The following is a 72,089-nucleotide window of genomic DNA, read 5'->3' as shown; positions in this document are numbered from 1 at the left end:
ACTCTATTCCCATGTAATACACTACTATAGACCACTCTATTCCCCATGTAATACACTACTATAGACCACTCTATTCCCCATGTAATACACTACTATAGACCACTCTATTCCCCATGTAATACACTACTATAGACCACTCTATTCCCCATGTAATACACTACTATAGACCACTCTATTCCCCATGTAATACACTACTATAGACCACTCTATTCCCCATGTAATACACTACTATAGACCACTCTATTCCCCATGTAATACACTACTATAGACCACTCTATTCCCCATGTAATACACTACTATAGACCACTCTATTCCCCATGTAATACACTACTATAGACCACTCTATTCCCCATGTAATACACTACTATAGACCACTCTATTCCCCATGTAATACACTACTATAGACCACTCTATTCCCCATGTAATACACTACTATAGACCACTCTATTCCCCATGTAATACACTACTATAGACCACTCTATTCCCCATGTAATACACTACTATAGACCACTCTATTCCCCATGTAATACACTACTATAGACCACTCTATTCCCCATGTAATACACTACTATAGACCACTCTATTCCCCATGTAATACACTACTATAGACCACTCTATTCCCCATGTAATACACTACTATAGACCACTCTATTCCCCATGTAATACACTACTATAGACCACTCTATTCCCCATGTAATACACTACTATAGACCACTCTATTCCCCATGTAATACACTACTATAGACCACTCTATTCCCCATGTAATACACTACTATAGACCACTCTATTCCCCATGTAATACACTACTATAGACCACTCTATTCCCCATGTAATACACTACTATAGACCACTCTATTCCCCATGTAATACACTACTATAGACCACTCTATTCCCCATGTAATACACTACTATAGACCACTCTATTCCCCATGTAATACACTACTATAGACCACTCTATTCCCCATGTAATACACTACTATAGACCACTCTATTCCCCATGTAATACACTACTATAGACCACTCTATTCCCCATGTAATACACTACTATAGACCACTCTATTCCCCATGTAATACACTACTATAGACCACTCTATTCCCCATGTAATACACTACTATAGACCACTCTATTCCCCATGTAATACACTACTATAGACCACTCTATTCCCCATGTAATACACTACTATAGACCACTCTATTCCCCATGTAATACACTACTATAGACCACTCTATTCCCCATGTAATACACTACTATAGACCACTCTATTCCCCATGTAATACACTACTATAGACCACTCTATTCCCCATGTAATACACTACTATAGACCACTCTATTCCCCATGTAATACACTACTATAGACCACTCTATTCCCCATGTAATACACTACTATAGACCACTCTATTCCCCATGTAATACACTACTATAGACCACTCTATTCCCCATGTAACTACACTACTATAGACCACTCTATTCCCCATGTAATACACTACTATAGACCACTCTATTCCCCATGAGACTACACTACTATAGACCACTCTATTCCCCATGTAATACACTACTATAGACCACTCTATTCCCCATGTAATACACTACTATAGACCACTCTATTCCCCATGAGACTACACTACTATAGACCACTCTATTCCCCATGTAATACACTACTATAGACCACTCTATTCCCCATGTAATACACTACTATAGACCACTCTATTCCCCATGAGACTACACTACTATAGACCACTCTATTCCCCATGTAATACACTACTATAGACCACTCTATTCCCCATGAGACTACACTACTATAGACCACTCTATTCCCCATGATACTACACTACTATAGACCACTCTATTCCCCATGTAATACACTACTATAGACCACTCTATTCCCCATGTAATACACTACTATAGACCACTCTATTCCCCATGTAATACACTACTATAGACCACTCTATTCCCCATGTAATACACTACTATAGACCACTCTATTCCCCATGTAATACACTACTATAGACCACTCTATTCCCCATGTAATACACTACTATAGACCACTCTATTCCCCATGTAATACACTACTATAGACCACTCTATTCCCCATGTAATACACTACTATAGACCACTCTATTCCCCATGTACTACACTACTATAGACCACTCTATTCCCCATGTAATACACTACTATAGACCACTCTATTCCCCATGTAATACACTACTATAGACCACTCTATTCCCCATGAGACTACACTACTATAGACCACACTATTCCCCATGTAATACACTACTATAGACCACTCTATTCCCCATGTAATACACTACTATAGACCACTCTATTCCCCATGAGACTACACTACTATAGACCACTCTATTCCCCATGTAATACACTACTATAGACCACTCTATTCCCCATGTAATACACTACTATATACCACTCTATTCCCCATGTAATACACTACTATAGACCACTCTATTCCCCATGTAATACACTACTATAGACCACTCTATTCCCCATGTAATACACTACTATAGACCACACTATTCCCCATGTAATACACTACTATAGACCACTCTATTCCCCATGTAATACACTACTATAGACCACTCTATTCCCCATGAGACTACACTACTATAGACCACTCTATTCCCCATGTAATACACTACTATAGACCACTCTATTCCCCATGTAATACACTACTATATACCACTCTATTCCCCATGTAATACACTACTATAGACCACTCTATTCCCCATGTAATACACTACTATAGACCACTCTATTCCCCATGTAATACACTACTATAGACCACTCTATTCCCCATGTAATACACTACTATAGACCACTCTATTCCCCATGAGACTACACTACTATAGACCACTCTATTCCCCATGTAATACACTACTATAGACCACTCTATTCCCCATGTAATAGACTACTATAGACCACTCTATTCCCCATGTAATACACTACTATAGACCACTCTATTCCGCATGTAATACACTACTATAGACCACTCTATTCCCTATGTAATACACTACTATAGACCACTCTATTCCCCATGTAATACACTACTATAGACCACTCTATTCCCCATGTAATACACTACTATAGACCAATCTATTCCCCATGTAATACACTACTATAGACCACTCTATTCCCCATGTAATACACTACTATAGACCACTCTATTCCCCATGAGACTACACTACTATAGACCACTCTATTCCCCATGTAATACACTACTATAGACCACTCTATTCCCCATGAGACTACACTACTATAGACCACTCTATTCCCCATGTAATACACTACTATAGACCACTCTATTCCCCATGAGACTACACTACTATTGACCACTCTATTCCCCATGTAATACACTACTATAGACCACTCTATTTCCCATGTAATACACTACTGTAGACCACTCTATTCCCCATGTAATACACTACTATAGACCACTCTATTCCCCATGTAATACACTACTATAGACCACTCTATTCCCCATGTAATACACTACTATAGACCACTATATTCCCCATGAGACTACACTACTATAGACCACTCTATTCCCATGAGACTACACTACTATAGACCACTCTATTCCCCATGTAATACACTACTATAGACCACTCTATTCCCCATGTAATACACTACTATAGACCACTCTATTCCCCATGTAATACACTACTATAGACCACTCTATTCCCCATGTAATACACTACTATAGACCACTCTATTCCCCATGTAATACACTACTATAGACCACTCTATTCCCCATGTAATACACTACTATAGACCACTCTATTCCCCATGAGACTACACTACTATAGACCACACTATTCCCCATGTAATACACTACTATAGACCACTCTATTCCCCATGAGACTACACTACTATAGACCACTCTATTCCCCATGTAATACACTACTATAGACCACTCTATTCCCCATGTAATACACTACTATAGACCACTCTATTCCCCATGAGACTACACTACTATAGACCACACTATTCCCCATGTAATACACTACTATAGACCACTCTATTCCCCATGTAATACACTACTATAGACCACTCTATTCCCCATGAGACTACACTACTATAGACCACTCTATTCCCCATGTAATACACTACTATAGACCACTCTATTCCCCATGAGACTACACTACTATAGACCACTCTATTCCCCATGTAATACACTACTATAGACCACTCTATTCCCCATGTAATACACTACTATAGACCACTCTATTCCCCATGTAATACACTACTATAGACCACTCTAATCCCCATGTAATACACTACTATAGACCACTCTATTCCCCATGTAATACACTACTATAGACCACTCTATTCCCCATGTAATACACTACTATAGACCACTCTATTCCCCATGTAATACACTACTATAGACCACTCTATTCCCCATGAGACTACACTACTATAGACCACACTATTCCCCATGTAATACACTACTATAGACCACTCTATTCCCCATGAGACTACACTACTATAGACCACTCTATTCCCCATGTAATACACTACTATAGACCACTCTATTCCCCATGTAATACACTACTATAGACCACTCTATTCCCCATGAGACTACACTACTATAGACCACACTATTCCCCATGTAATACACTACTATAGACCACTCTATTCCCCATGTAATACACTACTATAGACCACTCTATTCCCCATGAGACTACACTACTATAGACCACTCTATTCCCCATGTAATACACTACTATAGACCACTCTATTCCCCATGTAATACACTACTATATACCACTCTATTCCCCATGTAATACACTACTATAGACCACTCTATTCCCCATGTAATACACTACTATAGACCACTCTATTCCCCATGTAATACACTACTATAGACCACACTATTCCCCATGTAATACACTACTATAGACCACTCTATTCCCCATGTAATACACTACTATAGACCACTCTATTCCCCATGAGACTACACTACTATAGACCACTCTATTCCCCATGTAATACACTACTATAGACCACTCTATTCCCCATGTAATACACTACTATATACCACTCTATTCCCCATGTAATACACTACTATAGACCACTCTATTCCCCATGTAATACACTACTATAGACCACTCTATTCCCCATGTAATACACTACTATAGACCACTCTATTCCCCATGTAATACACTACTATAGACCACTCTATTCCCCATGAGACTACACTACTATAGACCACTCTATTCCCCATGTAATACACTACTATAGACCACTCTATTCCCCATGTAATAGACTACTATAGACCACTCTATTCCCCATGTAATACACTACTATAGACCACTCTATTCCGCATGTAATACACTACTATAGACCACTCTATTCCCTATGTAATACACTACTATAGACCACTCTATTCCCCATGTAATACACTACTATAGACCACTCTATTCCCCATGTAATACACTACTATAGACCAATCTATTCCCCATGTAATACACTACTATAGACCACTCTATTCCCCATGTAATACACTACTATAGACCACTCTATTCCCCATGAGACTACACTACTATAGACCACTCTATTCCCCATGTAATACACTACTATAGACCACTCTATTCCCCATGAGACTACACTACTATAGACCACTCTATTCCCCATGTAATACACTACTATAGACCACTCTATTCCCCATGAGACTACACTACTATTGACCACTCTATTCCCCATGTAATACACTACTATAGACCACTCTATTTCCCATGTAATACACTACTGTAGACCACTCTATTCCCCATGTAATACACTACTATAGACCACTCTATTCCCCATGTAATACACTACTATAGACCACTCTATTCCCCATGTAATACACTACTATAGACCACTATATTCCCCATGAGACTACACTACTATAGACCACTCTATTCCCCATGAGACTACACTACTATAGACCACTCTATTCCCCATGTAATACACTACTATAGACCACTCTATTCCCCATGTAATACACTACTATAGACCACTCTATTCCCCATGTAATACACTACTATAGACCACTCTATTCCCCATGTAATACACTACTATAGACCACTCTATTCCCCATGTAATACACTACTATAGACCACTCTATTCCCCATGTAATACACTACTATAGACCACTCTATTCCCCATGAGACTACACTACTATAGACCACACTATTCCCCATGTAATACACTACTATAGACCACTCTATTCCCCATGAGACTACACTACTATAGACCACTCTATTCCCCATGTAATACACTACTATAGACCACTCTATTCCCCATGTAATACACTACTATAGACCACTCTATTCCCCATGAGACTACACTACTATAGACCACACTATTCCCCATGTAATACACTACTATAGACCACTCTATTCCCCATGTAATACACTACTATAGACCACTCTATTCCCCATGAGACTACACTACTATAGACCACTCTATTCCCCATGTAATACACTACTATAGACCACTCTATTCCCCATGAGACTACACTACTATAGACCACTCTATTCCCCATGTAATACACTACTATAGACCACTCTATTCCCCATGTAATACACTACTATAGACCACTCTATTCCCCATGTAATACACTACTATAGACCACTCTATTCCCCATGTAATACACTACTATAGACCACTCTATTCCCCATGTAATACACTACTATAGACCACTCTATTCCCCATGTAATACACTACTATAGACCACTCTATTTCCCATGAGACTACACTACTATAGACCACACTATTCCCCATGTAATACACTACTATAGACCACTCTATTCCCCATGAGACTACACTACTATAGACCACTCTATTCCCCATGTAATACACTACTATAGACCACTCTATTCCCCATGAGACTACACTACTATTGACCACTCTATTCCCCATGTAATACACTACTATAGACCACTCTATTTCCCATGTAATATACTACTGTAGACCACTCTATTCCCCATGTAATACACTACTATAGACCACTCTATTCCCCATGTAATACACTACTATAGACCACTCTATTCCCCATGTAATACACTACTATAGACCACTATATTCCCCATGAGACTACACTACTATAGACCACTCTATTCCCCATGAGACTACACTACTATAGACCACTCTATTCCCCATGTAATACACTACTATAGACCACTCTATTCCCCATGTAATACACTACTATAGACCACTCTATTCCCCATGTAATACACTACTATAGACCACTCTATTCCCCATGTAATACACTACTATAGACCACTCTATTCCCCATGTAATACACTACTATAGACCACTCTATTCCCCATGTAATACACTACTATAGACCACTCTATTCCCCATGAGACTACACTACTATAGACCACACTATTCCCCATGTAATACACTACTATAGACCACTCTATTCCCCATGAGACTACACTACTATAGACCACTCTATTCCCCATGTAATACACTACTATAGACCACTCTATTCCCCATGTAATACACTACTATAGACCACTCTATTCCCCATGAGACTACACTACTATAGACCACACTATTCCCCATGTAATACACTACTATAGACCACTCTATTCCCCATGTAATACACTAATATAGACCACTCTATTCCCCATGAGACTACACTACTATAGACCACTCTATTCCCCATGTAATACACTACTATAGACCACTCTATTCCCCATGAGACTACACTACTATAGACCACTCTATTCCCCATGTAATACACTACTATAGACCACTCTATTCCCCATGTAATACACTACTATAGACCACTCTATTCCCCATGTAATACACTACTATAGACCACTCTATTCCCCATGTAATACACTACTATAGACCACTCTATTCCCCATGTAATACACTACTATAGACCACTCTATTCCCCATGTAATACACTACTATAGACCACTCTATTCCCCATGTAATACACTACTATAGACCACTCTATTTCCCATGAGACTACACTACTATAGACCACACTATTCCCCATGTAATACACTACTATAGACCACTCTATTCCCCATGAGACTACACTACTATAGACCACTCTATTCCCCATGTAATACACTACTATAGACCACTCTATTCCCCATGTAATACACTACTATAGACCACTCTATTCCCCATGAGACTACACTACTATAGACCACACTATTCCCCATGTAATACACTACTATAGACCACTCTATTCCCCATGTAATACACTACTATAGACCACTCTATTCCCCATGTAATACACTACTATAGACCACTCTATTCCCCATGAGACTACACTACTATAGACCACTCTATTCCCCATGAGACTACACTACTATAGACCACTCTATTCCCCATGAGACTACACTACTATAGACCACTCTATTCCCCATGTAATACACTACTATAGACCACTCTATTCCCCATGAGACTACACTACTATAGACCACTCTATTCCCCATGTAATACACTACTATAGACCACTCTATTCCCCATGAGACTACACTACTATAGACCACTCTATTCCCCATGTAATACACTACTATAGACCACTCTATTCCCCATGTAATACACTACTATAGACCACTCTATTCCCCATGTAATACACTACTATAGACCACTCTATTCCCCATGTAATACACTACTATAGACCACTCTTGTTTTTCAACTCCTCAATTGTCCAGTGTTGGTTGCAAAGAAAAAGCCATATCTCAGACTGCCCATCTTAATATTTTCTTTTTTCCCTTGTCCACAGTAGTGAATAGGCCCCTTGTCCACAGTGGTGAATAGGCCCCTTGTCCACAGTAGTGAATAGGCCCCTTGTCCACAGTAGTGAATAGGCCCCTTGTCCACAGTAGTGAATAGGCCCCTTGTCCACAGTGGTGAATAGGCCCCTTGTCCACAGTAGTGAATAGGCCCCTTGTCCACAGTAGTGAATAGGCCCCTTGTCCACAGTAGTGAATAGGTCCCTTGTCCACAGTAGTGAATAGGCCCCTTGTCCACAGTAGTGAATAGGCCCCTTGTCTACAGTAGTGAATAGGCCCCTTGTCCACAGTAGTGAATAGGCCCCTTGTCCACAGGCCCCTTGTCCACAGTAGTGAATAGGCCCCTTGTCCACAGGCCCCTTGTCCACAGTAGTGAATAGGCCCCTTGTCTACAGTAGTGAATAGGCCCCTTGTCCACAGTAGTGAATAGGCCCCTTGTCCACAGGCCCCTTGTCCACAGTAGTGAATAGGCCCCTTGTCCACAGGCCCCTTGTCCACAGTAGTGAATAGACCCCTTGTCCACAGTAGTGAATAGACCCCTTGTCCACAGTAGTGAATAGGCCCCTTGTCCACAGTAGTGAATAGGCCCCTTGTCCACAGTAGTGAATAGGTCCCTTGTCCACAGTAGTGAATAGGTCCCTTGTCCACAGTAGTGAATAGGCCCCTTGTCCACAGTAGTGAATAGGCCCCTTGTCCACAGTAGTGAATAGGCCCCTTATCCACAGTAGTGAATAGGCCCCTTGTCCACAGTAGTGAATAGGCCCCTTGTCCACAGTGGTGAATAGGCCCCTTGTCCACAGTAGTGAATAGGCCCCTTGTCCACAGTAGTGAATAGGCCCCTTGTCCACAGTAGTGAATAGGCCCCTTGTCCACAGGCCCCTTGTCCACAGTAGTGAATAGGCCCCTTGTCCACAGGCCCCTTGTCCACAGTAGTGAATATGCCCCTTGTCCTCAGTAGTGAATAGGCCCCTTGTCCACAGTAGTGAATAGGCCCCTTGTCCACAGTGGTGAATAGGCCCCTTGTCCACAGTGGTGAATAGGTCCCTTGTCCACAGTAGTGAATAGGCCCCATGTCCACAGTAGTGAATATGTCCCTTGTCCACAGTAGTGAATAGACCCCTTGTCCACAGGCCCCTTGTCCACAGGCCCCTTGTCCACAGTAGTGAATAGGCCCCTTGTCCACAGTATTGAATAGGCCCCTTGTCCACAGTAGTGAATAGGCCCCTTGTCCACAGTATTGAATAGGCCCCTTGTCCACAGTAGTGAATAGGCCCCTTGTCCACAGTAGTGAATAGGCCCCTTGTCCACAGTAGTGAATAGGCCCCTTGTCCACAGTAGTGAATAGGCCCCTTGTCCACAGGTAGTGAATCGGGTGTCATTTGGGAAGCAGAATTGTCTCAGGGTTAAAATCCATCAATTTGTATCTAGTTTTTAGTTATTGTTGTTTATTTTGTATTTGTTATAGTTTTATCCAGGTGATATACACTCATTGGCCAGTTTATTAGGTACACCACCCCGTTCACCAAAATGGTTTGCTCCTACAGACAGTGAGTCACGTGGCTGTGGCTTGCTATATAAAGCAGGCAGACAGGCATCAAGGCATTCAGTTACTGTTCCATTTAACGCTAGAATGGGCAAAACAAGTGACCTATGCGACTTTGAGCGTGGTATGATGGTTGGTGCCAGGCGAGCCGGTTCCAGTATCTCATAAACAGCCGGCCTCCTGGGATTTTCACGCACGACAGTGTCTAGGGTTTACTGAGAATGGTGTGATGAACAAAAAACCTACTGTCAGTGGCAGTCCTGTGGGCGAAAACAGCTCGTTGATGACAGGTCGTTTACCCCATATGTAACTCTGTGTTGTTGTTGTTTTTATCGCACTGCTTTGCTTTATCTTGGCCAGGTCGCAGTTGTAAATGAGAACTTGTTCTCAACTGGCTTACCTGGTTAAATAAAGGGGAAATAAAATGAATAATGACAGGTGGAAGGAGAATGGCAAGAATCATGCAAGCTAACAGGCAGACCACAAACAGACAAACAACGGCGCAGTACAACAGTGGTGTGCAGAACGGCATCTCGGAAACGCACAACTCGTCGGTCCTTGTCACGGATGGGCTATTGCAGCAGACGACCACACCGGGTTCCACTCCTATCAGCTAAAAACAAGAAGAAGCCGCTCCAGTGAGCACGCCATCACCAACACTGGACAACTGAGGAGTGGAAAAAACATTGCCTTGTCTGACGAATCCCGGTTCTAGTTGAGTCATGCTGATGGCAGTCAGGATCTGGCGTAAACAGCGTGAGTCCATGGCTCCATCCTGCCTGGTGTCAACGGTACAGGCTGGTGGCGGTGGTGGTGTAATGGTGTGGGGAATGGCCCCATCCTGCCTGGTGTCAACGGTACAGGCTGGTGGCGGTGGTGTAATGGTGTGGGGAATGTTTTCCTGGCACACGTTAGGTCCCTTGATACCAGTTGATCAACGATTGAACGCCACATCGTATCTGAACATTGTTGCTCATCAAACCCAATATAGCATCTTTGAGATGAGATGGATCGGGCTGTTGGCAGCATGAATGTACCGCCGTCCAATCAGCAACAACTGCCTGGTGCCATCGCGTCAGCAGGGACCAACATCCCTGTCGAACGTTTCCGACACCTTGTAGAATGCCCCGAAGAATTCTGTCGGTTCTGGAGGCGAAAGGGGGAGTCTGACCCAGTACTAGATGGGTGTACCTAATAAACTGGCCACTGAGTGTATTTCAGAACGTTGTGCTTTTCATCTGACGTGAAGCACGTGTGTTAATGTTATCATGGTAATTAATATTAATATGAACTATTCTGGGTTTTGTTTTGTAAAGTTGTATTATTTGATGTCTGTCCCAAATGGCACCCTATTCCCTATATAGTGCACTACTTTAGACCAGAGAATGGCACCCTATTCCCTATATAGTGCACTACTTTAGACCAGAGAATGGCACCCTATTCCCTACATAGTGCACTACTTTAGACCAGAGAATGGCACCCTATTCCCTATATAGTGCACTACTTTAGACCAGAGAATGGCACCCTATTCCCTATATAGTGCACTACTTTAGACCAGAGAATGGCACCCTATTCCCTATATAGTGCACTACTTTAGACCAGAGAATGGCACCCTATTCCCTATATAGTGCACTACTTTAGACCAGAGAATGGCACCCTATTCCCTATATAGTGCACTACTTTAGACCAGAGAATGCCACCCTATTCCCTATATAGTGCACTACTTTAGACCAGAGAATGGCACCCTATTCCCTATATAGTGCACTACTTTAGACCAGAGAATGCCACCCTATTCCCTATATAGTGCACTACTTTAGACCAGAGAATGGCACCCTATTCCCTATATAGTGCACTACATTGTCCAGGACCCATTGGGACCCTATTCCCTATAAAGTGCACTACATTGTCCAGGACCCATTGGCACCCTATTCCCTATATAGTGCACTACATTGTCCAGGACCCATTGGGACCCTATTCCCTATATAGTGCACTACTTTGTCCAGGACCCATTGGCACCCTATTCCCTATAAAGTGCACTACATTGTCCAGGACCCATTGGGACCCTATTCCCTATAGTGTCTCTTGAGTGGCGCAGTGGTCTAAGGCACTGCATCGCAGTGCTAACTGTGCCACTAGAGATCCTGGTTCGAATCCAGGCTCTGTCGCAACCGGCCGCGACCGGGAGACTCATGGATGGCGCACAATTGGCCCAGCGTCGTCCAGGGTAGGGGAGGGAATGGCCGGCAGGGATGTAGCTCAGTTGATAGAGCATGGCGTTTGCAACGCCAGGGTTGTGGGTTCGATTCCCACGGGGGGCCAGTATAAAAATAAAAAATAAACGGATTCACTAACTGTAAGTCGCTCTGGATAAGAGCGTCTGCTAAATGACTAAAATGTAAATGTAATAGTGCACTACTTTGGCCATTTGGGACCTAACCACTATCAGCAGCATTCCAGTTGGTTTTGATGTGAACCTTCTACTGGGTCTGTAACTGCACCTGAAATGGCACCCTGCCTGGTATTAGTTGAAGCAATACCTCTGGAGGATCAGGATTTAAATCGCTTTTCTTTCTGTTAGCTGATGTTTCTCTTGGTTAAGGTCAAAACCCCAAGTCTAAGCAGTCAACTAACTACCATAGACTAGACCGTTGGCAAGTGGAGCTACCATAGACTGTAGTATAGTAAAAGCCTGTATTAGTGTCCCAAAGGGCACCCTATTCCCTATATAGTGCACTACTTTAGACCAGAGAATGGCACCCTATTCCCTATATAGTGCACTACTTTAGACCAGAGAATGGCACCCTATTCCCTATATAGTGCACTACTTTAGACCAGAGAATGGCACCCTATTCCCTATATAGTGCACTACTTTAGACCAGAGAATGGCACCCTATTCCCTATATAGTGCACTACTTTAGACCAGAGAATGGCACCCTATTCCCTATATAGTGCACTACTTTTGTCCAGGGCCATATAGGGAATAGCTCTGTGGGTCCTGGTCAAAACTAGTGCACTATGGAATTGGGTGCTACTATTTGGGACACAACCTCTGTCTGTATAAAATAATGGTGCTGGTAATAAACAGACTATGAACTGCAGGAAGTTCTTCTCCTGTTTATATCATTTCAGACTGAGCCGTGATAGCTGGAGTATCCTACAGGATCTTCACGCCGTTCAGTAACCGGGGAGTTTCCAGAGGCTGCCGTTCTCACAGATGACCACAGGGAGGCAGCAGAGTGCCAGTTTTGGTGCAGGCCAACAGAAATGGGGAAGGGAGACGAATGAACTCTTCATAAAGAGTAGAAAGTGTTCTTATAATAGAGTGTTTCCTATAGTTTATACATGTATTATACTTCTGCTTTCATGGAAAAGGTGTCAGATAAACATCAGATTATCAAATAAACATCATCGGGTAAACATCAGATAAATATCATCAGATAAACATCATCAGATAAACATCAGGTAAACATCATCAGATAAACATCAGGTAAACATCATCAGATAAACATCAGGTAAACATCATCAGATAAACATCAGATAAACATCAAATAAACATCAGGTAAACATCATCAGATAAACATCATCAGATAAACATCAGATTATCAAATAAACATCATCGGGTAAACATCAGATAAATATCATCAGATAAACATCAGGTAAACATCATCAGATAAACATCATCAGATAAACATCAGATAAACATCATCAGATAAACATCATCAGATAAACATCAAATAAACATCAGGTAAACATCATCAGATAAACATCATCAGATAAACATCAAATAAACATCAGGTAAACATCATCAGATAAACAACATCAGATAAACATCATCAGATAAACATCAAATAAACATCAGGTAAACATCATCAGATAAACATCATCAGATAAACATCAGATTATCAAATAAACATCATCGGGTAAACATCAGATAAACATCATCAAATAAACATCAGGTAAACATCATCAGATAAACATCAGATAAACATCATCAGATAAACATCAGGTAAACATCAGATAAATATCAGATATAAACGTCATCAGATAAACGATGCAATCGTTAAGGACATCAGAAGACAACCACTTGGTTTGTTTTCTCTCACCTTTCATATAACAATAAAACGTAGACAGTGTTTCCTCTAACACAGAAAAGAAAATCTGACCGATTGACAGGAGTTGACCAATCAGAAAGTTCAGCCTGAGTGATTGACCGGGAACATGACCAATCGGGGAGCCATCCCATCCCCACCGATTTGAAGGCTTCTCTGGACACTACTACAATCAAACAATCAATCAACCAACTAACCAATCAACCAACTAACCAATCAACCAACTAACCAAACCACCAACTAACCAATCAACCAACTAATCAATCAACCAACTAACCAATCAACCAACTAATCAATCAACCAACTAACCAATCAACCAACATTAATTTGTCACAAATAGGAAATGTGTATTGCAGTCAGTATAAGACACAACATTAAAACACCCATACAACAGATAAATAGTGTGAGGGTCCTGAGGGAAGAGTTGAGGACCTCTGCGTCTCAGCTGGAGGAGACGGCCAGGGGACCTCTCTCTGGAGACGGCCAGGGGACCTCTCTCTGGAGACGGCCAGGGGAGCTCTCTCTGGAGACGGCCAGGGGAGCTCTCTCTGGAGACGGCCAAGGGGACCTCTCTCTGGAGACGGCCAGGGGGAGCTCTCTCTGGAGACGGCCAGGGGACCTCTCTCTGGAGACGGCCAGGGGACCTCTCTCTGGAGACGGCCAGGGGACCTCTCTCTGGAGACGGCCAGGGGACCTCTCTCTGGAGACGGCCAGGGGAGCTCTCTCTGGAGACGGCCAGGGGGAGCTCTCTCTGGAGACGGCCAGGGGAGCTCTCTCTGGAGACGGCCAGGGGACCTCTCTCTGGAGACGGCCAGGGGACCTCTCTCTGGAGACGGCCAGGGGACCTCTCTCTGGAGACGGCCAGGGGACCTCTCTCTGGAGACGGCCAGGGGACCTCTCTCTGGAGACGGCCAGGGGGAGCTCTCTCTGGAGACGGCCAGGGGGAGCTCTCTCTGACCTGGGTCAGGTCTGCGTCTCAGCTGGAGGAGACGGCCAGGGGGACCTCTCTCTGACCTGGGTCAGGTCTGCGTCTCAGCTGGAGGAGACGGCCAGGGGAGCTCTCTCTGACCTGGGTCAGGTCTGCGTCTCAGCTGGAGGAGACGGCCAGGGGGAGCTCTCTCTGGAGACGGCCAGGGGGAGCTCTCTCTGACCTGGGTCAGGTCTGCGTCTCAGCTGGAGGAGACGGCCAGGGGGAGCTCTCTCTGACCTGGGTCAGGTCTGCGTCTCAGCTGGAGGAGACGGCCAGGGGACCTCTCTCTGGAGACGGCCAGGGGACCTCTCTCTGGAGACGGCCAGGGGGACCTCTCTCTGGAGACGGCCAGGGGGACCTCTCTCTGGAGACGGCCAGGGGGAGCTCTCTCTGGAGACGGCCAGGGGGAGCTCTCTCTGACCTGGGTCAGGTCTGTGTTTCAGCTGGAGGAGACGGCCAGGGGGAGCTCTCTCTGACCTGGGTCAGGTCTGCGTTTCAGCTGGAGGAGACAGCCAGGGGGAGCTCTCTCTGGAGACGGCCAGGGGACCTCTCTCTGGAGACGGCCAGGGGGAGTTCTCTCTGACCTGGGTCAGGTCTGCGTTTCAGCTGGAGGAGACGGCCAGGGGAGCTCTCTCTGACCTGGGTCAGGTCTGTGTTTCAGCTGGAGGAGACGGCCAGTGGGAGCTCTCTCTGACCTGGGTCAGGTCTGCGTTTCAGCTGGAGGAGACGGCCAGGGGAGCTCTCTCTGGAGACGGCCAGTGGAGCTCTCTCTGACCTGGGTCAGGTCTGTGTTTCAGCTGGAGGAGACGGCCAGGGGAGCTCTCTCTGGAGATGGCCAGGGGAGCTCTCTCTGACCTGGGTCAGGTCTGTGTTTCAGCTGGAGTAGACGACCAGGGGAGCTCTCTCTGGAGACGGCCAGGGGAGCTCTCTCTGACCTGGGTCAGGTCTGTGTTTCAGCTGGAGGAGACGGCCAGGGGGAGCTCTCTCTGACCTGGGTCAGGTCTGCGTTTCAGCTGGAGGAGACAGCCAGGGGGAGCTCTCTCTGGAGACGGCCAGGGGACCTCTCTCTGGAGACGGCCAGGGGGAGCTCTCTCTGACCTGGGTCAGGTCTACGTTTCAGCTGGAGGAGACGGCCAGGGGACCTCTCTCTGAGACGGCCAGGGGGACCTCTCTCTGGAGACGGCCAGGGGAGCTCTCTCTGGAGACGGCCAGGGGACCTCTCTCTGGAGACGGCCAGGGGGACCTCTCTCTGGAGACGGCCAGGGGACCTCTCTCTGGAGACGGCCAGGGGGAGCTCTCTCTGGAGACGGCCAGGGGGAGCTCTCTCTGGAGACGGCCAGGGGACCTCTCTCTGACCTGGAACAGAAGTGGATCAGAGAGATGTCTCAGTCTCCCCATGTGAAACTGAGGAGGAAGTAGCAGTACATGGTGGATGATACAGAACATCTCAGACTTATCCTGTCAACAGATGGACGTTAATCTGGAACCTGATACAGAACATCTCAGACTCATCCTGTCAACAGATGGATGTTAATCTGGACCCTGATACAGAACATCTCAGACTCATCCTGTCAACAGATGGATGTTCATCTGGACCCTGATACAGAACATCTCAGACTCATCCTGTCAACAGATGGACGTTAATTTGGAACCTGATACAGAACATCTCAGACTCATCCTGTCAACAGATGGACGTTAATCTGGAACCTGATACAGAACATCTCAGACTCATCCTGTCAACAGATGGACGTTAATCTGGAACCTGATACAGAACATCTCAGACTCATCCTGTCAACAGATGGACGTTAATCTGGAACCTGATACAGAACATCTCAGACTCATCCTGTCAACAGATGGATGTTAATCTGGACCCTGATACAGAACATTTCAGACTCATCCTGTCAACAGATGGATGTTCATCTGGACCCTGATACAGAACATCTCAGACTCATCCTGTCAACAGATGGACGTTAATCTGGAACCTGATACAGAACATCTCAGACTCATCCTGTCAACAGATGGATGTTAATCTGGACCCTGATACAGAACATCTCAGACTCATCCTGTCAACAGATGGATGTTCATCTGGACCCTGATACAGAACATCTCAGACTCATCCTGTCAACAGATGGATGTTAATCTGGACCCTGATACAGAACATCTCAGACTCATCCTGTCAACAGATGGATGTTAATCTGGACCCTGATACAGAACATCTCAGACTCATCCTGTCAACAGATGGATGTTAATCTGGAACCTGATACAGAACATCTCAGACTCATCCTGTCAACAGATGGATGTTAATCTGGACCCTGATACAGAACATCTCAGACTCATCCTGTCAACAGATGGATGTTAATCTGGACCCTGATACAGAACATCTCAGACTCATCCTGTCAACAGATGGATGTTAATCTGGAACCTGATACAGAACATCTCAGACTCATCCTGTCAACAGATGGATGTTAATCTGGACCCTGATACAGAACATCTCAGACTCATCCTGTCAACAGATGGATGTTAATCTGGACCCTGATACAGAACATCTCAGACTCATCCTGTCAACAGATGGATGTTCATCTGGACCCTGATACAGAACATCTCAGACTCATCCTGTCAACAGATGGATGTTAATCTGGACCCTGATACAGAACATCTCAGACTCATCCTGTCAACAGATGGATGTTAATCTGGACCCTGATACAGAACATCTCAGACTCATCCTGTCAACAGATGGATGTTAATCTGGAACCTGATACAGAACATCTCAGACTCATCCTGTCAACAGATGGATGTTAATCTGGACCCTGATACAGAACATCTCAGACTCATCCTGTCAACAGATGGATGTTAATCTGGACCCTGATACAGAACATCTCAGACTCATCCTGTCAACAGATGGATGTTCATCTGGACCCTGATACAGAACATCTCAGACTCATCCTGTCAACAGATGGATGTTAATCTGGAACCTGATACAGAACATCTCAGACTCATCCTGTCAACAGATGGATGTTAATCTGGAACCTGATACAGAACATCTCAGACTCATCCTGTCAACAGATGGATGTTAATCTGGAACCTGATACAGAACATCTCAGACTCATCCTGTCAACAGATGGATGTTCATCTGGAACCTGATACAGAACATCTCAGACTCATCCTGTCAACAGATGGATGTTCATCTGGACCCTGATACAGAACATCTCAGACTCATCCTGTCAACAGATGGATGTTCATCTGGAACCTGATACAGAACATCTCAGACTCATCCTGTCAACAGATGGATGTTAATCTGGACCCTGATACAGAACATCTCAGACTCATCCTGTCAACAGATGGATGTTAATCTGGACCCTGATACAGAACATCTCAGACTCATCCTGTCAACAGATGGATGTTCATCTGGACCCTGATACAGAACATCTCAGACTCATCCTGTCAACAGATGGATGTTAATCTGGACCCTGATACAGAACATTTCAGACTCATCCTGTCAACAGATGGATGTTAATCTGGACCCTGATACAGAACATCTCAGACTCATCCTGAAACAGGAAACAGGTCAATTGGACCGTTGCAATATTATACTGGGGTGGGGCTTCTGGTCTCCTATTATGTGGAGACAGGTCTCTGGGGTGGGGCTTCTGGTCTCCTATTATGTGGAGACAGGGGGGGGGGGGGGGCTTCTGGTCTCCTATTATGTGGAGACAGGTCTCTGGGGTGGGGCTTCTGGTCTCCTATTATGTGGAGACAGGTCTCTGGGGTGGGGCTTCTGGTCTCCTATTATGTGGAGACAGGTCTCTGGGGTGGGGCTTCTGGTCTCCTATTATGTGGAGACAGGTTTCTGGGGTGGGGCTTCTGGTCTCCTATTATGTGGAGACAGGTCTCTGGGGTGGGGCTTCTGGTCTCCTATTATGTGGAGACAGGTCTCTGGGGTGGGGATTCTGGTCTCCTATTATGTGGAGACAGGTCTCTGGGGTGGGGCTTCTGGTCTCCTATTATGTGGAGACAGGTCTCTGGGGTGGGGCTTCTGGTCTCCTATTATGTGGAGACAGGTCTCTGGGGTGGGGCTTCTGGTCTCCTATTATGTGGAGACAGGTCTCTGGGGTGGGGCTTCTGGTCTCCTATTATGTGGAGACAGGTCTCTGGGGTGGGGCTTCTGGTCTCCTTTTATGTGGAGACAGGTCTCATGTCTACTCGTTAACTGACTGCTACTTCAATGGGACAATCTATCCGCTCATTCATATCCGGATCTATCCCCCATTGGTCATCTCCTGTCAATCAGTCAGGCTGAACTTTCTATTGGTCATCTCCTGTCAATCAGTCAGGCTGAACTTTCTATTGGTCATCTCCTGTCAATCAGTCAGGCTGAACTTACTATTGGTCATCTCCTGTCAATCAGTCAGGCTGAACTTTCTATTGGTCATCTCCTGTCAATCAGCCAGGCTGAACTTTCTATTGGTCATCTCCTGTCAATCAGTCAGGCTGAACTTGATCCCAGGTCAGGTCTGGTAGGATCACTCCTCTGTAGTCCTGCTGATCCCAGGTCCTAATCTACTGGCCTAACCCTAACCCGAATGTAGTAACTCCATCTGTTCTGCTTCTCCTCCAGACACAGAACAGCAGGTGTCCCGGGGTGGAGCGGAGCAGGCTCAGTGTGCTATTGTCAAGGTACAGCCAATAGGTGGACAGGAAGTGATGATGGGGTGGTACTCCTAAATGCCAGTGTTCTCGGAGTGATTCCCAATCTGAGTCCCCTACTAACATTTTAAAGACATGTCCACCACATGGGTCTGCTCCTGCTCCACACCTGGAATCCATAAGACACCCTAGGTCAGAGGAAGATTCAGGACTGGAACCAATAAGACACCCTGGGTCAGAGAGGAAGATTCAGGACTAGAACCAATAAGACACCCTAGGTCAGAGGGAGATTCAGGACTAGAACCAATAAGACACCCTAGGTCAGAGGAAGATTCAGGAGTGGAACCAATAAGACACCCTGGGTCAGAGGAAGATTCAGGACTGGAACCAATAAGACACCCTGGGTCAGAGAGGGAGATTCAGGACTAGAACCAATAAGACACCCTGGGTCAGAGGAAGATTCAGGACTGGAACCAATAAGACACCCTAGGTCAGAGGAAGATTCAGGACTGGAACCAATAAGACACCCTGGGTCAGAGAGGAAGATTCAGGACTAGAACCAATAAGACACCCTGGGTCAGAGTAAGATTCAGGACTGGAACCAATAAGACACCCTAGGTCAGAGGAAGATTCAGGACTAGAACCAATAAGACACCCTAGGTCAGAGAGGAAGATTAAGGACTAGAACCAATAAGACACCCTGGGTCAGAGAGGGAGATTCAGGACTGGAACCAATAAGACACCCTAGGTCAGAGAGGGGATATTCAGGACTGGAACCAATAAGACACCCTAGGTCAGAGAGGGAGATTCAGGACTAGAACCAATAAGACACCCTAGGTCAGAGAGGAAGATTCAGGACTAGAACCAATAAGACACCCTAGGTCAGAGAGGAAGATTCAGGACTGGAACCAATAAGACACCCTGGGTCAGAGGAAGATTCAGGACTAGAACCAATAAGACACCCTGGGTCAGAGAGGAAGATTCAGGACTGGAACCAATAAGACACCCTAGGTCAGAGGTAGATTCAGGACTGGAACCAATAATACACCCTGGGTCAGAGAGGAAGATTCAGGACTAGAACCAATAAGACACCCTGGGTCAGAGGAAGATTCAGGACTGGAACCAATAAGACACCCTAGGTCAGAGGAAGATTCAGGACTAGAACCAATAAGACACCCTAGGTCAGAGAGGAAGATTAAGGACTAGAACCAATAAGACACCCTGGGTCAGAGAGGGAGATTCAGGACTAGAACCAATAAGACACCCTAGGTCAGAGAGGGGAGATTCAGGACTGGAACCAATAAGACACCCTAGGTCAGAGAGGGAGATTCAGGACTAGAACCAATAAGACACCCTAGGTCAGAGGAAGATTCAGGACTAGAACCAATAAGACACCCTAGGTCAGAGGAAGATTCAGGAGTGGAACCAATAAGACACCCTGGGTCAGAGGAAGATTCAGGACTGGAACCAATAAGACACCCTAGGTCAGAGGAAGATTCAGGACTAGAACCAATAAGACACCCTGGGTCAGAGGAAGATTCAGGACTGGAACCAATAAGACACCCTGGGTCAGAGGAAGATTCAGGACTGGAACCAATAAGACACCCTAGGTCAGAGGAAGATTCAGGACTAGAACCAATAAGACACCCTGGGTCAGAGAGGGAGATTCAGGAGTGGAACCAATAAGACACCCTGGGTCAGAGGAAGATTCAGGACTGGAACCAATAAGACACCCTAGGTCAGAGGAAGATTCAGGACTAGAACCAATAAGACACCCGGGGTCAGAGGAAGATTCAGGACTGGAACCAATAAGACACCCAAGGTCAGAGGAAGATTCAGGACTAGAACCAATAAGACACCCTGGGTCAGAGGAAGATTCAGGACTGGAACCAATAAGACACCCTGGGTCAGAGGAAGATTCAGGACTGGAACCAATAAGACACCCTAGGTCAGAGGAAGATTCAGGACTAGAACCAATAAGACACCCTGGGTCAGAGGAAGATTCAGGACTAGAACCAATAAGACACCCTGGGTCAGAGGAATATTCAGGACTAGAACCAATAAGACACCCTAGGTCAGAGAGGAAGATTCAGGACTGGAACCAATAAGACACCCTAGGTCAGAGAGGAAGATTCAGGACTAGAACCAATAAGACACCCTAGGTCAGAGGAAGATTCAGGAGTGGAACCAATAAGACACCCTGGGTCAGAGGAAGATTCAGGACTGGAACCAATAAGACACCCTGGGTCAGAGAGGGAGATTCAGGACTAGAACCAATAAGACACCCTGGGTCAGAGGAAGATTCAGGACTGGAACCAATAAGACACCCTAGGTCAGAGGAAGATTCAGGACTGGAACCAATAAGACACCCTGGGTCAGAGAGGAAGATTCAGGACTAGAACCAATAAGACACCCTGGGTCAGAGGAAGATTCAGGACTGGAACCAATAAGACAACCTAGGTCAGAGGAAGATTCAGGACTAGAACCAATAAGACACCCTAGGTCAGAGAGGAAGATTAAGGACTAGAACCAATAAGACACCCTGGGTCAGAGAGGGAGATTCAGGACTGGAACCAATAAGACACCCTAGGTCAGAGAGGGGAGATTCAGGACTGGAACCAATAAGACACCCTAGGTCAGAGAGGGAGATTCAGGACTAGAACCAATAAGACACCCTAGGTCAGAGAGGAAGATTCAGGACTAGAACCAATAAGACACCCTAGGTCAGAGAGGAAGATTCAGGACTGGAACCAATAAGACACCCTGGGTCAGAGGAAGATTCAGGACTAGAACCAATAAGACACCCTAGGTCAGAGAGGAAGATTAAGGACTAGAACCAATAAGACACCCTGGGTCAGAGAGGGAGATTCAGGACTAGAACCAATAAGACACCCTAGGTCAGAGAGGGGAGATTCAGGACTGGAACCAATAAGACACCCTAGGTCAGAGAGGGAGATTCAGGACTAGAACCAATAAGACACCCTAGGTCAGAGAGGGGAGATTCAGGACTGGAACCAATAAGACACCCTAGGTCAGAGAGGGAGATTCAGGACTAGAACCAATAAGACACCCTAGGTCAGAGGAAGATTCAGGACTAGAACCAATAAGACACCCTAGGTCAGAGGAAGATTCAGGAGTGGAACCAATAAGACACCCTGGGTCAGAGGAAGATTCAGGACTGGAACCAATAAGACACCCTAGGTCAGAGGAAGATTCAGGACTAGAACCAATAAGACACCCTGGGTCAGAGGAAGATTCAGGACTGGAACCAATAAGACACCCTGGGTCAGAGGAAGATTCAGGACTGGAACCAATAAGACACCCTAGGTCAGAGGAAGATTCAGGACTAGAACCAATAAGACACCCTGGGTCAGAGGAAGATTCAGGAGTGGAACCAATAAGACACCCTGGGTCAGAGGAAGATTCAGGACTGGAACCAATAAGACACCCTAGGTCAGAGGAAGATTCAGGACTAGAACCAATAAGACACCCTGGGTCAGAGGAAGATTCAGGACTGGAACCAATAAGACACCCTAGGTCAGAGGAAGATTCAGGACTAGAACCAATAAGACACCCTGGGTCAGAGGAAGATTCAGGACTGGAACCAATAAGACACCCTGGGTCAGAGGAAGATTCAGGACTGGAACCAATAAGACACCCTAGGTCAGAGGAAGATTCAGGACTAGAACCAATAAGACACCCTGGGTCAGAGGAAGATTCAGGACTAGAACCAATAAGACACCCTGGGTCAGAGGAATATTCAGGACTAGAACCAATAAGACACCCTAGGTCAGAGAGGAAGATTCAGGACTGGAACCAATAAGACACCCTAGGTCAGAGAGGAAGATTCAGGACTAGAACCAATAAGACACCCTAGGTCAGAGGAAGATTCAGGAGTGGAACCAATAAGACACCCTGGGTCAGAGGAAGATTCAGGACTGGAACCAATAAGACACCCTGGGTCAGAGAGGGAGATTCAGGACTAGAACCAATAAGACACCCTGGGTCAGAGGAAGATTCAGGACTGGAACCAATAAGACACCCTAGGTCAGAGGAAGATTCAGGACTGGAACCAATAAGACACCCTGGGTCAGAGAGGAAGATTCAGGACTAGAACCAATAAGACACCCTGGGTCAGAGGAAGATTCAGGACTGGAACCAATAAGACAACCTAGGTCAGAGGAAGATTCAGGACTAGAACCAATAAGACACCCTAGGTCAGAGAGGAAGATTAAGGACTAGAACCAATAAGACACCCTGGGTCAGAGAGGGAGATTCAGGACTGGAACCAATAAGACACCCTAGGTCAGAGAGGGGAGATTCAGGACTGGAACCAATAAGACACCCTAGGTCAGAGAGGGAGATTCAGGACTGGAACCAATAAGACACCCTAGGTCAGAGAGGAAGATTCAGGACTAGAACCAATAAGACACCCTAGGTCAGAGAGGAAGATTCAGGACTGGAACCAATAAGACACCCTGGGTCAGAGGAAGATTCAGGACTAGAACCAATAAGACACCCTAGGTCAGAGAGGAAGATTAAGGACTAGAACCAATAAGACACCCTGGGTCAGAGAGGGAGATTCAGGACTAGAACCAATAAGACACCCTAGGTCAGAGAGGGGAGATTCAGGACTGGAACCAATAAGACACCCTAGGTCAGAGAGGGAGATTCAGGACTAGAACCAATAAGACACCCTAGGTCAGAGGAAGATTCAGGACTAGAACCAATAAGACACCCTAGGTCAGAGGAAGATTCAGGAGTGGAACCAATAAGACACCCTGGGTCAGAGGAAGATTCAGGACTGGAACCAATAAGACACCCTAGGTCAGAGGAAGATTCAGGACTAGAACCAATAAGACACCCTGGGTCAGAGGAAGATTCAGGACTGGAACCAATAAGACACCCTGGGTCAGAGGAAGATTCAGGACTGGAACCAATAAGACACCCTAGGTCAGAGGAAGATTCAGGACTAGAACCAATAAGACACCCTGGGTCAGAGGAAGATTCAGGACTGGAACCAATAAGACACCCTGGGTCAGAGGAAGATTCAGGACTGGAACCAATAAGACACCCTAGGTCAGAGGAAGATTCAGGACTAGAACCAATAAGACACCCTGGGTCAGAGGAAGATTCAGGACTAGAACCAATAAGACACCCTGGGTCAGAGGAATATTCAGGACTAGAACCAATAAGACACCCTAGGTCAGAGAGGAAGATTCAGGACTGGAACCAATAAGACACCCTAGGTCAGAGAGGAAGATTCAGGACTAGAACCAATAAGACACCCTAGGTCAGAGGAAGATTCAGGAGTGGAACCAATAAGACACCCTGGGTCAGAGGAAGATTCAGGACTGGAACCAATAAGACACCCTGGGTCAGAGAGGGAGATTCAGGACTAGAACCAATAAGACACCCTGGGTCAGAGGAAGATTCAGGACTGGAACCAATAAGACACCCTAGGTCAGAGGAAGATTCAGGACTGGAACCAATAAGACACCCTGGGTCAGAGAGGAAGATTCAGGACTAGAACCAATAAGACACCCTGGGTCAGAGGAAGATTCAGGACTGGAACCAATAAGACACCCTAGGTCAGAGGAAGATTCAGTACTAGAACCAATAAGACACCCTAGGTCAGAGAGGAAGATTAAGGACTAGAACCAATAAGACACCCTGGGTCAGAGAGGGAGATTCAGGACTGGAACCAATAAGACACCCTAGGTCAGAGAGGGGAGATTCAGGACTGGAACCAATAAGACACCCTAGGTCAGAGAGGGAGATTCAGGACTAGAACCAATAAGACACCCTAGGTCAGAGAGGAAGATTCAGGACTAGAACCAATAAGACACCCTAGGTCAGAGAGGAAGATTCAGGACTGGAACCAATAAGACACCCTGGGTCAGAGGAAGATTCAGGACTAGAACCAATAAGACACCCTGGGTCAGAGAGGAAGATTCAGGACTGGAACCAATAAGACACCCTAGGTCAGAGGTAGATTCAGGACTGGAACCAATAATACACCCTGGGTCAGAGAGGAAGATTCAGGACTAGAACCAATAAGACACCCTGGGTCAGAGGAAGATTCAGGACTGGAACCAATAAGACACCCTGGGTCAGAGAGGGAGATTCAGGACTAGAACCAATAAGACACCCTGGGTCAGAGGAAGATTCAGGACTGGAACCAATAAGACACCCTAGGTCAGAGGAAGATTCAGGACTGGAACCAATAAGACACCCTGGGTCAGAGAGGAAGATTCAGGACTAGAACCAATAAGACACCCTGGGTCAGAGGAAGATTCAGGACTGGAACCAATAAGACACCCTAGGTCAGAGGAAGATTCAGGACTAGAACCAATAAGACACCCTAGGTCAGAGAGGAAGATTAAGGACTAGAACCAATAAGACACCCTGGGTCAGAGAGGGAGATTCAGGACTGGAACCAATAAGACACCCTAGGTCAGAGAGGGGAGATTCAGGACTGGAACCAATAAGACACCCTAGGTCAGAGAGGGAGATTCAGGACTAGAACCAATAAGACACCCTAGGTCAGAGAGGAAGATTCAGGACTAGAACCAATAAGACACCCTAGGTCAGAGAGGAAGATTCAGGACTGGAACCAATAAGACACCCTGGGTCAGAGGAAGATTCAGGCCTAGAACCAATAAGACACCCTGGGTCAGAGAGGAAGATTCAGGACTGGAACCAATAAGACACCCTAGGTCAGAGGTAGATTCAGGACTGGAACCAATAATACACCCTGGGTCAGAGAGGAAGATTCAGGACTAGAACCAATAAGACACCCTGGGTCAGAGGAAGATTCAGGACTGGAACCAATAAGACACCCTAGGTCAGAGGAAGATTCAGGACTAGAACCAATAACACACCCTAGGTCAGAGAGGAAGATTAAGGACTAGAACCAATAAGACACCCTGGGTCAGAGAGGGAGATTCAGGACTAGAACCAATAAGACACCCTAGGTCAGAGAGGGGAGATTCAGGACTGGAACCAATAAGACACCCTAGGTCAGAGAGGGAGATTCAGGACTAGAACCAATAAGACACCCTAGGTCAGAGGAAGATTCAGGACTGGAACCAATAAGACACCCTAGGTCAGAGAGGAAGATTCAGGACTGGAACCAATAAGACACCCTAGGTCAGAGAGGAAGATTCAGGACTACAACCAATAAGACACCCTAGGTCAGAGAGGAAGATTCAGGACTAGAACCAATAAGACACCCTAGGTCAGAGAGGAAGATTCAGGACTGGAACCAATAAGACACCCTGGGTCAGAGGAAGATTCAGGACTAGAACCAATAAGACACCCTGGGTCAGAGAGGAAGATTCAGGACTGGAACCAATAAGACACCCTAGGTCAGAGGTAGATTCAGGACTGGAACCAATAATACACCCTGGGTCAGAGAGAAAGATTCAGGACTAGAACCAATAAGACACCCTGGGTCAGAGGAAGATTCAGGACTGGAACCAATAAGACACCCTAGGTCAGAGGAAGATTCAGGACTAGAACCAATAAGACACCCTAGGTCAGAGAGGAAGATTAAGGACTAGAACCAATAAGACACCCTGGGTCAGAGAGGGAGATTCAGGACTAGAACCAATAAGACACCCTAGGTCAGAGGAAGATTCAAGACTGGAACCAATAAGACACCCTAGGTCAGAGAGGAAGATTCAGGACTGGAACCAATAAGACACCCTAGGTCAGAGAGGAAGATTCAGGACTAGAACCAATAAGACACCCTAGATCAGAGAGGAAGATTCAGGACTAGAACCAATAAGACACCCTATGTCAGAGAGAAAGATTAAGGACTAGAACCAATAAGACACCCTGGGTCAGAGAGGGAGATTTAGGACTGGAACCAATAAGACACCCTAGGTCAGAGAGGAAGATTCAGGACTGGAACCAATAAGACACCCTAGGTCAGAGGAAGATTCAGGACTAGAACCAATAAGACACCCTAGGTCAGAGAGGAAGATTCAGGACTGGAACCAATAAGACACCCTAGGTCAGAGGAAGATTCAGGACTAGAACCAATAAGACACCCTAGGTCAGAGGGAGATTCGGGACTAGAACCAATAAGACACCCTAGGTCAGAGGAAGATTCAGGAGTGGAACCAATAAGACACCCTGGGTCAGAGGAAGATTCAGGACTGGAACCAATAAGACACCCTAGGTCAGAGGAAGATTCAGGACTAGAACCAATAAGACACCCTGGGTCAGAGGAAGATTCAGGACTGGAACCAATAAGACACCCTGGGTCAGAGGAAGATTCAGGACTGGAACCAATAAGACACCCTAGGTCAGAGGAAGATTCAGGACTAGAACCAATAAGACACCCTAGGTCAGAGAGGAAGATTAAGGACTAGAACCAATAAGACACCCTGGGTCAGAGAGGGAGATTCAGGACTAGAACCAATAAGACACCCTAGGTCAGAGGAAGATTCAGGACTGGAACCAATAAGACACCCTAGGTCAGAGAGGAAGATTCAGGACTAGAACCAATAAGACACCCTAGATCAGAGAGGAAGATTCAGGACTAGAACCAATAAGACACCCTAGGTCAGAGAGGAAGATTAAGGACTAGAACCAATAAGACACCCTGGGTCAGAGAGGGAGATTTAGGACTGGAACCAATAAGACACCCTAGGTCAGAGAGGAAGATTCAGGACTGGAACCAATAAGACACCCTAGGTCAGAGGAAGATTCAGGACTAGAACCAATAAGACACCCTAGGTCAGAGAGGAAGATTCAGGACTGGAACCAATAAGACCCCTAGGTCAGAGGAAGATTCAGGACTAGAACCAATAAGACACCCTAGGTCAGAGGGAGATTCAGGACTAGAACCAATAAGACACCCTAGGTCAGAGGAAGATTCAGGAGTGGAACCAATAAGACACCCTGGGTCAGAGGAAGATTCAGGACTGGAACCAATAAGACACCCTAGGTCAGAGGAAGATTCAGGACTAGAACCAATAAGACACCCTGGGTCAGAGGAAGATTCAGGACTGGAACCAATAAGACACCCTGGGTCAGAGGAAGATTCAGGACTGGAACCAATAAGACACCCTAGGTCAGAGGAAGATTCAGGACTAGAACCAATAAGACACCCTGGGTCAGAGGAAGATTCAGGACTAGAACCAATAAGACACCCTGGGTCAGAGGAATATTCAGGACTAGAACCAATAAGACACCCTAGGTCAAAGAGGAAGATTCAGGACTGGAACCAATAAGACACCCTAGGTCAGAGGAAGATTCAGGAGTGGAACCAATAAGACACCCTGGGTCAGAGGAAGATTCAGGACTGGAACCAATAAGACACCCTAGGTCAGAGGAAGATTCAGGACTAGAACCAATAAGACACCCTAGGTCAGAGGAAGATTCAGGACTAGAACCAATAAGACACCCTAGGTCAGAGGAAGATTCAGGAGTGGAACCAATAAGACACCCTGGGTCAGAGGAAGATTCAGGACTGGAACCAATAAGACACCCTGGGTCAGAGAGGGAGATTCAGGACTAGAACCAATAAGACACCCTGGGTCAGAGGAAGATTCAGGACTGGAACCAATAAGACACCCTAGGTCAGAGGAAGATTCAGGACTGGAACCAATAAGACACCCTGGGTCAGAGAGGAAGATTCAGGACTAGAACCAATAAGACACCCTGGGTCAGAGGAAGATTCAGGACTGGAACCAATAAGACACCCTAGGTCAGAGGAAGATTCAGGACTAGAACCAATAAGACACCCTAGGTCAGAGAGGAAGATTCAGGACTAGAACCAATAAGACACCCTAGGTCAGAGAGGAAGATTAAGGACTAGAACCAATAAGACACCCTGGGTCAGAGAGGGAGATTCAGGACTAGAACCAATAAGACACCCTAGGTCAGAGCAAGATTCAGGACTGGAACCAATAAGACACCCTAGGTCAGAGAGGAAGATTCAGGACTGGAACGAATAAGACACCCTAGGTCAGAGAGGAAGATTCAGGACTAGAACCAATAAGACACCCTAGATCAGAGAGGAAGATTCAGGACTAGAACCAATAAGACACCCTAGGTCAGAGAGGAAGATTAAGGACTAGAACCAATAAGACACCCTGGGTCAGAGAGGGAGATTTAGGACTGGAACCAATAAGACACCCTAGGTCAGAGAGGAAGATTCAGGACTGGAACCAATAAGACACCCTAGGTCAGAGGAAGATTCAGGACTAGAACCAATAAGACACCCTAGGTCAGAGAGGAAGATTCAGGACTGGAACCAATAAGACACCCTAGGTCAGAGGAAGATTCAGGACTAGAACCAATAAGACACCCTAGGTCAGAGGAAGATTCAGGAGTGGAACCAATAAGACACCCTGGGTCAGAGGAAGATTCAGGACTGGAACCAATAAGACACCCTAGGTCAGAGGAAGATTCAGGACTAGAACCAATAAGACACCCTGGGTCAGAGGAAGATTCAGGACTGGAACCAATAAGACACCCTGGGTCAGAGGAAGATTCAGGACTGGAACCAATAAGACACCCTAGGTCAGAGGAAGATTCAGGACTAGAACCAATAAGACACCCTGGGTCAGAGGAAGATTCAGGACTAGAACCAATAAGACACCCTGGGTCAGAGGAATATTCAGGACTAGAACCAATAAGACACCCTAGGTCAAAGAGGAAGATTCAGGACTGGAACCAATAAGACACCCTAGGTCAGAGAGGAAGATTCAGGACTAGAACCAATAAGACACCCTAGGTCAGAGGAAGATTCAGGAGTGGAACCAATAAGACACCCTGGGTCAGAGGAAAATTCAGGACTGGAACCAATAAGACACCCTAGGTCAGAGGAAGATTCAGGACTGGAACCAATAAGACACCCTGGGTCAGAGAGGAAGATTCAGGACTAGAACCAATAAGACACCCTGGGTCAGAGGAAGATTCAGGACTGGAACCAATAAGACACCCTAGGTCAGAGGAAGATTCAGGACTAGAACCAATAAGACACCCTAGGTCAGAGAGGAAGATTAAGGACTAGAACCAATAAGACACCCTGGGTCAGAGAGGGAGATTCAGGACTGGAACCAATAAGACACCCTAGGTCAGAGAGGGGAGATTCAGGACTGGAACCAATAAGACACCCTAGGTCAGAGAGGGAGATTCAGGACTAGAACCAATAAGACACCCTAGGTCAGAGGTAGATTCAGGACTGGAACCAATAATACACCCTGGGTCAGAGAGGAAGATTCAGGACTAGAACCAATAAGACACCCTGGGTCAGAGGAAGATTCAGGACTGGAACCAATAAGACACCCTAGGTCAGAGGAAGATTCAGGACTAGAACCAATAAGACACCCTAGGTCAGAGAGGAAGATTAAGGACTAGAACCAATAAGACACCCTGGGTCAGAGAGGGAGATTCAGGACTAGAACCAATAAGACACCCTAGGTCAGAGAGGGGAGATTCAGGACTGGAACCAATAAGACACCCTAGGTCAGAGAGGAAGATTCAGGACTAGAACCAATAAGACACCCTAGGTCAGAGAGGAAGATTCAGGACTGGAACCAATAAGACACCCTGGGTCAGAGGAAGATTCAGGACTAGAACCAATAAGACACCCTGGGTCAGAGAGGAAGATTCAGGACTGGAACCAATAAGACACCCTAGGTCAGAGGTAGATTCAGGACTGGAACCAATAATACACCCTGGGTCAGAGAGGAAGATTCAGGACTAGAACCAATAAGACACCCTGGGTCAGAGGAAGATTCAGGACTGGAACCAATAAGACACCCTAGGTCAGAGGAAGATTCAGGACTAGAACCAATAAGACACCCTAGGTCAGAGAGGAAGATTAAGGACTAGAACCAATAAGACACCCTGGGTCAGAGAGGGAGATTCAGGACTAGAACCAATAAGACACCCTAGGTCAGAGGAAGATTCAGGACTGGAACCAATAAGACACCCTAGGTCAGAGAGGAAGATTCAGGACTGGAACCAATAAGACACCCTAGGTCAGAGAGGAAGATTCAGGACTAGAACCAATAAGACACCCTAGATCAGAGAGGAAGATTCAGGACTAGAACCAATAAGACACCCTAGGTCAGAGAGGAAGATTAAGGACTAGAACCAATAAGACACCCTTGTCAGAGAGGGAGATTTAGGACTGGAACCAATAAGACACCCTAGGTCAGAGAGGAAGATTCAGGACTGGAACCAATAAGACACCCTAGGTCAGAGGAAGATTCAGGACTAGAACCAATAAGACACCCTAGGTCAGAGGGAGATTCAGGACTAGAACCAATAAGACACCCTAGGTCAGAGAGGAAGATTCAGGACTGGAACCAATAAGACACCCTAGGTCAGAGGAAGATTCAGGACTAGAACCAATAAGACACCCTAGGTCAGAGGGAGATTCAGGACTAGAACCAATAAGACACCCTAGGTCAGAGGAAGATTCAGGAGTGGAACCAATAAGACACCCTGGGTCAGAGGAAGATTCAGGACTGGAACCAATAAGACACCCTAGGTCAGAGGAAGATTCAGGACTAGAACCAATAAGACACCCTAGGTCAGAGGAAGATTCAGGAGTGGAACCAATAAGACACCCTGGGTCAGAGGAAGATTCAGGACTGGAACCAATAAGACACCCTAGGTCAGAGGAAGATTCAGGACTAGAACCAATAAGACACCCTGGGTCAGAGGAAGATTCAGGACTGGAACCAATAAGACACCCTGGGTCAGAGGAAGATTCAGGACTGGAACCAATAAGACACCCTAGGTCAGAGAGGGAAGATTCAGGACTGGAACCAATAAGACACCCTAGGTCAGAGAAGGAGATTCAGGACTAGAACCAATAAGACACCCTAGGTCAGAGGTAGATTCAGGACTGGAACCAATAATACACCCTGGGTCAGAGAGGAAGATTCAGGACTAGAACCAATAAGACACCCTGGGTCAGAGGAAGATTCAGGACTGGAACCAATAAGACACCCTAGGTCAGAGGAAGATTCAGGACTAGAACCAATAAGACACCCTAGGTCAGAGAGGAAGATTAAGGACTAGAACCAATAAGACACCCTGGGTCAGAGAGGGAGATTCAGGACTAGAACCAATAAGACACCCTAGGTCAGAGAGGGGAGATTCAGGACTGGAACCAATAAGACACCCTAGGTCAGAGAGGGAGATTCAGGACTAGAACCAATAAGACACCCTAGGTCAGAGGAAGATTCAGGACTGGAACCAATAAGACACCCTAGGTCAGAGAGGAAGATTCAGGACTGGAACCAATAAGACACCCTAGGTCAGAGAGGAAGATTCAGGACTAGAACCAATAAGACACCCTAGGTCAGAGAGGAAGATTCAGGACTAGAACCAATAAGACACCCTAGGTCAGAGAGGAAGATTCAGGACTGGAACCAATAAGACACCGTGGGTCAGAGGAAGATTCAGGACTAGAACCAATAAGACACCCTGGGTCAGAGAGGAAGATTCAGGACTGGAACCAATAAGACACCCTAGGTCAGAGGTAGATTCAGGACTGGAACCAATAATACACCCTGGGTCAGAGAGGAAGATTCAGGACTAGAACCAATAAGACACCCTGGGTCAGAGGAAGATTCAGGACTGGAACCAATAAGACACCCTAGGTCAGAGGAAGATTCAGGACTAGAACCAATAAGACACCCTGGGTCAGAGGAAGATTCAGGACTGGAACCAATAAGACACCCTGGGTCAGAGGAAGATTCAGGACTGGAACCAATAAGACACCCTAGGTCAGAGGAAGATTCAGCACTAGAACCAATAAGACACCCTGGGTCAGAGGAAGATTCAGGACTGGAACCAATAAGACACCCTAGGTCAGAGGAAGATTCAGGACTAGAACCAATAAGACACCCTGGGTCAGAGGAAGATTCAGGACTGGAACCAATAAGACACCCTGGGTCAGAGGAAGATTCAGGACTGGAACCAATAAGACACCCTAGGTCAGAGGAAGATTCAGGACTAGAACCAATAAGACACCCTGGGTCAGAGGAAGATTCAGGACTAGAACCAATAAGACACCCTGGGTCAGAGGAATATTCAGGACTAGAACCAATAAGACACCCTAGGTCAGAGAGGAAGATTCAGGACTGGAACCAATAAGACACCCTAGGTCAGAGAGGAAGATTCAGGACTAGAACCAATAAGACACCCTAGGTCAGAGGAAGATTCAGGAGTGGAACCAATAAGACACCCTGGGTCAGAGGAAGATTCAGGACTGGAACCAATAAGACACCCTGGGTCAGAGAGGGAGATTCAGGACTAGAACCAATAAGACACCCTGGGTCAGAGGAAGATTCAGGACTGGAACCAATAAGACACCCTAGGTCAGAGGAAGATTCAGGACTGGAACCAATAAGACACCCTGGGTCAGAGAGGAAGATTCAGGACTAGAACCAATAAGACACCCTGGGTCAGAGGAAGATTCAGGACTGGAACCAATAAGACAACCTAGGTCAGAGGAAGATTCAGGACTAGAACCAATAAGACACCCTAGGTCAGAGAGGAAGATTAAGGACTAGAACCAATAAGACACCCTGGGTCAGAGAGGGAGATTCAGGACTGGAACCAATAAGACACCCTAGGTCAGAGAGGGGAGATTCAGGACTGGAACCAATAAGACACCCTAGGTCAGAGAGGGAGATTCAGGACTAGAACCAATAAGACACCCTAGGTCAGAGAGGAAGATTCAGGACTAGAACCAATAAGACACCCTAGGTCAGAGAGGAAGATTCAGGACTGGAACCAATAAGACACCCTGGGTCAGAGGAAGATTCAGGACTAGAACCAATAAGACACCCTAGGTCAGAGAGGAAGATTAAGGACTAGAACCAATAAGACACCCTGGGTCAGAGAGGGAGATTCAGGACTAGAACCAATAAGACACCCTAGGTCAGAGAGGGGAGATTCAGGACTGGAACCAATAAGACACCCTAGGTCAGAGAGGGAGATTCAGGACTAGAACCAATAAGACACCCTAGGTCAGAGGAAGATTCAGGACTAGAACCAATAAGACACCCTAGGTCAGAGGAAGATTCAGGAGTGGAACCAATAAGACACCCTGGGTCAGAGGAAGATTCAGGACTGGAACCAATAAGACACCCTAGGTCAGAGGAAGATTCAGGACTAGAACCAATAAGACACCCTGGGTCAGAGGAAGATTCAGGACTGGAACCAATAAGACACCCTGGGTCAGAGGAAGATTCAGGACTGGAACCAATAAGACACCCTAGGTCAGAGGAAGATTCAGGACTAGAACCAATAAGACACCCTGGATCAGAGGAAGATTCAGGACTGGAACCAATAAGACACCCTGGGTCAGAGGAAGATTCAGGACTGGAACCAATAAGACACCCTAGGTCAGAGGAAGATTCAGGACTAGAACCAATAAGACACCCTGGGTCAGAGGAAGATTCAGGACTAGAACCAATAAGACACCCTGGGTCAGAGGAATATTCAGGACTAGAACCAATAAGACACCCTAGGTCAGAGAGGAAGATTCAGGACTGGAACCAATAAGACACCCTAGGTCAGAGAGGAAGATTCAGGACTAGAACCAATAAGACACCCTAGGTCAGAGGAAGATTCAGGAGTGGAACCAATAAGACACCCTGGGTCAGAGGAAGATTCAGGACTGGAACCAATAAGACACCCTGGGTCAGAGAGGGAGATTCAGGACTAGAACCAATAAGACACCCTGGGTCAGAGGAAGATTCAGGACTGGAACCAATAAGACACCCTAGGTCAGAGGAAGATTCAGGACTGGAACCAATAAGACACCCTGGGTCAGAGAGGAAGATTCAGGACTAGAACCAATAAGACACCCTGGGTCAGAGGAAGATTCAGGACTGGAACCAATAAGACACCGTAGGTCAGAGGAAGATTCAGTACTAGAACCAATAAGACACCCTAGGTCAGAGAGGAAGATTAAGGACTAGAACCAATAAGACACCCTGGGTCAGAGAGGGAGATTCAGGACTGGAACCAATAAGACACCCTAGGTCAGAGAGGGGAGATTCAGGACTGGAACCAATAAGACACCCTAGGTCAGAGAGGGAGATTCAGGACTAGAACCAATAAGACACCCTAGGTCAGAGAGGAAGATTCAGGACTAGAACCAATAAGACACCCTAGGTCAGAGAGGAAGATTCAGGACTGGAACCAATAAGACACCCTGGGTCAGAGGAAGATTCAGGACTAGAACCAATAAGACACCCTGGGTCAGAGAGGAAGATTCAGGACTGGAACCAATAAGACACCCTAGGTCAGAGGTAGATTCAGGACTGGAACCAATAATACACCCTGGGTCAGAGAGGAAGATTCAGGACTAGAACCAATAAGACACCCTGGGTCAGAGGAAGATTCAGGACTGGAACCAATAAGACACCCTGGGTCAGAGAGGGAGATTCAGGACTAGAACCAATAAGACACCCTGGGTCAGAGGAAGATTCAGGACTGGAACCAATAAGACACCCTAGGTCAGAGGAAGATTCAGGACTGGAACCAATAAGACACCCTGGGTCAGAGAGGAAGATTCAGGACTAGAACCAATAAGACACCCTGGGTCAGAGGAAGATTCAGGACTGGAACCAATAAGACACCCTAGGTCAGAGGAAGATTCAGGACTAGAACCAATAAGACACCCTAGGTCAGAGAGGAAGATTAAGGACTAGAACCAATAAGACACCCTGGGTCAGAGAGGGAGATTCAGGACTGGAACCAATATGACACCCTAGGTCAGAGAGGGGAGATTCAGGACTGGAACCAATAAGACACCCTAGGTCAGAGAGGGAGATTCAGGACTAGAACCAATAAGACACCCTAGGTCAGAGAGGAAGATTCAGGACTAGAACCAATAAGACACCCTAGGTCAGAGAGGAAGATTCAGGACTGGAACCAATAAGACACCCTGGGTCAGAGGAAGATTCAGGCCTAGAACCAATAAGACACCCTGGGTCAGAGAGGAAGATTCAGGACTGGAACCAATAAGACACCCTAGGTCAGAGGTAGATTCAGGACTGGAACCAATAATACACCCTGGGTCAGAGAGGAAGATTCAGGACTAGAACCAATAAGACACCCTGGGTCAGAGGAAGATTCAGGACTGGAACCAATAAGACACCCTAGGTCAGAGGAAGATTCAGGACTAGAACCAATAACACACCCTAGGTCAGAGAGGAAGATTAAGGACTAGAACCAATAAGACACCCTGGGTCAGAGAGGGAGATTCAGGACTAGAACCAATAAGACACCCTAGGTCAGAGAGGGGAGATTCAGGACTGGAACCAATAAGACACCCTAGGTCAGAGAGGGAGATTCAGGACTAGAACCAATAAGACACCCTAGGTCAGAGGAAGATTCAGGACTGGAACCAATAAGACACCCTAGGTCAGAGAGGAAGATTCAGGACTGGAACCAATAAGACACCCTAGGTCAGAGAGGAAGATTCAGGACTACAACCAATAAGACACCCTAGGTCAGAGAGGAAGATTCAGGACTAGAACCAATAAGACACCCTAGGTCAGAGAGGAAGATTCAGGACTGGAACCAATAAGACACCCTGGGTCAGAGGAAGATTCAGGACTAGAACCAATAAGACACCCTGGGTCAGAGAGGAAGATTCAGGACTGGAACCAATAAGACACCCTAGGTCAGAGGTAGATTCAGGACTGGAACCGATAATACACCCTGGGTCAGAGAGAAAGATTCAGGACTAGAACCAATAAGACACCCTGGGTCAGAGGAAGATTCAGGACTGGAACCAATAAGACACCCTAGGTCAGAGGAAGATTCAGGACTAGAACCAATAAGACACCCTAGGTCAGAGAGGAAGATTAAGGACTAGAACCAATAAGACACCCTGGGTCAGAGAGGGAGATTCAGGACTAGAACCAATAAGACACCCTAGGTCAGAGAGGGGAGATTCAGGACTGGAACCAATAAGACACCCTAGGTCAGAGAGGGAGATTCAGGACTAGAACCAATAAGACACCCTAGGTCAGAGGAAGATTCAGGACTGGAACCAATAAGACACCCTAGGTCAGAGAGGAAGATTCAGGACTGGAACCAATAAGACACCCTAGGTCAGAGAGGAAGATTCAGGACTACAACCAATAAGACACCCTAGGTCAGAGAGGAAGATTCAGGACTAGAACCAATAAGACACCCTAGGTCAGAGAGGAAGATTCAGGACTGGAACCAATAAGACACCCTGGGTCAGAGGAAGATTCAGGACTAGAACCAATAAGACACCCTGGGTCAGAGAGGAAGATTCAGGACTGGAACCAATAAGACACCCTAGGTCAGAGGTAGATTCAGGACTGGAACCAATAATACACCCTGGGTCAGAGAGAAAGATTCAGGACTAGAACCAATAAGACACCCTGGGTCAGAGGAAGATTCAGGACTGGAACCAATAAGACACCCTAGGTCAGAGGAAGATTCAGGACTAGAACCAATAAGACACCCTAGGTCAGAGAGGAAGATTAAGGACTAGAACCAATAAGACACCCTGGGTCAGAGAGGGAGATTCAGGACTAGAACCAATAAGACACCCTAGGTCAGAGGAAGATTCAGGACTGGAACCAATAAGACACCCTAGGTCAGAGAGGAAGATTCAGGACTGGAACCAATAAGACACCCTAGGTCAGAGAGGAAGATTCAGGACTAGAACCAATAAGACACCCTAGATCAGAGAGGAAGATTCAGGACTAGAACCAATAAGACACCCTAGGTCAGAGAGAAAGATTAAGGACTAGAACCAATAAGACACCCTGGGTCAGAGAGGGAGATTTAGGACTGGAACCAATAAGACACCCTAGGTCAGAGAGGAAGATTCAGGACTGGAACCAATAAGACACCCTAGGTCAGAGGAAGATTCAGGACTAGAACCAATAAGACACCCTAGGTCAGAGAGGAAGATTCAGGACTGGAACCAATAAGACACCCTAGGTCAGAGGAAGATTCAGGACTAGAACCAATAAGACACCCTAGGTCAGAGGGAGATTCGGGACTAGAACCAATAAGACACCCTAGGTCAGAGGAAGATTCAGGAGTGGAACCAATAAGACACCCTGGGTCAGAGGAAGATTCAGGACTGGAACCAATAAGACACCCTAGGTCAGAGGAAGATTCAGGACTAGAACCAATAAGACACCCTGGGTCAGAGGAAGATTCAGGACTGGAACCAATAAGACACCCTGGGTCAGAGGAAGATTCAGGACTGGAACCAATAAGACACCCTAGGTCAGAGGAAGATTCAGGACTAGAACCAATAAGACACCCTAGGTCAGAGAGGAAGATTAAGGACTAGAACCAATAAGACACCCTGGGTCAGAGAGGGAGATTCAGGACTAGAACCAATAAGACACCCTAGGTCAGAGGAAGATTCAGGACTGGAACCAATAAGACACCCTAGGTCAGAGAGGAAGATTCAGGACTAGAACCAATAAGACACCCTAGATCAGAGAGGAAGATTCAGGACTAGAACCAATAAGACACCCTAGGTCAGAGAGGAAGATTAAGGACTAGAACCAATAAGACACCCTGGGTCAGAGAGGGAGATTTAGGACTGGAACCAATAAGACACCCTAGGTCAGAGAGGAAGATTCAGGACTGGAACCAATAAGACACCCTAGGTCAGAGGAAGATTCAGGACTAGAACCAATAAGACACCCTAGGTCAGAGAGGAAGATTCAGGACTGGAACCAATAAGACCCCTAGGTCAGAGGAAGATTCAGGACTAGAACCAATAAGACACCCTAGGTCAGAGGGAGATTCAGGACTAGAACCAATAAGACACCCTAGGTCAGAGGAAGATTCAGGAGTGGAACCAATAAGACACCCTGGGTCAGAGGAAGATTCAGGACTGGAACCAATAAGACACCCTAGGTCAGAGGAAGATTCAGGACTAGAACCAATAAGACACCCTGGGTCAGAGGAAGATTCAGGACTGGAACCAATAAGACACCCTGGGTCAGAGGAAGATTCAGGACTGGAACCAATAAGACACCCTAGGTCAGAGGAAGATTCAGGACTAGAACCAATAAGACACCCTGGGTCAGAGGAAGATTCAGGACTAGAACCAATAAGACACCCTGGGTCAGAGGAATATTCAGGACTAGAACCAATAAGACACCCTAGGTCAAAGAGGAAGATTCAGGACTGGAACCAATAAGACACCCTAGGTCAGAGGAAGATTCAGGAGTGGAACCAATAAGACACCCTGGGTCAGAGGAAGATTCAGGACTGGAACCAATAAGACACCCTAGGTCAGAGGAAGATTCAGGACTAGAACCAATAAGACACCCTAGGTCAGAGGAAGATTCAGGACTAGAACCAATAAGACACCCTAGGTCAGAGGAAGATTCAGGAGTGGAACCAATAAGACACCCTGGGTCAGAGGAAGATTCAGGACTGGAACCAATAAGACACCCTGGGTCAGAGAGGGAGATTCAGGACTAGAACCAATAAGACACCCTGGGTCAGAGGAAGATTCAGGACTGGAACCAATAAGACACCCTAGGTCAGAGGAAGATTCAGGACTGGAACCAATAAGACACCCTGGGTCAGAGAGGAAGATTCAGGACTAGAACCAATAAGACACCCTGGGTCAGAGGAAGATTCAGGACTGGAACCAATAAGACACCCTAGGTCAGAGGAAGATTCAGGACTAGAACCAATAAGACACCCTAGGTCAGAGAGGAAGATTCAGGACTAGAACCAATAAGACACCCTAGGTCAGAGAGGAAGATTAAGGACTAGAACCAATAAGACACCCTGGGTCAGAGAGGGAGATTCAGGACTAGAACCAATAAGACACCCTAGGTCAGAGCAAGATTCAGGACTGGAACCAATAAGACACCCTAGGTCAGAGAGGAAGATTCAGGACTGGAACGAATAAGACACCCTAGGTCAGAGAGGAAGATTCAGGACTAGAACCAATAAGACACCCTAGATCAGAGAGGAAGATTCAGGACTAGAACCAATAAGACACCCTAGGTCAGAGAGGAAGATTAAGGACTAGAACCAATAAGACACCCTGGGTCAGAGAGGGAGATTTAGGACTGGAACCAATAAGACACCCTAGGTCAGAGAGGAAGATTCAGGACTGGAACCAATAAGACACCCTAGGTCAGAGGAAGATTCAGGACTAGAACCAATAAGACACCCTAGGTCAGAGAGGAAGATTCAGGACTGGAACCAATAAGACACCCTAGGTCAGAGGAAGATTCAGGACTAGAACCAATAAGACACCCTAGGTCAGAGGAAGATTCAGGAGTGGAACCAATAAGACACCCTGGGTCAGAGGAAGATTCAGGACTGGAACCAATAAGACACCCTAGGTCAGAGGAAGATTCAGGACTAGAACCAATAAGACACCCTGGGTCAGAGGAAGATTCAGGACTGGAACCAATAAGACACCCTGGGTCAGAGGAAGATTCAGGACTGGAACCAATAAGACACCCTAGGTCAGAGGAAGATTCAGGACTAGAACCAATAAGACACCCTGGGTCAGAGGAAGATTCAGGACTAGAACCAATAAGACACCCTGGGTCAGAGGAATATTCAGGACTAGAACCAATAAGACACCCTAGGTCAAAGAGGAAGATTCAGGACTGGAACCAATAAGACACCCTAGGTCAGAGAGGAAGATTCAGGACTAGAACCAATAAGACACCCTAGGTCAGAGGAAGATTCAGGAGTGGAACCAATAAGACACCCTGGGTCAGAGGAAAATTCAGGACTGGAACCAATAAGACACCCTAGGTCAGAGGAAGATTCAGGACTGGAACCAATAAGACACCCTGGGTCAGAGAGGAAGATTCAGGACTAGAACCAATAAGACACCCTGGGTCAGAGGAAGATTCAGGACTGGAACCAATAAGACACCCTAGGTCAGAGGAAGATTCAGGACTAGAACCAATAAGACACCCTAGGTCAGAGAGGAAGATTAAGGACTAGAACCAATAAGACACCCTGGGTCAGAGAGGGAGATTCAGGACTGGAACCAATAAGACACCCTAGGTCAGAGAGGGGAGATTCAGGACTGGAACCAATAAGACACCCTAGGTCAGAGAGGGAGATTCAGGACTAGAACCAATAAGACACCCTAGGTCAGAGGTAGATTCAGGACTGGAACCAATAATACACCCTGGGTCAGAGAGGAAGATTCAGGACTAGAACCAATAAGACACCCTGGGTCAGAGGAAGATTCAGGACTGGAACCAATAAGACACCCTAGGTCAGAGGAAGATTCAGGACTAGAACCAATAAGACACCCTAGGTCAGAGAGGAAGATTAAGGACTAGAACCAATAAGACACCCTGGGTCAGAGAGGGAGATTCAGGACTAGAACCAATAAGACACCCTAGGTCAGAGAGGGGAGATTCAGGACTGGAACCAATAAGACACCCTAGGTCAGAGAGGGAGATTCAGGACTAGAACCAATAAGACACCCTAGGTCAGAGGAAGATTCAGGACTGGAACCAATAAGACACCCTAGGTCAGAGAGGAAGATTCAGGACTGGAACCAATAAGACACCCTAGGTCAGAGAGGAAGATTCAGGACTAGAACCAATAAGACACCCTAGGTCAGAGAGGAAGATTCAGGACTAGAACCAATAAGACACCCTAGGTCAGAGAGGAAGATTCAGGACTGGAACCAATAAGACACCCTGGGTCAGAGGAAGATTCAGGACTAGAACCAATAAGACACCCTGGGTCAGAGAGGAAGATTCAGGACTGGAACCAATAAGACACCCTAGGTCAGAGGTAGATTCAGGACTGGAACCAATAATACACCCTGGGTCAGAGAGGAAGATTCAGGACTAGAACCAATAAGACACCCTGGGTCAGAGGAAGATTCAGGACTGGAACCAATAAGACACCCTAGGTCAGAGGAAGATTCAGGACTAGAACCAATAAGACACCCTAGGTCAGAGAGGAAGATTAAGGACTAGAACCAATAAGACACCCTAGGTCAGAGAGGAAGATTCAGGACTGGAACCAATAAGACACCCTAGGTCAGAGAGGAAGATTCAGGACTAGAACCAATAAGACACCCTAGGTCAGAGAGGAAGATTCAGGACTAGAACCAATAAGACACCCTAGGTCAGAGAGGAAGATTCAGGACTGGAACCAATAAGACACCCTGGGTCAGAGGAAGATTCAGGACTAGAACCAATAAGACACCCTGGGTCAGAGAGGAAGATTCAGGACTGGAACCAATAAGACACCCTAGGTCAGAGGTAGATTCAGGACTGGAACCAATAATACACCCTGGGTCAGAGAGGAAGATTCAGGACTAGAACCAATAAGACACCCTGGGTCAGAGGAAGATTCAGGACTGGAACCAATAAGACACCCTAGGTCAGAGGAAGATTCAGGACTAGAACCAATAAGACACCCTAGGTCAGAGAGGAAGATTAAGGACTAGAACCAATAAGACACCCTGGGTCAGAGAGGGAGATTCAGGACTAGAACCAATAAGACACCCTAGGTCAGAGGAAGATTCAGGACTGGAACCAATAAGACACCCTAGGTCAGAGAGGAAGATTCAGGACTGGAACCAATAAGACACCCTAGGTCAGAGAGGAAGATTCAGGACTAGAACCAATAAGACACCCTAGATCAGAGAGGAAGATTCAGGACTAGAACCAATAAGACACCCTAGGTCAGAGAGGAAGATTAAGGACTAGAACCAATAAGACACCCTTGTCAGAGAGGGAGATTTAGGACTGGAACCAATAAGACACCCTAGGTCAGAGAGGAAGATTCAGGACTGGAACCAATAAGACACCCTAGGTCAGAGGAAGATTCAGGACTAGAACCAATAAGACACCCTAGGTCAGAGGGAGATTCAGGACTAGAACCAGTAAGACACCCTAGGTCAGAGAGGAAGATTCAGGACTGGAACCAATAAGACACCCTAGGTCAGAGGAAGATTCAGGACTAGAACCAATAAGACACCCTAGGTCAGAGGGAGATTCAGGACTAGAACCAATAAGACACCCTAGGTCAGAGGAAGATTCAGGAGTGGAACCAATAAGACACCCTGGGTCAGAGGAAGATTCAGGACTGGAACCAATAAGACACCCTAGGTCAGAGGAAGATTCAGGACTAGAACCAATAAGACACCCTGGGTCAGAGGAAGATTCAGGACTGGAACCAATAAGACACCCTGGGTCAGAGGAAGATTCAGGACTGGAACCAATAAGACACCCTAGGTCAGAGAGGGAAGATTCAGGACTGGAACCAATAAGACACCCTGGGTCAGAGGAAGATTCAGGACTGGAACCAATAAGACACCCTAGGTCAGAGAGGGAAGATTCAGGACTGGAACCAATAAGACACCCTAGGTCAGAGAGGGGAGATTCAGGACTGGAACCAATAAGACACCCTAGGTCAGAGAGGGAGATTCAGGACTAGAACCAATAAGACACCCTAGGTCAGAGGAAGATTCAGGACTGGAACCAATAAGACACCCTAGGTCAGAGAGGAAGATTCAGGACTGGAACCAATAAGACACCCTAGGTCAGAGAGGAAGATTCAGGACTAGAACCAATAAGACACCCTAGGTCAGAGAGGAAGATTCAGGACTAGAACCAATAAGACACCCTGGGTCAGAGAGGAAGATTCAGGACTGGAACCAATAAGACACCCTAGGTCAGAGGTAGATTCAGGACTGGAACCAATAATACACCCTGGGTCAGAGAGGAAGATTCAGGACTAGAACCAATAAGACACCCTGGGTCAGAGGAAGATTCAGGACTGGAACCAATAAGACACCCTAGGTCAGAGGAAGATTCAGGACTAGAACCAATAAGACACCCTGGGTCAGAGGAAGATTCAGGACTGGAACCAATAAGACACCCTGGGTCAGAGGAAGATTCAGGACTGGAACCAATAAGAAACCCTAGGTCAGAGAGGGGAGATTCAGGACTGGAACCAATAAGACACCCTAGGTCAGAGAGGGAGATTCAGGACTAGAACCAATAAAACACCCTAGGTCAGAGGTAGATTCAGGACTGGAACCAATAATACACCCTGGGTCAGAGAGGAAGATTCAGGACTAGAACCAATAAGACACCCTGGGTCAGAGGAAGATTCAGGACTGGAACCAATAAGACACCCTAGGTCAGAGGAAGATTCAGGACTAGAACCAATAAGACACCCTAGGTCAGAGAGGAAGATTAAGGACTAGAACCAATAAGACACCCTGGGTCAGAGAGGGAGATTCAGGACTAGAACCAATAAGACACCCTAGGTCAGAGAGGGGAGATTCAGGACTGGAACCAATAAGACACCCTAGGTCAGAGAGGGAGATTCAGGACTAGAACCAATAAGACACCCTAGGTCAGAGGAAGATTCAGGACTGGAACCAATAAGACACCCTAGGTCAGAGAGGAAGATTCAGGACTGGAACCAATAAGACACCCTAGGTCAGAGAGGAAGATTCAGGACTAGAACCAATAAGACACCCTAGGTCAGAGAGGAAGATTCAGGACTAGAACCAATAAGACACACTAGGTCAGAGAGGAAGATTCAGGACTGGAACCAATAAGACACCCTGGGTCAGAGGAAGATTCAGGACTAGAACCAATAAGACACCCTGGGTCAGAGAGGAAGATTCAGGACTGGAACCAATAAGACACCCTAGGTCAGAGGTAGATTCAGGACTGGAACCAATAATACACCCTGGGTCAGAGAGGAAGATTCAGGACTAGAACCAATAAGACACCCTGGGTCAGAGGAAGATTCAGGACTGGAACCAATAAGACACCCTAGGTCAGAGGAAGATTCAGGACTAGAACCAATAAGACACCCTAGGTCAGAGAGGAAGATTAAGGACTAGAACCAATAAGACACCCTAGGTCAGAGAGGAAGATTCAGGACTGGAACCAATAAGACACCCTAGGTCAGAGAGGAAGATTCAGGACTAGAACCAATAAGACACCCTAGGTCAGAGAGGAAGATTCAGGACTAGAACCAATAAGACACCCTAGGTCAGAGAGGAAGATTCAGGACTGGAACCAATAAGACACCCTGGGTCAGAGGAAGATTCAGGACTAGAACCAATAAGACACCCTGGGTCAGAGAGGAAGATTCAGGACTGGAACCAATAAGACACCCTAGGTCAGAGGTAGATTCAGGACTGGAACCAATAATACACCCTGGGTCAGAGAGGAAGATTCAGGACTAGAACCAATAAGACACCCTGGGTCAGAGGAAGATTCAGGACTGGAACCAATAAGACACCCTAGGTCAGAGGAAGATTCAGGACTAGAACCAATAAGACACCCTAGGTCAGAGAGGAAGATTAAGGACTAGAACCAATAAGACACCCTGGGTCAGAGAGGGAGATTCAGGACTAGAACCAATAAGACACCCTAGGTCAGAGGAAGATTCAGGACTAGAACCAATAAGACACCCTAGGTCAGAGAGGAAGATTCAGGACTGGAACCAATAAGACACCCTAGGTCAGAGAGGAAGATTCAGGACTAGAACCAATAAGACACCCTAGATCAGAGAGGAAGATTCAGGACTAGAACCAATAAGACACCCTAGGTCAGAGAGGAAGATTAAGGACTAGAACCAATAAGACACCCTGGGTCAGAGAGGGAGATTTAGGACTGGAACCAATAAGACACCCTAGGTCAGAGAGGAAGATTCAGGACTAGAACCAATAAGACACCCTTGTCAGAGAGGGAGATTTAGGACTGGAACCAATAAGACACCCTAGGTCAGAGAGGAAGATTCAGGACTGGAACCAATAAGACACCCTAGGTCAGAGGAAGATTCAGGACTAGAACCAATAAGACACCCTAGGTCAGAGGGAGATTCAGGACTAGAACCAGTAAGACACCCTAGGTCAGAGAGGAAGATTCAGGACTGGAACCAATAAGACACCCTAGGTCAGAGGAAGATTCAGGACTAGAACCAATAAGACACCCTAGGTCAGAGGGAGATTCAGGACTAGAACCAATAAGACACCCTAGGTCAGAGGAAGATTCAGGAGTGGAACCAATAAGACACCCTGGGTCAGAGGAAGATTCAGGACTGGAACCAATAAGACACCCTAGGTCAGAGGAAGATTCAGGACTAGAACCAATAAGACACCCTGGGTCAGAGGAAGATTCAGGACTGGAACCAATAAGACACCCTGGGTCAGAGGAAGATTCAGGACTGGAACCAATAAGACACCCTAGGTCAGAGAGGGAAGATTCAGGACTGGAACCAATAAGACACCCTGGGTCAGAGGAAGATTCAGGACTGGAACCAATAAGACACCCTAGGTCAGAGAGGGAAGATTCAGGACTGGAACCAATAAGACACCCTAGGTCAGAGAGGGGAGATTCAGGACTGGAACCAATAAGACACCCTAGGTCAGAGAGGGAGATTCAGGACTAGAACCAATAAGACACCCTAGGTCAGAGGAAGATTCAGGACTGGAACCAATAAGACACCCTAGGTCAGAGAGGAAGATTCAGGACTGGAACCAATAAGACACCCTAGGTCAGAGAGGAAGATTCAGGACTAGAACCAATAAGACACCCTAGGTCAGAGAGGAAGATTCAGGACTAGAACCAATAAGACACCCTGGGTCAGAGAGGAAGATTCAGGACTGGAACCAATAAGACACCCTAGGTCAGAGGTAGATTCAGGACTGGAACCAATAATACACCCTGGGTCAGAGAGGAAGATTCAGGACTAGAACCAATAAGACACCCTGGGTCAGAGGAAGATTCAGGACTGGAACCAATAAGACACCCTAGGTCAGAGGAAGATTCAGGACTAGAACCAATAAGACACCCTGGGTCAGAGGAAGATTCAGGACTGGAACCAATAAGACACCCTGGGTCAGAGGAAGATTCAGGACTGGAACCAATAAGAAACCCTAGGTCAGAGAGGGGAGATTCAGGACTGGAACCAATAAGACACCCTAGGTCAGAGAGGGAGATTCAGGACTAGAACCAATAAAACACCCTAGGTCAGAGGTAGATTCAGGACTGGAACCAATAATACACCCTGGGTCAGAGAGGAAGATTCAGGACTAGAACCAATAAGACACCCTGGGTCAGAGGAAGATTCAGGACTGGAACCAATAAGACACCCTAGGTCAGAGGAAGATTCAGGACTAGAACCAATAAGACACCCTAGGTCAGAGAGGAAGATTAAGGACTAGAACCAATAAGACACCCTGGGTCAGAGAGGGAGATTCAGGACTAGAACCAATAAGACACCCTAGGTCAGAGAGGGGAGATTCAGGACTGGAACCAATAAGACACCCTAGGTCAGAGAGGGAGATTCAGGACTAGAACCAATAAGACACCCTAGGTCAGAGGAAGATTCAGGACTGGAACCAATAAGACACCCTAGGTCAGAGAGGAAGATTCAGGACTGGAACCAATAAGACACCCTAGGTCAGAGAGGAAGATTCAGGACTAGAACCAATAAGACACCCTAGGTCAGAGAGGAAGATTCAGGACTAGAACCAATAAGACACACTAGGTCAGAGAGGAAGATTCAGGACTGGAACCAATAAGACACCCTGGGTCAGAGGAAGATTCAGGACTAGAACCAATAAGACACCCTGGGTCAGAGAGGAAGATTCAGGACTGGAACCAATAAGACACCCTAGGTCAGAGGTAGATTCAGGACTGGAACCAATAATACACCCTGGGTCAGAGAGGAAGATTCAGGACTAGAACCAATAAGACACCCTGGGTCAGAGGAAGATTCAGGACTGGAACCAATAAGACACCCTAGGTCAGAGGAAGATTCAGGACTAGAACCAATAAGACACCCTAGGTCAGAGAGGAAGATTAAGGACTAGAACCAATAAGACACCCTAGGTCAGAGAGGAAGATTCAGGACTGGAACCAATAAGACACCCTAGGTCAGAGAGGAAGATTCAGGACTAGAACCAATAAGACACCCTAGGTCAGAGAGGAAGATTCAGGACTAGAACCAATAAGACACCCTAGGTCAGAGAGGAAGATTCAGGACTGGAACCAATAAGACACCCTGGGTCAGAGGAAGATTCAGGACTAGAACCAATAAGACACCCTGGGTCAGAGAGGAAGATTCAGGACTGGAACCAATAAGACACCCTAGGTCAGAGGTAGATTCAGGACTGGAACCAATAATACACCCTGGGTCAGAGAGGAAGATTCAGGACTAGAACCAATAAGACACCCTGGGTCAGAGGAAGATTCAGGACTGGAACCAATAAGACACCCTAGGTCAGAGGAAGATTCAGGACTAGAACCAATAAGACACCCTAGGTCAGAGAGGAAGATTAAGGACTAGAACCAATAAGACACCCTGGGTCAGAGAGGGAGATTCAGGACTAGAACCAATAAGACACCCTAGGTCAGAGGAAGATTCAGGACTAGAACCAATAAGACACCCTAGGTCAGAGAGGAAGATTCAGGACTGGAACCAATAAGACACCCTAGGTCAGAGAGGAAGATTCAGGACTAGAACCAATAAGACACCCTAGATCAGAGAGGAAGATTCAGGACTAGAACCAATAAGACACCCTAGGTCAGAGAGGAAGATTAAGGACTAGAACCAATAAGACACCCTGGGTCAGAGAGGGAGATTTAGGACTGGAACCAATAAGACACCCTAGGTCAGAGAGGAAGATTCAGGACTGGAACCAATAAGACACCCTAGGTCAGAGGAAGATTCAGGACTAGAACCAATAAGACACCCTAGGTCAGAGAGGAAGATTCAGGACTGGAACCAATAAGACACCCTAGGTCAGAGGAAGATTCAGGACTAGAACCAATAAGACACCCTAGGTCAGAGGAAGATTCAGGACTGGAACCAATAAGACACCCTAGGTCAGAGAGGGGAGATTCAGGACTGGAACCAATAAGACACCCTAGGTCAGAGAGGGAGATTCAGGACTAGAACCAATAAGACACCCTAGGTCAGAGGTAGATTCAGGACTGGAACCAATAATACACCCTGGGTCAGAGAGGAAGATTCAGGACTAAAACCAATAAGACACCCTGGGTCAGAGGAAGATTCAGGACTGGAACCAATAAGACACCCTAGGTCAGAGGAAGATTCAGGACTAGAACCAATAAGACACCCTAGGTCAGAGAGGAAGATTCAGGACTAGAACCAATAAGACACCCTAGGTCAGAGAGGAAGATTCAGGACTGGAACCAATAAGACACCCTGGGTCAGAGGAAGATTCAGGACTAGAACCAATAAGACACCCTGGGTCAGAGAGGAAGATTCAGGACTGGAACCAATAAGACACCCTAGGTCAGAGGTAGATTCAGGACTGGAACCAATAATACACCCTGGGTCAGAGAGGAAGATTCAGGACTAGAACCAATAAGACACCCTGGGTCAGAGGAAGATTCAGGACTGGAACCAATAAGACACCCTAGGTCAGAGGAAGATTCAGGACTAGAACCAATAAGACACCCTAGGTCAGAGAGGAAGATTAAGGACTAGAACCAATAAGACACCCTAGGTCAGAGAGGAAGATTCAGGACTGGAACCAATAAGACACCCTAGGTCAGAGAGGAAGATTCAGGACTAGAACCAATAAGACACCCTAGGTCAGAGAGGAAGATTCAGGACTAGAACCAATAAGACACCCTAGGTCAGAGAGGAAGATTCAGGACTGGAACCAATAAGACACCCTGGGTCAGAGGAAGATTCAGGACTAGAACCAATAAGACACCCTGGGTCAGAGAGGAAGATTCAGGACTGGAACCAATAAGACACCCTAGGTCAGAGGTAGATTCAGGACTGGAACCAATAATACACCCTGGGTCAGAGAGGAAGATTCAGGACTAGAACCAATAAGACACCCTGGGTCAGAGGAAGATTCAGGACTGGAACCAATAAGACACCCTAGGTCAGAGGAAGATTCAGGACTAGAACCAATAAGACACCCTAGGTCAGAGAGGAAGATTAAGGACTAGAACCAATAAGACACCCTGGGTCAGAGAGGGAGATTCAGGACTAGAACCAATAAGACACCCTAGGTCAGAGGAAGATTCAGGACTGGAACCAATAAGACACCCTAGGTCAGAGAGGAAGATTCAGGACTGGAACCAATAAGACACCCTAGGTCAGAGAGGAAGATTCAGGACTAGAACCAATAAGACACCCTAGATCAGAGAGGAAGATTCAGGACTAGAACCAATAAGACACCCTAGGTCAGAGAGGAAGATTAAGGACTAGAACCAATAAGACACCCTGGGTCAGAGAGGGAGATTTAGGACTGGAACCAATAAGACACCCTGGGTCAGAGAGGAAGATTCAGGACTGGAACCAATAAGACACCCTAGGTCAGAGGAAGATTCAGGACTAGAACCAATAAGACACCCTAGGTCAGAGAGGAAGATTCAGGACTGGAACCAATAAGACACCCTAGGTCAGAGGAAGATTCAGGACTAGAACCAATAAGACACCCTAGGTCAGAGAGGAAGATTCAGGACTGGAACCAATAAGACACCCTAGGTCAGAGAGGAAGATTCAGGACTAGAACCAATAAGACACCCTAGGTCAGAGAGGGAGATTCAGGACTGGAACCAATAAGACACCCTGGGTCAGAGAGGAAGATTCAGGACTAGAACCAATAAGACACCCTAGGTCAGAGGAAGATTCAGGACTGGAACCAATAAGACACCCTGGGTCAGAGAGGAAGATTCAGGACTAGAACCAATAAGACACCCTAGGTCAGAGAGGAAGATTCAGGACTAGAACCAATAAGACACCCTAGGTCAGAGAGGGAGATTCAGGACTGGAACCAATAAGACACCCTAGGTCAGAGAGGAAGATTCAGGACTAGAACCAATAAGACACCCTAGGTCAGAGAGGGAGATTCAGGACTAGAACCAATAAGACACCCTAGTTCAGAGAGGAAGATTCAGGACTGGAACCAATAAGACACCCTGGGTCAGAGAGGAAGATTCAGGACTAGAACCAATAAGACACCCTGGGTCAGAGGAAGATTCAGGACTGGAACCAATAAGACACCCTGGGTCAGAGAGGGAGATTCAGGACTAGAACCAATAAGACACCCTGGGTCAGAGGAAGATTCAGGACTGGAACCAATAAGACACCCTAGGTCAGAGGAAGATTCAGGACTGGAACCAATAAGACACCCTGGGTCAGAGAGGAAGATTCAGGACTAGAACCAATAAGACACCCTGGGTCAGAGGAAGATTCAGGACTGGAACCAATAAGACACCCTAGGTCAGAGGAAGATTCAGGACTAGAACCAATAAGACACCCTAGGTCAGAGAGGAAGATTAAGGACTAGAACCAATAAGACATCCTGGGTCAGAGAGGGAGATTCAGGACTGGAACCAATAAGACACCCTAGGTCAGAGAGGGGAGATTCAGGACTGGAACCAATAAGACACCCTAGGTCAGAGAGGGAGATTCAGGACTAGAACCAATAAGACACCCTAGGTCAGAGGAAGATTCAGGACTGGAACCAATAAGACACCCTAGGTCAGAGAGGAAGATTCAGGACTGGAACCAATAAGACACCCTAGGTCAGAGAGGAAGATTCAGGACTAGAACCAATAAGACACCCTAGGTCAGAGAGGAAGATTCAGGACTAGAACCAATAAGACACCCTAGGTCAGAGAGGAAGATTCAGGACTGGAACCAATAAGACACCCTGGGTCAGAGGAAGATTCAGGACTAGAACCAATAAGACACCCTGGGTCAGAGAGGAAGATTCAGGACTGGAACCAATAAGACACCCTAGGTCAGAGGAAGATTCAGGACTGGAACCAATAATACACCCTGGGTCAGAGAGGAAGATTCAGGACTAGAACCAATAAGACACCCTGGGTCAGAGGAAGATTCAGGACTGGAACCAATAAGACACCCTAGGTCAGAGGAAGATTCAGGACTAGAACCAATAAGACACCCTAGGTCAGAGAGGAAGATTAAGGACTAGAACCAATAAGACACCCTGGGTCAGAGAGGGAGATTCAGGACTAGAACCAATAAGACACCCTAGGTCAGAGGAAGATTCAGGACTGGAACCAATAAGACACCCTAGGTCAGAGAGGAAGATTCAGGACTGGAACCAATAAGACACCCTAGGTCAGAGAGGAAGATTCAGGACTAGAACCAATAAGACACCCTAGGTCAGAGAGGAAGATTCAGGACTAGAACCAATAAGACACCCTAGGTCAGAGAGGAAGATTAAGGACTAGAACCAATAAGACACCCTGGGTCAGAGAGGGAGATTTAGGACTGGAACCAATAAGACACCCTAGGTCAGAGAGGAAGATTCAGGACTGGAACCAATAAGACACCCTAGGTCAGAGGAAGATTCAGGACTAGAACCAATAAGACACCCTAGGTCAGAGAGGAAGATTCAGGACTGGAACCAATAAGACACCCTAGGTCAGAGGAAGATTCAGGACTAGAACCAATAAGACACCCTAGGTCAGAGAGGAAGATTCAGGACTGGAACCAATAAGACACCCTAGGTCAGAGAGGAAGATTCAGGACTAGAACCAATAAGACACCCTAGGTCAGAGAGGGAGATTCAGGACTGGAACCAATAAGACACCCTGGGTCAGAGAGGAAGATTCAGGACTAGAACCAATAAGACACCCTAGGTCAGAGGAAGATTCAGGACTGGAACCAATAAGACACCCTGGGTCAGAGAGGAAGATTCAGGACTAGAACCAATAAGACACCCTAGGTCAGAGAGGAAGATTCAGGACTAGAACCAATAAGACACCCTAGGTCAGAGAGGGAGATTCAGGACTGGAACCAATAAGACACCCTAGGTCAGAGAGGAAGATTCAGGACTAGAACCAATAAGACACCCTAGGTCAGAGAGGGAGATTCAGGACTAGAACCAATAAGACACCCTAGGTCAGAGAGGAAGATTCAGGACTAGAACCAATAAGACACCCTAGGTCAGAGGAAGATTCAGGAGTGGGAAATACAGATCGATAAACCAACAGTGATTGTGGGGGATTCTAATCTAGCACACATTCCACATTTTTTGGGGGGGATTCTCATGTACAGGTGGATATATTAACTGGGGCCACCTTCTATCATATTAACTGTGTTTTCAAGAAGCTCCAACCAAACCCAAGGACAGAGAAGGTAGGGTTGTCTTTAGGCCTCAACAATTGTCAGGTGGAGCCGAAGGCCGACTACATCTTGGAAGCAGCTACAGAAACTGTTGAGGACTAGTAAGGAGGCCTTCCCCCAATGCAGCCGTCTACGTACCACTCATACATTACTCAGATAGACTAGCTAAGGATCAGCAGTCTACGGACCACTCATACATTACTCAGATCAGCAGTGTCTGGTACAGAAGCTGTATAAGACCGTAGGGGAGAGATGGGACTTTTTGGATGACCTTTAATAGGGAGGTGTCAAGCCCTGGCTCTGGGGACTCTAATATGTTGAGCCAGGGTGTGTATAGTCTATGTGTGTTCTAGGTTTCACTTTCTGGTTTTTGTATTCTATGTTGGCCAGGGTGGCTCCCAATCAGAGACGGCTGTAGCTCGTTGTCTCTGATTGGGAGTCATACTTAGGTAGCCGTTAGGCATTCATTTGGGGTGGTTTCTTGTTCGTATTTGGTTTGTGTATTACCATTGACTGTCACGTCATCGTTTTGTTGTTTTGATCGTGTGATCATTGATATAATAAATATGTTCGCTTTCAACGCTGCGCCTTGGTCCTCATCTCTGTTCGACGATCGTGACAGAAGAAACCACCAAGATTTGACCAAGCAGCGTGTCCAGGAGCCATCGCCAGGGAGATCTCTAGCAGATCTCCTTCGCCTCCTCGACTGGGTCAAGCCGAGTGAGGAAGAGAAGGGCTTGACATTGTGGCAGAAGGGCGAAAGGCTGGCGAGGGACATGGAGATGGAGACCATTTTGATTATGAAATAGATTTACCCCGTACACCATTTCCAAACCCCTCACATTGGGAACCTCAGTTGGAGTCAGTGTCAGAACCTATACAGACCCTTATACGTAGGGATGTGGCTTCCTTTTCACAATTCAGCTGAACCCATACAGACCCTTATACGTAGGGATGTGGCTTCCTTTTCACAATTCAGCTGAACCTATACAGACCCTTATACGTAGGGATGTGGCTTCCTTTTCACAATTCAGCTGAACCCATACAGACCCTTATACGTAGGGATGTGGCTTCCTTTTCACAATTCAGCTGAACCTATACAGACCCTTATACGTAGGGATGTGGCTTCCTTTTCACAATTCAGCTGAACCCATACAGACCCTTATACGTAGGGATGTGGCTTCCTTTTCACAATTCAGCTGAACCTATACAGACCCTTATACGTAGGGATGTGGCTTCCTTTTCACAATTCAGCTGAACCCATACAGACCCTTATACGTAGGGATGTGGCTTCCTTTTCACAATTCAGCTGAACCTATACAGACCCTTATACGGAGGGATGTGGCTTCCTTTACAGACCCTTATACGGAGGGATGTGGCTTCCTTTACAGACCCTTATACGTAGGGATGTGGCTTCCTTTACAGACCCTTATACGTAGGGATGTGGCTTCCTATACAGACCCTTATACGTAGGGATGTGGCTTCCTATACAGACCCTTATACGTAGGGATGTGGCTTCCTATACAGACCCTTATACGGAGGGATGTAGCTTCCCATACAGACCCTTATACGTAGGGATGTGGCTTCCTATACAGACCCTTATACGTAGGGATGTGGCTTCCTATACAGACCCTTATACGTAGGGATGTGGCTTCCCATACAGACCCTTATACGTAGGGATGTGGCTTCCTTTTCACAATTCAGACCCAGACCTGTAAATAAGTTTAATCTCACAAAGCAACAGAATCAAGCTCTAAAAACATTGAGCAGCAATCAGACTATTGTGATTAAACTAGCAGATAAGGGGTCTCAAATTGTTATGATGGATAAAGGTCAATATCTTCTTTAAGCTAATAGACAATTAGATAATGTCAAACACGATGTCCCATTGGTTCTTGACCAGAAACGACTTTGAGTTCAATGAGAAGTACTATCAATCAATCAATCAATTTTATTTTATATAGCCCTTCTTACATCAGCTAATATCTCGAAGTGCTGTACAGAAACCCAGCCTAAAACCCCAAACAGCTAGTAATGCAGGTGTAGAAGCACGGTGGCTAGGAAAAACTCCCTAGAAAGGCAAAACCTAGGAAGAAACCTAGAGAGGAACCAGGCTATGAGGGGTGGCCAGTCCTCTTCTGGCTGTGCCGGGTGGAGATTATAACAGAACCATGCCAAGATGTTCAAAAATGTTCATAAGTGACAAGCATGGTAAAATAATAATCAGGAATAAATCTCAGTTGGCTTTTCATAGCCGATCATTAAGAGTTGAAAACAGCAGGTCTGGGACAGGTAGGGGTTCCATAACCGCAGGCAGAACAGTTGAAACTGGAATAGCAGCAAGGCCAGGCGGACTGGGGACAGCAAGGAGTCACCACGGCCGGTAGTCCCGGCGTATGGTCCTAGGGCTCAGGTCTCTCAGTTGGCTTTTCATAGCCGATCATTAAGAGTTGAAAACAGCAGGTCTGGGACAGGTAGGGGTTTCGTAGCCGCAGGCAGAACAGTTGAAACTGGAATAGCAGCAAGGCCAGGCGGACTGGGGACAGCAAGGTGTCATCATGCCCGGTAGTCCTGACGTATGGTCCTAGGGCTCAGGTTCTCAGAGAGAAAGAGAGAACGAGAGAATTAGAGAGAGCATACTTAAATTCACACAGGACACTGGATAAGACAGGAGAAGTACTCCAGGTATAACCAACTAACCCCAGCCCCCCGACACATAAACTACTGCAGCATAAATACTGGAGGCTGAGACAGGAGCGGTCCGGAGACACTGTGGCCCCATCCGAAGAAACCCCCGGACAGGGCCAAACAGGAAGGATATAACCCCACCCACTCCGCCAAAGCACAGCCCCCGCACCACTAGAGGGATATCCCCAACCACCAACTTACAATCCTGAGACAAGGCCGAGTATAGCCCACAGAGGTCTCCACCACAGCACAAACCAAGGGGGGGGCGCCAACCCAGACAGGAAGATCACGTCAGTAACTCAACCCACTCAAGTGACGCACCCCTCCCAGGGACGGCATGAAAGAGCACCAGCAAGCCAGTGACTCAGCCCCTGCAACAGGGTTAGAGGCAGAGAACCCCAGTGGAGAGGGGAACCGGCCTGGCAGAGACAGCAAGGGCTGTTCGTTGCTCCAGCCTTTCCGTTCACCTTCACACTCCTGGGCCAGACTACACTCAATCATATGACCTACTGAAGAGATAAGTCTTCAGTAAAGACTTAAAGGTTGAGACCGAGTCTGCGTCTCTCACATGGGTAGGCAGACTGTTCCATAAAAATGGAGATCTATAGGAGAAAGCCCTGCCTCCCGCTGTTTGCTTAGAAATTCTAGGGACATTTAGGAGGCCTGCGTCTTGTGACCGTAGCGTACGTATTGGTATGTACGGCAGGACCAACTCGGAAAGATAGGTAGGAGCAAGCCCATGTAACGCTTTATAGGTTAACAGTAAAACCTTGAAATCAGCCCTTGCCTTAACAGGAAGCCAGTGTAGGGAAGCTAGCACTGGAGTAATATGATCAAATTTCTTGGTTCTAGTCAGGATTCTAGCAGCCGTATTTAGCACTAACTGAAGTTTATTTAGTGCTTTATCCGGGTAGCCGGAAAATAGAGCATTGCAGTAGTCTAACCTAGAAGTAACAAATGCATGGATTAATTTTTCTGCATCATTTTTGGACAGAAAATTTCTGATTTTTGCAATGTTACGTAGATGGAAAAAAGCTGTCCTTGAAACAGTCTTGATATGTTCGTCAAAAGAGAGATCAGGGTCAAGAGTAACGCCTAGGTCCTTCACAGTTTTATTTGAGACGACTTTACAACCATCAAGATTAATTGTCAGATTTAACAGAATATCTCTTTGTTTCTTGGGACCTAGAACAAGCATCTCTGTTTTGTCCGAGTTTAAAAGTAAAAAGTTTTCAGCCATCCACTTCCTTATGTCTGAAACACAGGCTTCTAGCGAGGGCAATTTTGGGGCTTCACCATGCTTCATTGAAATGTACAGCTGTGTGTCATCCGCATAGCAGTGAAAGTTAACATTATGTTTTCGAATAACATCCCCAAGAGGTAAAATATATAGTGAAAACAATAGTGGTCCTAAAACGGAACCTTGAGGAACACCGAAATGTACAGTTGATTTGTCGGAGGACAGACCATTCACAGAGACAAACTGATATCTTTCCGACAGGTAGGATCTAAACCAGGCCAGAACTTGTCCGTGTAGACCAATTTGGGTTTCCAGTCTCTCCAAAAGAATGTGGTGATCGATGGTGTCAAAGGCAGCACTAAGGTCTAGTAGCACGAGGACAGATGCAGAGCCTCGGTCTGACGCCATTAAAAGGTCATTTACCACCTTCACAAGTGCAGTCTCAGTGCTATGATGGGGTCTAAAACCAGACTGAAGCATTTCGTATACATTGTTTGTCTTCAGAAAGGCAGTGAGTTGCTGCGCAACAGCTTTTTCTAAAATTTTTGAGAGGAATGGAAGATTCGATATAGGCCGATAGTTTTTTATATTTTCCGGGTCAAGGTTTGGCTTTTTCAAGAGAGGCTTTATCACTGCCACTTTTAGTGAGTTTGGTACGCATCCGGTGGATAGAGAGCTGTTTATTATGTTCAACATAGGAGGGCCAAGCACAGGAAGCAGCTCCTTCAGCAGTTTAGTAGGAATAGGATCCAGTATGCAGCTTGAAGGTTTAGAGGCCATGATTATTTTCATCATTGTGTCAAGAGATATAGTACTAAAACACTTAAGTGTCTCTCCCGATCCCAGGCCCTCGCAGAGCTGTGCAGATCCAGGACAGCTAAGCCCTGGAGGAATACGCAGATTCAAAGAGGAGTCCGTAATTTGCTTTCTAATGGTCATGATCTTTTCCTCAAAGAAGTTCATGAATTTATCACTGCTGAAGTGAAAGCCATCCTCTCTTGGGGAATGCTGCTTTTTAGTTAGCTTTGCAACAGTATCAAAAATAAATTTTGGATTGTTCTTATTTTCCTCGATTAAGTTGGAAAAGTAGGATGATCGAGCAGCAGTGAGGGCTCTTCGGTACTGCACGGTACTGTCTTTCCAAGCTAGTCGGAAGACTTCCAGTTTGGTGTGGCGCCATTTCCGTTCCAATTTCCTGGAAGCTTGCTTCAAAGCTCGGGTATTTTCTGTATACCAGGGAGCTAGTTTCTTATGACAAATGTTTTTCGTTTTTAGGGGTGCAACTGCATCTAGGGTATTGCGCAAGGTTAAATTGAGTTCCTCAGTTAAGTGGTTAACTGATTTTTGTCCTCTGACGTCCTTGGGTAGGCAGAAGGAGTCTGGAAGGGCATCAATGAATTTTTGTGTTGTCTGAGAATTTATAGCACGACTTTTGATGCTCCTTGGTTGGGGTCTGAGCAGATTATTTGTTGCGATTGCAAACGTAATAAAATGGTGGTCCGATAGTCCAGGATTTTGTGGAAAAACATTAAGATCTACAACATTTATTCCATGGGACAAAACTAGGTCCAGAGTATGACTGTGGCAGTGAGTAGGTCCAGAGACATGTTGGACAAAACCCACTGAGTCGATAATGGCTCCGAAAGACTTTTGGAGTGGGTCTGTGGACTTCTCCATGTGAATATTAAAATCACCAAAAATTAGAATATGATCTGCTATGACTACAAGGTCTGATAGGAATTCAGGAAACTCAGAGAGGAACGCTGTATATGGCCCAGGAGGCCTGTAAACAGTAGCTATAAAAAGTGATTGAGTAGGCTGCATAGATTTCATGACTAGAAGCTCAAAAGATGAAAACGCCATTTTCTTTTTTGTAAATTGAAATTTGCTATCGTAAATGTTAGCAACACCTCCGCCTTTGCGGGATGCACGGGGAATATGGTCACTAGTGTAACCAGGAGGTGAGGCCTCATTTAACACAGCAAATTCATCAGGCTTAAGCCATGTTTCAGTCAGGCCAATCACATCAAGATTATGATCAGTGATTAGTTCATTGACTATGACTGCCTTTGAAGTGAGGGATCTAACATTAAGTAACCCTATTTTGAGATGTGAGGTATCACGATCTCTTTCAATAATGGCAGGAATGGAGGAGGTCTTTATCCTAATAAGATTGCTAGGGTGAACACCGCCATGTTTAGTTTTGCCCAACCTAGATCGAGGCACAGACACAGTCTCAATGGGTATGGCTGAGCTGACTACACTGACTGTGCTATTGGCAGACTCCACTAAGCTGGCAGGTTGGCTAACAGCCTGCTGCCTGGCCTGCACCCTATTTCACTGTGGGGCTAGAGGAGTTAGAGCCCTATCTATGTTGGTAGATAAGAGGAGAGCACCCCTCCAGCTAGGATGGAGTCCGTCACTCCTCAGCAGGTCAGGCTTGGTCCTGTTTGTGGGTGAGTCCCAGAAAGAGGGCCAATTATCCACAAATGTTATCTTTTGGGAGGGGCAGAAAACAGTTTTCAACCAGCGATTAAGTGCTGAGACTCTGCTGTAGAGCTCGTCACTTCCCCTAACTGGGAGGGGGCCAGAGACAATTACTCGATGCCGACACATCTTTCTAGCTGATTTACACGCTGAAGCTATGTTGCACTTGGTGACCTCTGACTGTTTCATCCTAACATCGTTGGTGCCGACGTGGATAACAATATCTCTATACTCTCTACACTCGCCAGTTTTAGCTTTAGCCAGCACCATCTTTAGATTAGCCTTAACGTCGGTAGCCCTGCCCCCTGGTAAACAGTGTATGATCGCTGGGTGATTCGTTTTAAGTCTAATACTGCGGGTAATGGAGTCGCCAATGACTAGGGTTTTCAATTTGTCAGAGCTAATGGTGGGAGCCTTCGGAGTCTCAGACCCCGTAACGGGAGGAGTAGAGACTAGAGAAGACTCAGACTCAGACTCGCTACATAATGGGGAAAACCGGTTGAAGGTTTCTGTCGGCTGAATGAGCGACACCGGTTGAGCATTCCAACAGTATTTCCCTCCAGAAGCCATGAGAAAGTTGTCCGGCTGCGGGGACTGTGCGGGGGGATTTATACTAACGTTACTGTCTGTACTTACTGGTGGCACAGACGCTGTTTCTTCCTTTCCTACACTGATATTACCCTTGCCTAACGATTGCGTCTGAAGCTGGGCTTGTAGCACAGCTATTCTCGCCGTAAGGCGAGAATTCTCCTGTATATTATGAGTACAGCGACTGCAATTAGAAGACATCATGTTAATGTTACTACTTAGCTTCGGCTGTTGAAGATGTTGATGAACCATGTCCAGATAAAGCGTCCGGAGTGAAAAAGTTGAATAAGGGAAAAAAGTTGCGATGGAAAAAAGGAAAATAACGTAAAGTTGGCAGCTAAAACGCACAGGAAAATGACTCTTCTGTCTCGGGATAAACGTCCGGGGTGAAAAAGTTTAACGAAAAAAGATGAGTGAGGACAAAACTAAAAAGTTGGTAAATTTGTTGAACACAGAGATTGATTAAACGTTTATTAAAAGTAAAACGTGAATAGTTTGGCAGGTAGCCAAGTAGCAACAAACAGCACAGCAGTACGGAGACAATGTGGAAGCGAGACGGAAGTCTACCTCCAGATACACATACATGGGAAAGAAATTCACGGCAAATTTAGCAAATTTGTACATTTTTTTTTTAGGAAGAAAGTGCTTTCCTTAAATGTAAGCCCTTACCATTGCTGTACCTGAGGTATCTGGTTGATCTTTTTGGACTGTGGGGGGCTCCACCTCTGAATTTGGGAATTTCTAGATACACAGGTGTTTTTCATTCACAAGGAGGGCGAAACCAAACAATTGGTAACTAAAGTTTTCTTTAAGGAAACAGATAGACATGCCCTCCTTCACAAATCCAGTTTCCATCCAAAACACACATATAGGGGTTTGATCAAATCACAACTGATACGTTGCCACAGAATCTGTAGTTTCCCTGGGGATATAGAGGAGGAATCTGTAGTTTCCCTGGGGATATAGAGGAGGCCACAATAATCCTCTTCTCAGCCTTAAGGCCCAGGGGCTACTCCAGGCGGTTCCTGAGAGAGGTTAAGGCCGAGGTCAATCAGACCCAGGGGCTACTCCAGGCGGTTCCTGAGAGAGGTTAAGGCTGAGGTCAATCAGGCCCAGGGGCTACTTCAGGCGGTTCCTGAGAGAGGTTAAGGCTGAGGTCAATCAGACCCATGGGCTACTCCAGGCGGTTCCTGAGAGAGGTTAAGGCTGTGGTCAATCAGACCCAGGGGCTACTCCAGGTGGTTCCTGAGAGAGGTTAAGGCTGTGGTCAAACAGACCCAGGGGCTACTCCAGGCGGTTCCTGAGAGAGGTTAAGGCTGAGGCCAATCAGACCCAGGGGCTACTCCAGGCGGTTCCTGAGAGAGGTTAAGGCTGAGGCCAATCAGACCTTCCAGACCCATGGAACATAGAAGGTAGAGAGGGATAACTGGTTCATACTGTAGAAGGTAGAGGGGGATAACTGGTTCATACTGTAGAAGGTAGAGGGGGATAACTGGTTCATACTGTAGAAGGTAGAGGGGGATAACTGGTTCATACTGTAGAAGGTAGAGGGGGATAACTGGTTCATACTGTAGAAGGTAGAGGGGGATAACTGGTTCATACTGTAGAAGGTAGAGGGGGATAACTGGTTCATACTGTAGAAGGTAGAGGGGGATAACTGGTTCATACTGTAGAAGGTAGAGGGGGATAACTGTGGTTCATACTGTAGAAGGTAGAGGGGGATAACTGGTTCATACTGTAGAAGGTAGAGGGGGATAACTGGATCATACTGTAGAAGGTAGAGGGGGATAACTGGATCATACTGTAGAAGGTAGAGGGGGATAACTGGTTCATACTGTAGAAGGTAGAGGGGGATAACTGGTTCATACTGTAGAAGGTAGAGGGGGATAACTGGTTCATACTGTAGAAGGTAGAGGGGGATAACTGTGGTTCATACTGTAGAAGGTAGAGAGGGATAACTGGTTCATACTGTAGAAGGTAGAGGGGGATAACTGGTTCATACTGTAGAAGGTAGAGGGGGATAACTGGTTCATACTGTAGAAGGTAGAGGGGGATAACTGGTTCATACTGTAGAAGGTAGAGGGGGATAACTGGATCATACTGTAGAAGGTAGAGGGGGATAACTGGTTCATACTGTAGAAGGTAGAGGGGGATAACTGGTTCATACTGTAGAAGGTAGAGGGGGATAACTGGTTCATACTGTAGAAGGTAGAGGGGGATAACTGGTTCATACTGTAGAAGGTAGAGGGGGATAACTGGTTCATACTGTAGAAGGTAGAGGGGGATAACTGGTTCATACTGTAGAAGGTAGAGGGGGATAACTGGTTCATACTGTAGAAGGTAGAGGGGGATAACTGTGGTTCATACTGTAGAAGGTAGAGGGGGATAACTGGTTCATACTGTAGAAGGTAGAGGGGGATAACTGGTTCATACTGTAGAAGGTAAAGGGGGATAGCTGTGGTTCATACTGTAGAAGGTAGAGGGGGATAACTGGTTCATACTGTAGAAGGTAGAGGGGGATAACTGTGGTTCATACTGTAGAAGGTAGAGGGGGATAGCTGTGGTTCATACTGTAGAAGGTAGAGGGGGATAACTGGTTCATACTGTAGAAGGTAGAGGGGGATAACTGTGGTTCATACTGTAGAAGGTAGAGGGGGATAACTGGTTCATACTGTAGAAGGTAGAGGGGGATAACTGGTTCATACTGTAGAAGGTAGAGGGGGATAACTGGTTCATACTGTAGAAGGTAGAGGGGGATAACTGGTTCATACTGTAGAAGGTAGAGGGGGATAACTGGTTCATACTGTAGAAGGTAGAGGGGGATAACTGGTTCGTACTGTAGAAGGTAGAGGGGGATAACTGGTTCATACTGTAGAAGGTAGAGAGGGATAACTGGTTCATACTGTAGAAGGTAGAGGGGGATAACTGGTTCATACTGTAGAAGGTAGAGGGGGATAACTGGTTCATACTATAGAAGGTAGAGGGGGATAACTGGTTCATACTGTAGAAGGTAGAGGGGGATAACTGGATCATACTGTAGAAGGTAGAGGGGGATAACTGGTTCATACTGTAGAAGGTAGAGGGGGATAACTGGTTCGTACTGTAGAAGGTAGAGGGGGATAACTGGTTCATACTGTAGAAGGTAGAGAGGGATAACTGGTTCATACTGTAGAAGGTAGAGGGGGATAACTGGTTCATACTGTAGAAGGTAGAGGGGGATAACTGGTTCATACTGTAGAAGGTAGAGGGGGATAACTGGTTCATACTATAGAAGGTAGAGGGGGATAACTGGTTCATACTGTAGAAGGTAGAGGGGGATAACTGGATCATACTGTAGAAGGTAGAGGGGGATAACTGGTTCGTACTGTAGAAGGTAGAGGGGGATAACTGGTTCATACTGTAGAAGATAGAGGGGGATAACTGTGGTTCATACTGTAGAGGGTAGAGGGGGATAACTGGTTCATACTGTAGAAGGTAGAGGGGGATAACTGTGGTTCATACTGTAGAAGGTAGAGGGGGATAACTGTGGTTCATACTGTAGAAGGTAGAGGGGGATAACTGGTTCATACTGTAGAAGGTAGAGGGGGATAACTGCCCTGTGGTTCCATTCGTGGGTTCTTATTCTCAGGCTCTGGTGGGGTTCAACTCTGAACTCATTTTCAACAGCCTCAGAATGATTGTGGGGCTTTGATTCAGGGTGATCTCAGCCTATAGGAGGAATAAAAGCCTGAAGGACATCCTAGTCCATTCAAGCCTGACTAAGATGAAACGGGTACAGAATAAACACTTTACCCAAACACAGTTTCTATCCAATAGGCATTCAGGCTCGGGGGCTCCAATCAGGCATGAAGTCCAACTGGATACTGGTCATGTGGTTTATGTGATTGAGTGCCTTGTTTGTCATAAACTCTATATTTACTTGGCTTATCGCTCTCTAGCGACTCGTTGTGGCAGGCTGGGCGCCTGCAGGCTGACCTCTGACACATTGGTGCGGCTGGCTTCTGGGTTAAGTGGGCGGGTGTTAAGAAGTGCGGTTCGGCGGGTCATGTTTCGGAGGACGCATGACTCAACCTTCGCCTCGCGAGCCCGTTGGGGAGTTGCAGCGATGAGACAAGATCGAAAAAGGGGGTAAAATAAATTACAAAAAAATAAAATAATAAAAAATGGAGTGAATATTTCTAGGAATTGAATTCTTCCTCCCCCATCCCATATATTCCCTCTGTTTGAAGCACTTCTGATTCATTGTTCTTTCACCTTTCCAACAAGTCAGTTTGTCAAATGTCTGCCCTGCTTGAGCTGCTGTTAGTGCTGTTATTGTGAAGTGGAAACGTCTAGGAGCAACAACGGCTCAATCACGAAGTGGTAGGCCACACAAGTTCACAGAACGGGACCGCCGAATGATGAAGCGCGTAAAAATCGTCTGTCCTTGGTTACAACACTCACTACCGAGTTCCAAACTGCCTCTGGAAGCAACGTCAGCACAAGAACTGTTTGTCGGGAGCTTCATGGAACGGGTTTCCTGTAGCTGAGTTGGTAGAGCATGGCGCTTGCAACGCCAGGGTTGTGGGTTCGATTCCCACGTGGGGCCAGTATGGAAAATGTATGCACTAACTCTAAGTCGCTCTGGATAAGAGCGTCTGCTAAATGACTGGTGTGTTTCTAAATATACATGTATAGATCTTGTAGCTATCACCAGCCTAGTATAACCCTAACCCTAGTATAACTATAACCCTAACCCTAGTATAACCCTAACCCTAGTATAACACTAACCCTAACCCTAGTATAACCCTAACCCTAGTATATAGACCTTTCCTTTTGAAGGACTGTTGTCTGGAACTATTCTAACACTAACCCTGAGGCCTGAGCCCTAACCCTAACCCTAACCTCTCTGAACCCCATGCCTAACCCTAACCCTGAGGCCTGAGCCCTAACCCTAACCTTAACCTCTCTGAACCCCATGCCTAACCCTAACCACCCCTGAGGCCTGAGCCCTAACCCTAACCTTAACCTCTCTGAACCCCATGCCTAACCCTAACCACCCCTGAGACCTGAGCCCTAACCCAACCCCTAACCCTAACCTCTCTGAACCCCATGCCTAACCCTAACCACCCCAGAGACCTGAGCCCTAACCCAACCCCTAACCTTAACCTCTCTGAACCCCATGCCTAACCCTAACCACCCCTGAGACCTGAGCCCTATCCCAAACCTCTCTGAACCTCATACCTAACCTTAACCATTCCTGAGGCCTGAGCCCTAACCTTAACCTCTCTCTTTCTCCTCTCTTCTTCCTCTCTCCCTCCTCTTCTCTCTCTTCCTCCTCTCTCTTCCTTCTCTCTCCTTCCTCTCCTCTCTCTTCCTCCTCTCTCTTCCTCCTCTCCTCTCCTCTCCTCTCTCTTCCTCCTCTCCTCTCCTCTCTCTTCCTCCTCTCTCCCTCCTCTCCTCTCTCTTCCTCTTCTCTCCCTCCTCTCTCTTCCTTCTCTCTAGTGAATAGAGACAGGCTCTGTGTGTCAGTTAGTGAATAGGTAGACAGGCTCTGTGTGTCAGTTAGTGAATAGGTAGACAGGCTCTGTGTGTCAGTTAGTGAATAGGTAGACAGGCTCTGTGTGTCAGTTAGTGAATAGGTAGACAGGCTCTGTGTGTCAGTTAGTGAATAGGTAGACAGGCTCTGTGTGTCAGTTAGTGAATAGGTAGACATGCTCTGTGTGTCAGTTAGTGAATAGGTAGACAGGCTGGAAACCAGAGACATACAAGAACATGGCTCTTACATACACTTCTATTGACGCAATGACACCTTGTGTGTGTGTGTCTGTGTGTGTGTGTGTGTGTGTGTGTCTGTGTGTGTGTGTGTGTGTGTGTGTGTCTGTGTCTGTCTGTGTGTGTGTGTGTGTGTGTGTGTGTGTGTGTGTGTGTGTGTGTGTGTGTGTGTGTGTGTGTCTGTGTGTGTGTGTGTCTGTGTGTGTGTCTGTGTGTGTGTCTGTGTGTCTGTGTGTGTGTCTGTGTGGCGCAGTGGTCTAAGGCACTGCATCGCAGTGCTAACTGTGCCACTAGAGATCCTGGTTCGAATCCAGGCTCTGTCGCAGCCGGCCGCGACCGGGAGACTCATGGGCGGTGCACAATTGGCCCAGCGTCGTCCAGGGTAGGGGAGGGAATGGCCGGCAGGGACAGAGTTGATAGAGCATGGCGTTTGCAACGCCAGGGTTGTGGGTTCGATTCCCACGGGGGGCCAGTATAAAAAAAATATTTATTCACTAACTGTAAGTCGCTCTGGATAAGAGCGTCTGCTAAATGACTGAAATGTAAATGTTAAAAATGTCTGTGTGTGTTTATTGATAGTCTCCATGTTTTTAGTAGAAGGAAGTGAAATGAACACTCATCTTGCCAGTATCACCATGGTTACAGACTCAGAGTTGTTCCCACCCCACCTCCACACATTAAGAATGTCACAGCTCCTCGCTCTCCAATATTAGAACTCCCAGATGGTTCTGGTTCTAGAATTGGAACATTCCCCTTCTGAGTGAATCCAAAAACACGTCACAACTGAATGATATAATAATAATAATAATGAGTGAAATCTTTCTATTTTAAGCATTATAAAATACGGATGTCCTCGTCAGCTATTCTTCATAGATCCAAGCGGGTTTCAGTCCTTTTATCTCGTTGACGGTTTGGGGTGTTTTCTGACGTGACACCTGTCAAGAGGAAAGCCTGTAAATGTCGCATATTGTGCGTTAATAGTTGAGCTAAGCGCGGCTTGTATGGTCTCCTCCCGACAATTTGATTGGCTAGTGTCATTAAAAGACTTTGACTGGGCAGGGCTGTTATCACTCCATCTGTCACTCTCTCTGCACTCTGTCGGGGTAGTGGGAAGACAGGTTGTCACCTCTTTTGTTTCACCGTAACGTGACGGCTGTTGCGATATGAACAGGCAACATGCAGCGTGGTTATGTGGAGGGTAGTTGTTAGCTTGCTGCTGAGTTGGGCTTTTAATGTAACGTTTTAATAGACCTGTCCTATATGCAGCTTTAGACAAATAGCCGTGTCTAATAAATGCAGGACCTTCGTATCTAGTCAGTCAAACTGTGAATTGATTGACTGTAACTAACTCAGTTGTGTAACAAGCTCCGTGGAGAGCGAATCCGGAAATCCATGATGATCTCAAAACTGATCTCGCATCAGCTCGAGAGTGCATATTCAATAATTGGGACTTTGGGCTCATTCTAAGCACCATTTGGTTGCCTTTATACAATATCTGTCCCCGGGTGGACCAAACCGGAGTTGTATAAGCATTACCATTTACACAACGTTATCTTGCCTTCGTTCTATATTAATGCGGGTGATTGTTAAGTTCGAGTTTGCAGGGTAACTGTTCAATTGGGTTTTAATTAACTGAGTCCACGCAGTCAATAAATGGATTCCAAAATCACCTGAGCCAATAAAATCCTCACGCACCCTGTGGCCGTAGTCTATCTGTCGAGGAGAGAGAGGGAGACCCGCCGATGGGGAGTACTGTCGCATTATGACGCATTAAACAGATTCAGGATTCTTTCTCCTTTGCATATTTCTACATATTTCCACCGGGGAGACGAATGATACGGAAAGCTATGCAATATTCTCATGACACACAGCAGTCTCAATGGTTTACGAGTCAGATCAGGTGTTTTAAAAAAACAAAATAATGTGCATGTTTAGTTCGGCTGGCCGACTGTAATGCATTGCTTCCAGTTTGACACACCATTCAGAGCTAGATGTATGTGGGTCCATGCATCTCCTTCTAATGGTATGAAGCATTCTGCAGATAAAACTGAGCGCTGCTCCCCTCCCCTTCTCTCTCTCTAACACACATTACCATCTGCGCTTCCCTGCAGCGTGTTGCATGTCCAGTACGCTGCCTATGGTGCTGAGCTGCAGCCAAACGGCACTGGCTGTGAAGACAGACATCATGCAAACAGACTGCCATTCAAACCAAGATCGGGGCTCATTCAACTAAATGCATATTGTCATTACAGCAGTTTACTATTTAATGGCAGTTTACTTGGAGTGCTAAGGGAGAATATGTTCTGTTTTTCTTCCACCACAGTCTCACATACCTGCAGCAGATCCATTTTACATTTACATTTTAGTCATTTAGCAGACGCTCTTATCCAGAGCGACTTACAGGAGCAATTAGGGTTAAGTGCCTTGCTTAAGGCCACATCAACAGATTTTTCACCTAGTCGGCTCGGGGGATTAGAACCAGCGACCTTTCGGTTACTGGCACAACGCTCTTAACCACTAAGCTATCTATCTGCCGCCCCACCAATCCCATTATAGTCCACTGTCCTGTTTCAACTGCGCCACTGCGCGCGCACACACACACACACGCACGCACACACACACACACGCACGCACACACACACACACACGCCCGGTGATGCTCATAATAACATGCAGGTGATTCATTCCTGTTGACCAGATGCTAATTATAAGGGGGGGGACAGATGTTGATTATTATTCATGTTTCATTGAACATCATTAGGCGTAGCATCAAGTGTTGTGTAACTTTGTGTTTGTATCTGTGTTGCATCTCATGGAGGGGAAGCGGAATGTGTGTTTCGTCCTCTAAATGGGCATCATTACTGTTCACCTGCATTCAAACAGACAGTGGCACCGCATTCAAACAGATAGTAGCACCGCATTCAAACAGACAGTAGCACGCCCTTCAAAGCGACGTGTCGGTTAACCTGCTATGTGTTGTGTAACCACTCTCTCTCTGCTCCGGGTTTCAGCACAGAACACAGATCTTCAAGAGAATCCCCTCTTCTACGTCACGCACCCGTGTGTCCTTATAAGGCAGGGGGATACCCTGCGTCATATCCTCTGTCCATGTTTGGGCATGATTCTACGCAGCGGGGGAATCCTCACGGACGTCGAACCAATGGCGGGAGGAGGGGTTACCTAGCAGCCAGAAAAGTATAAAACGGAGAGGTGCAGAGCAACCGTTATCGTTCAGACACATCCTAACGGAATACAGCAAGCATACAGCGGAGGACTTATCTTCACCACTCCTCACCACTTCAAGGGAATCCCCACATTTAATTGAATACTAATTTGATTATCTGTTTGTAGATTGATCAATCACTTAATTGATTGGTCGGTTAATTACCTCTGGACCTGCTCTTAATAACGGAAATTAGCAACGTTTTCCCTCTCGTTTTACCGAGACCTTACCGGATCCGTTAACATGCTGTTCACAGAAGAAGATATCTTCATGTCAGAGTTTGAGGATGCTTGCAGCGCCTGGGTGGACAGTGTCAGCTCAAGCAGCGACGGTACAGACTCTGATATCGGATCTCCCGCACAACAAGGTGGGTTTCTCTCTAGATTCTAACCCCATGACTACAAGGATCAATAAATAAATATGTATGTAATATGTATATAAATGCATTATGGATAACATTTTAATACATAAATCATTAAGACTGCATATGTATTCTCAATTGTTTTGTAGGCTATAATAAAATGTGTAAAATAATATGTTACTTATGTAATCCAATGCAGCTAGATGTTCCTCGTCGCCCACTGCTTGCTGCCTGTGCTAATGTAGCCTACCAGTTTATGTAATGATAATAACCATAGTTGTGTTGTCTCTCTCCAGGTTGTGTGCTATCCCCGGGGACCGACGGGTCCGACTCGGATTTCTTCTCCGACCTGAATGACTGTTCCTCAGACACCCTGTCCCCTCCTGTTGCCTACACCGGGAGCTTCTACACGGAGCCGTTACCGGGGACGGTACCACCCTGCAGCACAGAAGCCCTGCTCAACATGATCACGGAGATAGTTGGGATCTGCACGGTGGAGGACCAGGCAACCAGCGGGATTCCCTCTGCCTCCCTCCCCGCCTCTGCCTTACCCTGCTCGGCCACGAGCGTTGCCTCTCCCCTGCTTTCCTCTCCCTCCGTGGAGTCTTCCCTACCCTCCAGCGGCTACTGCAGCCAGGCTCTGACCGAGATTCCTTCTCCTTCCGCCGGGGTGGACATCATTCAGACTCCCCCCGCTGCCCCTGTGGTGGTCAAGAACGAGTTCAACAGCAACTGCCACGGCTGCGACAACGACCACTTCTCCCACTCCGGTCAGGATGCCTTCCCCCCGGGCAGCTTGGAGCAGCTGTTCCCGCTGTCTGGTCTGTCTCTGGATCACCAGGTGGACGTAAAGGAGCTGCTGGACTCTCTGCTGCTGACTGACATTAAGACAGAGCGTGACATCAAACAGGAGCCGTGCCAAATGGGAGACTGGGCTCAGAATTACTCTGTACCTGTTAACGGGAGCTACGTCAACAACAGCTTTCTGGTCAAACCGGAGCCTCTGCAGTTACAGACTGTGGCCTCAGGGCAGCAGCAGCTGGGCGCTTGCAGTGACCCGGCCGCCTTCACCTCCTCTCTGTCCTCCTCCTCCCTGGATGCCTTCCTCTCCTCCCTGCTGCCCGGCGTGTTCCCGAGGAGTAGGGGCGTGCACGCCACCACAGGAGGGAGTAAAGCAATGGCCCGCTCTAGTACCGGGGCCGTGAAGGTGAAACCGTTCCCGTGTCCAATAACTGGCTGTGAGAGGCGTTTCTCGCGCTCAGACGAGCTCAACCGCCACGTGCGCATTCACACGGGCCACAAGCCGTTCCAGTGCGCAATCTGCCTGCGCAGCTTCAGCAGGAGCGACCACCTGACCACGCACACGCGCACGCACACTGGGGAGAAACCTTTCTCGTGCGAGGTGTGCGGGAAGCGGTTCGCGCGCAGCGACGAGAGGAAGAGGCACGGGCGCGTGCACGTGAAGCAGCAGCTGAAAGCTCAGATGATGGCGGCCTATAACCTGGCCTTCCCCGGCGGAGTCTGAACGGAACTCTAAAGCTGGCCTCACGGCGCTGAGTTTTAAACCTGC

At 46.6% G+C, this 72,089-nt stretch overlaps 2 long non-coding RNA genes across 3 annotated transcripts; both read left to right on the top strand.

Annotated features, from left to right (window-relative positions):
- Nucleotides 1-36,105: 36,105 nt before the first annotated feature.
- On the top strand, nucleotides 36,106-38,724 carry LOC311122356. Of its 2 annotated transcripts, XR_014612420.1 has the most exons (5): nucleotides 36,106-36,199; nucleotides 36,891-36,934; nucleotides 37,454-37,585; nucleotides 38,105-38,236; nucleotides 38,667-38,724. It is a non-coding gene; the product is annotated as an uncharacterized lncRNA (long non-coding RNA). The 2 variants fall into 2 exon arrangements; XR_014612421.1 differs by lacking the exons at nucleotides 36,106-36,199; nucleotides 36,891-36,934 and having other exon boundaries at nucleotides 37,387-37,585.
- Nucleotides 38,725-42,494: 3,770 nt separating this feature from the next.
- LOC311122355 lies at nucleotides 42,495-43,665 on the top strand. The gene is made up of 3 exons (XR_014612419.1): nucleotides 42,495-42,701; nucleotides 43,046-43,177; nucleotides 43,608-43,665. It is a non-coding gene; the product is annotated as an uncharacterized lncRNA (long non-coding RNA).
- Nucleotides 43,666-72,089: the final 28,424 nt, after the last annotated feature.

Source organism: Coregonus lavaretus (genome assembly GCF_964263955.1).
Source record: "Coregonus lavaretus genome assembly, contig: HAP1_SCAFFOLD_2801, whole genome shotgun sequence".
Classification (NCBI taxonomy): domain Eukaryota; kingdom Metazoa; phylum Chordata; class Actinopteri; order Salmoniformes; family Salmonidae; genus Coregonus; species Coregonus lavaretus.
Note: the sequence above shows the minus strand (reverse complement) of the source record. Positions and strands in the feature narration are given on the sequence as shown.